The sequence below is a fragment of the Puma concolor genome, chromosome B3 (genome assembly GCF_028749965.1).
Source record: "Puma concolor isolate L17-30 chromosome B3, mPumCon1.1.hap2, whole genome shotgun sequence".
NCBI classification, from domain to species: domain Eukaryota; kingdom Metazoa; phylum Chordata; class Mammalia; order Carnivora; family Felidae; genus Puma; species Puma concolor.
The window spans coordinates 9,819,447-9,890,727 of NC_141672.1; the positions used below are offsets into that span (position 1 = coordinate 9,819,447).

Here is a 71,281-nt window from a genome sequence, read left to right on the forward strand (position 1 = left end):
ATAGCAACCACAGGAAGGACAGTCACTCTGTGGGACATTGCTGGACCCCTGCTCCAATAATTATAAATACAAGTCTCTTTGGGAGCTGACTCAGGGTTTGGGTAAGCCAACCATGTATGGACTCCAGTGGCACCTACACGTGTATTCTGGAACACGCAGGTATGTGAAGAAGTACCTGAAATTGACCTTTCCTGGGCTGGATTTCCCACAGATTAAGTGACCTACAGGCATCTCAGCAGCTTTGATTTGTGGCTGGTCCCCATCAATGGGTCATCGTTGGTCTGTGCCTTTGGCCTTTCACGACAGAAGGGGCCCCTTTCTGATTAAGGGAAAGATGGCAGCTTATGGGTAAGGAAGATCTGAGGAGTCATCTTTGGGTCTTGCCAGAATTAAGGCTGACCCACCTCTCTGCTCGTTCTAACTTTGATTTCTTTGGTCCCAATGAGATAGATGCTAGTTAAGGAACCTGTGCCTTTATTTCTTTACCAACTGCAATGCTTAGGACTGTTCAGCTGTTACCCACAGCTTCCTGCCCTTGGCTGAGAGATGGGATGCTCAGAACAGGACACTGAGTTGTGCTGTCCTCCCAGTGACCAGGACAGACAATGGAGTTGAAAGCCCCAGCTTTAAGGCCAAGTTTACCTACCCGGCAGGCTGTCCCAGGCAGGGAGGTGTGCTGACCTTGGATTACCCTGCTGTGGATGCATCTGATCTCTTATTTTGCAAAATTCCCCCATTATTGTCTACCCGTAGAACACACACCTCTTAACAAAGGGTCTTGTAGGGAAAGGTTTGCAGATATCTTGTGACCTTCTCTCTCAGAGCAATAACGTGGCCCTTCTGCCGGGAGTGTGCACAGTTTTGTGTGACTTGTTTACGAACGGTGGAAAATATCAGCAGTCTGCCCATTCCATCTGCTTCCCATGACAGAGAAGAATCGTCAGGTAGTGATGTCCAGCAGCCCCTCCCCCCCCCCCCCCCCAGCTCACAAAGGGGTCTTTCTGGGGACGGCCCACCATAGAAATTCTGCCCTTAGGGAGGGGGAAGCCACTCAATCCGCTAGGAGAGCACTGTCAGAGGAGGAATCAGGAATCTGGCCTCTGGAACTCTCTTCCCAATGTGTGGCCGCAGCCAGTCTGGGCTCCTGAAGTAGCTATCAGGGAAGTGCTTACGTGGCGGATGGGATTGTTTCTGGCAGAGAACAAGGAAACCGGGAAGCGAGCGGGTTTCCTGATGCTCTGCGGGCAGCCGACGGGGAAGAGAGAGCCCTAAGACTAAGCACGGTTGATGGCAACATTCACAGGAAAGTGAGCTGAGGCGGGGGGCTGCTTAGAGGAGAAGGAGGAAAAGGGAGGAAACACAAGAGGGAGAAAGAGAAATACGGAGAGAAGGGGGCAGGAGCGGGGGAGGATGACGGCGAGAGACACTCTAACTGAAAGACTTCCTGCGAGGTCATATACAGTTGGTGCCAAGACGGGGCACTTGTTCTCCCAGGCATTCTGCTGGGAGCTGTAGCTGCACTGTCTCATTGGACTTTCCTAATGACCTGGGATCGGGGTGTTACTGTCAGCTTTGGATAGATGAGGGAAGCCAGCTGAAGAGACAGAGACTACACCTAAGACCAGCACAACCACCTGGGTCCCGGGCTCCTGGCCCAGGTCGACATCTGGTTCCATCTGCCTCACTGCCTCCAAATATGCCTGATCACCTGGGAGGCCCTGTAAAGACGGGGGCCAGGCTCCACTCTGGAGCTGGGATCTGGGAGAGGGTGTATGTTTCCTGAGCATCTAGGGGTATCCCACCGTCTCTTTTGTTTGGGCAAGTGACTTCCGCAGATACTGTCCTTGTAGCTGTGGTGAAGGATACCACTGAGACCACTCAAAGGGGTCACGGGAAGGTAAGGGAAAAATGCTCGGGCTGCTTTTGAGAAGGCTTAGAGGTTGGTTGATAGCCATACTGTTGACAACCTGACGGTCCAACAGTAAGAAAACAGGGACACGGGTGATGCTACATCTAAACAGCAGGATCCCAAGATTCATTGATACGCGACCATAGTCCGGATTGTTAATGACAACGTATCTGGGAGCAATGTTCATAGCATGGCGCCATTTGTATAAATTATAGTTTCTACCTCCTCCCGAGGAAGTGTCTGGATGGCTGTTGACGATGGCCGTCTGGAATGCCTTTGGACCCAGCCAATACGAGGAACAGAGAAAGCTGTCCATTATAACAGGGAATGTGGGGACAATGACCTAAAGACTGTGCCTTGCCGGGGTGCCTGGGTGGCTCAGTCGGTTAAGCGGCCGACTTGAGCTCAGGTCACGATCTCGAGGTCCGTGAGTTTGAGCCCCGCGTCAGGCTCTGGGCTGATGGCTCAGAGCCTGGAGCCTGCTTCGGATTCTGTGTCTCCCTCTCTCTCTGCCCCTCCCCTATTCATGCTCTGTCTCTCTCTGTCTCAAAAATAAATAAAACGTTAAAAAATAACCATTAAAAAAGAAGACTGTGCCTTGCCTAAACGTGACACTACTTTAATATTTCAAGGAAAATGGTCTCTCCAAACAGATACACAGTCCACCTGGTCTATAATGTATACACTAAATATCATCTTGATTCTGGGTGGTGATCGCTGGAGATTATTTTAATTTTTTAAAAAATGTATAGAATGTTTTAAAAATTGCAATTCTTTTCGGCTGGGACTATGCATGTGTGATTCATGGAAAGACAGACAAGGATGAAAGATGGGACTGAGCTGCTGGGTCAACTGGCCCCCTTCTGTCGCGGCATGAAGAGGTCTCAGCCCCCGCTATGCAGGAGGGCCCCCCAAAGCTGTGCTCCTTGGGGTTAGGATGGCACATTATGGGCGATAAGGTGGGGGCAGAACTCAGGGTTCGCGGAGAAACCGTTTGCTTTGCACAGAAATCACAGAAACAGGCAGTGGGAAAAGAGCTTTGTGGTCCATGTAGTATCCATGAAAGTCTTTAAAAAAAAAAAAAAAACAGTCTCTATAAACTTTCCCCAGACTTCCCTGGACATCTCTGGACTCGTGAGCTACGTGACTTGAGGGGACTTGATCCTGTCTGGGTTTCAGATGGTTTCCTGGGTTAAAAAAAAAAAAAGGAAAAAAATCTTCGGGAAAGGGTCTCTGCCCTGCCCTTCCCCCATCCCGTAGAATCAGAGGGACCCCAAAGGCCTCCTCTGCCTTCCCAGGGTGTAGGTCCCTCTCACTGAACTTGGAAGGTCTTTGAGGCATCCTATGTCCTCCACTGAATCTCAGGCTCCCCCAGGGATCTTTCTTTCGGGGTCTCAATGCCGTTCTTGGGCTGCAGTGGGGAAGACCGTGCTTGGGACTTAGGCTCAGCGCCTTGCTGCGTGACCTCACAGTCCTCGTGCCTTTGCCAAGTCAACTCACCTTGCAGGCCACACTTTCTGCATCAGTTAAGTGAGGTAAACATATATCCACCTGATGGGATTAGGGGGCTAGCATCACCCCCATTTCCAGGGGAGGAAAACCAGGGATCCCAGATCATAAGAGCCAGAAATGGGGTTCAAGCCACAGGCAAGCACCTCGCATCTCCGAACCTAGGCTTCCAGGATCCGGCTTTCGGCTTTCGGAGGTCCCCCCTGCAGGGGTTGAAGCGAAAGGCATCCATTCAGCTGTGCTGCCTGGGCCAGCTGTGGGGAGATCAGAGCGAGGCAGGGCTGGTGGGAAGCGTTGGGCCCCGAGCCCGAAGTGGCCAGATTCCAGCAAGCTCACCCCCACACCTTGGGCCACGCGAGGTGTGGAGCCAGAAGGTCCGATTCCACTTTTCCCGACCGTGGTGCAACCTTGGTGGAATCGATTAGCTTTTTTGAGAGCCGCTGCCTTCATCGTGTAAAATGGGGAGAAAGATGCACGTCTCATGGGGTGGTTGTGAGCCCTGCACCCCCCGCCCCCGCCTCCAGTAGGATGGGCGCAATGTGCTGGGCGTGGTTGTGATCGCTGTTATTAATCCCCGGGCTGGGCTCTGTGCGTGCGTGAAACTGGAGACCCGAGGCCATGGTGGCCTCTCCCTTCCCCGTTCCCTGAAGATGCCCCTAGACCCTCGGGAAGCTGTGGGTCTGCCCAGTCTGCGCTCCTGGGTCCTGCTACATGAGGGTGGAAATAAGACCACGCAGGCCAGAGACACGGGCCAGAGCGCCTCCCCTCGGCCCGGCAGGCACTGAATGGGCAGCTTTATTTCCGGGCTCTGGATTATGATGATCTCGAAGAATCATCTGGAGGCTGATCCGAGGGCTGGAAGGGCAGTTTCCCACCCTCACCCAATAAATTTCAAATGAGTATACTTGAAAAATCACGGGGGCTTCTACGGCCCAAACCAAACAGGTCTGCTTAACAGAATCACATTCAGGTGTTTGGTTTTTTTTTAAATAAAATAAAAAATAAGTATAGACAAAGGAATGACAGTGAATGACGTTTGAAAATACCACAGTGTTAAAAAAAAAAAAAAAAAGACATTGGTAGTATTTTTTTTAATCCATTGCACCTTTATTGTTTACTCTGTTCACTGTTCAGAATTTTCATACAGTCTTTCCAGAATCACACACAACCTGGTAGATGGCTCCCTCCCCCTGACAGCCCATTTTATTCCCAACCAGCCTCCTCTTGTCCCTCGTCCTTACTTGTATGATATTCTGCCAGTGTCCAAGGAGTTCCCAAGGGTTATTTCTTTTTATGGAGGAAGGGGGGGGGTGAGATGTGCAGAACTGGACTTTCACAAAGCCATCGGGTTTGTGAATGACCCTGAGGGCCCTTTCTTTCCTGCGTCTTCCCCTCCTGTGCATCATTTCTCTCTCCAGCAGCCCCGCAGCCCTCACTGGGCTAAGGAATCGGGCAGATCCGGGCAGATTCAGCCACAATGTCTCGGGGAAGTTTCCTGATCTCTCGGAGCTCTTTCTTCTACAAATGGTGGGAAAAGAGCCCCTCCCATCTCGCAGGGGGATTACAGGGTTATAGGGGGATTTCAGTGACCTAAGGAATATAAAGTCTCTGGCACACAGTGTGCCCTAAATGCATGTCTACTTCCTTCTGGGAGGGAAGAGAAGACACCTGATGAATACTGTCAGAGTCAGGTGCTCGGGGGCATCTGCTTTATAAAAGAACCTGGTCCCTTAAAAGAGCACAAGAAGTGACTCTCTAATGGTGGAATTTCAGACACCACAACAAGGGGAGGGAGAGATCTGGCGGTAGCGACCCCCTGGGCATCATTTGAACCCAACTAGGCGAGCTGCTGCTTCTTTCATCCACGGGCAAGTCTGGCACCGGCAAAAGGAACCGTGACCCTCTTTGTCAGGGTATGTCGCCACAGCCAGGCAAAGGCCCTTCTCAGGGAGCCAGGAGCAGAGGGCAAATTTGTATATATTCACCCATCCCTACCAGGGAGGAAGTAGCTTTGTGTGGCTGTAAACCAGGAGCTTTAAGAAGCACAGCAATCTTTTAGGGTGATCATTGCATCCCCTTCTAGTGCCCTTAAAAAGTCACCTGTCATGGGGGTGTCCTTGCAGAGCCCGAAAGAGCCACGTGAGCTCTCATGCTGGACAACCCACGTGCCATTTACACCCCACCTCCTTTGAAAAAGGTCCCAGGCAGCGCGCTAACGAAGGAAGGAATTATGCCCCTGTGCTGGCCTTCCCTCCTCGTTCTCCCTAACGTGCACGGTATGTGGCCGCTAAAGTAAAAATCTGATCAATGTCACCAGAATGAAAAAATAATGCTGGCAATAAGAAGCCGACGATTCCGTCCTAGAGTTGATCTGTGAACGTAGCTGCCCTCTCCTCTTCAATGACAGTCCTTTTTACGTTTCTTCGAAGCTGATCTATCGCTCAGTCCTCGTTCATGCAAAATTCTCAGTAAGGATATGGTACGACTAAGGTCCACATGCCCACAATCGTTTTAGAGCTCCCATATAACAACAAAAAGCCGCTCAACGGACAATCTTAAAACATGCATCCACCAGGACCAGGGCTGGTACTATGGAAAAATGTCCTCCAGACCAAAGAGAGAGAGAGAGAGAGAGAGAGAGAGAAGGGGGGGGGGGAAGGGAAAAGATTCAAGATGTTCGAAGCAGGACTAGAATGGCTATACCACACAACACCTGCAGTCTACAGGGCGAAGCAGATAAAACCAACGAAAGCTCGAGGACTCGAGGAGCGCCTCTCCAAATATTTGGTTCATGCTAAAAAATAGAGCACATTTATTAAAAATATATATTTATAAACGTTGATATGAACAGATACACACGTCAAGCCAATGAAAAAAGAAAAATAAGTTATCTCCCCAGTATCAAATAGTTAGCCACTTTTGATGGATGGGATTCTGTCAAAGGGTTGCCCCTGTGGTTTCTCGTCCCGAACGGCTCGTCGTCGAGTTAAGGTGAAGCCCGTGTCCCAGGAGACGCACCGACGAGCCTCGCCCGCCCTGTTACTCCTTTCCAATGTGTGAAATCCATCAGAGACCCGGGGTGAGGAGTTTCTGCACCCATCCGCTCACCCATGGCGTCAAAGGCTGGTCTTCTGAGTGTTCTTTCGGGCCCCGGGCCAAAGACGTTGAGTTCCTTGTCGTGTGAATGAGTTTTGTTGGGTTCATTGTGCTTTAGTGTCTGCTCTTTGTAGCAGGAGTGGTTTGTTTTTGTGACCTCTTCTACAGTTCGAAGGTGCATTTGCTTGAGCAGCGTGTGTAGGTCAGGCCTGCTCGCTTGCACGGCAGCATCCGATCAGTCACCTGCCGACACACAGGACTCCCGTCATTCGGCCATCCCCGAGGCCCCTCAGCACCCTCTGAGCCATTCACAGAGTGGTGTATATGTATACAAATATGATAACAATCAGGTTCAGAATGGTCCCGATAATCCCCAGCATCGCCAAGACGCTCTCTTCCTTACTCTCTCTCTCCTGGCCTCCTCTGTCCTCATCATTTCCACTCGTGATTACCATCTTGGTGGCAAACGTCTTTATCTTCCGCCCCAGGCTAACCTGTAAAGGAAAGAGGCAGCACAAAAGACGATCATTTATGAGCATCCTCTCCACGGCAGGGCAGAGCCGGGGCGGAGGGGAGGGGATTTCATGCCTGGGCACTAGACCGTGCGTGGGAGTGAAAAATCACCCAGGGATCCCATCCTGGGACACGCCGCTCTGAGCCACGGAGCAGTAGCAGAGCACGGCTTGTCAATTTCAAGGGTGACTGTCCTGACACTGGCTCGAAGAGATCGGCCCAGGAGTCCAGCCTGGGTCCACCTTTTCTACCAAGCTTGACCTCTCCCCTCTTCCTTGAAGCAGAGAACAGAAGCTACTGCACAGCAGTTGAACGAAAACACAGGCTCCCTCCACGGCAGCGGGAATTTTACGTGCATTCACGTCCTACATCACACCCCAGAAACGTCCCATCCTGCATATGTACAAAGAGGGGTTCCTACACACGACAGGAGCACTGGCTGCCACGTGGGCAGGGGTGGTCGGGACCCAGGGAAGGTGACTCACTGGGGCCAGAAGGACGGCAAGAGGATGAGAAGACTACCGTAAGAAACTCTAGCAGGAGTCTGAGTTGGAAAGTTCCTTGGCGTTAAAGGGACACATCTTGTACAACGGGGCTGGGCACCTGTGCACTTGGGGACGTGGGCGAGACGCTCCTACAAGCTCCGTTTGTGACAGCAGAGGACCAGAAGCCACCCAAACGTGCATCAAGTGTAGAACAGATGGACCCGTGGTGGTCCGCCCACTAGACACGTCTGGACGTGATGGAATATTATACGGCAGTGAAATGAACGAGCTGAGGGCACCTGTGACAAGGTGGAAAAAGCCCCAGCATGTGATGCAGAAGACTTTGTGCAGCAGGAGTCAAACCACAAACGCTGAGAACAGGCACAACCAAACAAGATAGTGTTTAGAGACGCGTACAGGAAAAAGCCTTGGTTTTCGAGCATAATTCGTTCCGGAAACATGCCTGTAATCCAAAGCACTTGTATATCAAAGCGAATTTCAAGAACCACTGGCTCAGTCGTGATCATGTGACGTCCCGCGTCACGTACTACGCGCACTGCAAGACATCGCTCGTTTATCAAGTTAACATTTGTGAGCAATGTTTGCTCGTCTTGCGGAACACTCGCAGAACACGTTACTTGCGATCCGAGGTGCTACCGTGTTTGGTTTTTAGACAAAGCAAGCGAATAATTAACGCAAAATTCAGGAGAGAGGCTTCTCACAGGCGAGGACGAAGAGGGAGGCCATTTGGAAGGAGCACCAAGAACCTTCAATACACTGGCCACTTGCCCTTTGTTAAGCTGGGTGGGGGACACCTGGCTGTTCATTTTTTCCTCATTATCTTTTGAACTGTATTCATAGGTTCCAGATTTTTTTCTTGTATGAGGCATTTTGCAGTAACCGAAATCATTTCTTTTTTTTTTAATTTTTTTCACCTTTAATAGCTCTAAAAGCTAATTGTTTAGATTTTTAAAAAATATTATAGGGTTTATAACAAATGTAGAACTAAAATACATGTGATAAGAATAGCACAGAAAGTGGAGATAGTAAATCTGTTGTAAGGATCTTATATTTCAGGGGCACCTGGCTGGCTCAGTCGGTAGAACACGCGACTCTTGATCGTGGAGTCGTGAGTTCAAGAGCCACCTTGGGGGTAGAGTTTACTTAAAAAAATAATAACAATGATGAGCAAATAAATAATAAAAATTAACATTAAGGATCTTATATTTTATGTGAAGTACTTTAATAGGATTTAGAGATCGATGGTGGTAAGTTAACAAAGACTGGAGCAACTCCTAAAAAAAAGGAAAAAGTAGAAGAGCTAGTCAGCCAATAGTGGAGATAAAAACTGAACTGTAAGATATAATCAATTAGTCCAAAAAAAAAAAAAAAACCCAGGATAAAAGAAAAGAGGAGCAAAGAACAGATGAGACAAATAGAAAACCACTACAAGAAAACCGTTTTCCACCAGCCACTAATCTGAACCGTATGTAAAAAACGATCAGTGTGTGTGTCACGGCAGCAGCTTGTCTACTTGATGGGATGGGACTCAGACCAGGCCAGCACCCCACCTCACCCCGGGTGCACTTCCTCCTTTACAGCCAGGAAGTGTTTCAGGCTCCGGCATTGTGATGGTTAATTTTATGCGTCACGTTGCCTGGGTCGTGGGGTGCCCTGACATCTGTCAAACATTATTTGGGGCGACTCCATGAAGCTTTTTCTGGATGACATTCACATGCGAATGGAGAGACTGAGGATAGCAGATGGCTCCTCCTGAAGTGGGTGGGCCTCACCTAATCAGCCAAAGACCCAAAGAGAGCAAAAGGGCTGAGTAGGAGGAGTTTCTCCGGCCTGCCTGCCTCTGAGCTGGGGCATCACTTTCCCTGCCTTTGAATTCAAACTGAAACGCTGATTCTTCCTGGGTCTTGAGCTTGTTAGCCTTTGTCCTGAAACTAAACCCATCGGCTCTCCTGAGTCTCCTAGCTGCTGACTCACCCTGCAGATCTCGAAACTCGCCAGCCTCCATCATGACATGGGCTGATTCCTTACAATAAATCTCTTTTTATCTGTATGTATCTGTCTATCCATCTATCATCAATCTACCATCCATCTTGTTGTATCTGTTTCTCCGGAGAACTAATACAGGGGTCAGAAGATATCTCAGGGCAAATACCCGGGAAGCATCACAAACAGGAATCCAGGAAGGTGGAGGGTGTGGTTGCAAAGTGAATTATCTACACATCTCTTCCCCTGGGCCTGCGAATCCCCAAAAGGGCTGGGTAAGGCCGTGTGGATCAAGTCTAGATTTGGAGCCCAGTACATGCGAACAGGTGTCTGTGTCAGGGACAGACAGACAATGAGTGAAGACAGGGGAATTAATGCAGCGTGAATGCATGCACAAATGAGTGGATAAATGTCTTGAAGCGAAGTCCCATTTCGTTCACAGCTTTAGTATAACCAGACAGGCTCAGGCTAGGCCAAGCTTCCGGCTGGATCTATTCGATTGTCTTTCTTCTTTTTCCTAGTACGGTTTTTAATGATGCATAATACACACACAGAAAAGTGCACAGACTTTAAATGTATAGCTTGACAAATGTTCCCACCTGTTTAGCTAGCATCAAGATCAAGAAATAGAACCTTCCAGAACCCCAGGAGGCCCCCGTGGCACCCTATTCCATTTACTATCTTTTCTGCCTTCTCCCCCTCCGCCCCCCCCCAAAAAAAACCCACTACCCTGGTTTCTACACCCTAGGTTAGTTCTGCGTGTCTATAAATTTTACACGAATAGAATCATACAACACATCCTTATTCTCCCCCTCAGTCCTATGCTGGTGAAATTCACCTGTGTTGCGTGTAGCTTGTGGCTCATTCATTCTTACTGAGAACAGTACCCCATTATATAAACAGACCCATGATTTATGTCTCTATTTACTGCTGATGGACATTTGGATTTCTTCCAGTCTGAAGCCATCATGCTGCTCGGAACGTTCTTGCACACGTCTGCTGGCAAACGTTAAAAGCGTGCATTTCCCCCAACGTTTTACATACAAGTTTTCAACATAAAGAAAAAAAAATTTCCAGCGAGCACCCACACACACACCATCGGAATGCCACCATGAACAGGTTACGACACTTGCTTTAGCAACTATCTGTGCGCCTACCCGTCCATCTTCCTTTTTGGGTGTATTTCAAAATAAACTGCAAATATGATTACACGTCTGCTTAAATCCTGCAGCATGCATGGGTTAACTAGCGTTCAATATTTGCTTGCAATTTTCCTTTTGATGTAAAACTTGTACGTGTGCGATGTCCTACTGGCTACCTGAGCCCGGGAGAGGAACCGCTGAGGTATAGGGCGTGCACGTGTTGGGGTTTACTAGATGGTGCTCGACGGTCCCCCAAAGGGGTTGCGTCCACTTGCTTGTTTGTGAGTGCTAGAGTGATGATCGTCTCTTTTCTTCTGGTCACTCCATAGCCCAGCCTCTGCACCAAGTCACGAGAAGGTGCAAGAACTTTAGAAACCCACTCCTTTCTCTGCTCTGGACAGACATCTAGCCAATGAGTAGCCGTTATCTCCTTAGAGGGTCTCTTGTGGCTTGGAGTCTCTTTAGCTGGACCTTGAGCCCCAAGAGAGCAAGCTGTTGAAAGTTCACCTCCAAGCACGGTGCCCGGCGTGGGCCGGGCGCTGGGAGAAGCGTGCAGAATGAATGTGTACTGCGGACGGACGGGCATCTCCCGGTCTCTGCAGGGCAGGGAATGCATCACCACGGTTGGTCTAAAGAGACGCTGTTAGTGTTGCCCTTAAAACCCAAGACCGATCATCACAGTCACTCAAGCAAAACAAAGTGCCTGTCAGGGAGGCAGCTTGGCTTCAAGGCTTAATTTAGCCTCTTCCCTGAGTTAACCCGAGATAACTCTGACTCAGGGGGAAGTGGAGGGGAATAATCAGGTCGACCATATTTACTTTCTGAGGGCTCTGCAGCAAAGCAAGGCCTTCTCCACCTCACAGAAGTCTGTTACACCCTGAAGTCTGTTTCTACAGTGCTTGACTCATCAGCCTGAACTTCCCCGTGGAAAGGAGCTACCGAGGGCTTTCTAGGAGAGAAGTGGTTGGAACGTTCTTTTCCTGGGACAAAGTTGTCTGGCCAGAGTGTGAAGGATGAAGAGAGGGAGATTAGCCTGGAAGCCACGGCAGTAATAAACGTGGGAGGAGAAACAAAACCAAAATAACACAGAAAGCAAAGTCTGGGGCAGAGCAACATGGGACATGAAGCTTACTTCCATTCCTTCACTCCCTCGTTCACTCGTCCCTCCCTGCCCGGGACTGGGTGGGAGGGGAATCAGAGAGTGACTGCTTGATGGATGCTAAAAGCACTTCTTTTGGGGTGAGAAAAATGTTCTAAAACAGATTTTGGTGATGGTGGCACAACTCTGTGTATATACTAAAACCACGGAATTGTACGCTTTAAATAGGTGAATTTTGTGGTTTGTAGAGTGTATCTTTTTTTTAAGTTTATTTATTTATTGTGAGAGAGAGAGAGAGAGAGAGAGAGAAGGGGGAGGGGCAGAGAGAGAGAGAGAGAGAGAGAGAATCCCAAGAAGGCTCTGCACTGACAGCACAGAGCCCAAAGCGGGGCTCAATCCCATGAACTGTGAGATTGTGACCTGAGTGAAAAATCAAAGAGTTGGACGCTTAACCAACTGAACCACCCAGACATCCCTTCTGTATCTTAATGAAGATTTATTTAAAATAATCACAAGCATGTGTAAAATCTTTATAAAGAATATCAGAAAACTTTACCAACAGACTTAAAATTAGACCAACATAAAAAGGGAGAGATAGACCATCTTCATGGAGTGCAAGATTCCACATCCCCAAATCATCAGTTCTTTCCAATGTGATCTACAGATTTGCTACCCTCCAGGCAAAATTTCTTCAGGGTTTTTGGTGCTATTTGACAGGCTGGCTCTAAAATGTGTATCAAATTGAGAAGGGATAACAATAGCTAAGATCTTCACTAAAGAAGAATAAGGGAGGGGGATTTGCTCCAAAAGACCTCAAGAATCACCATGCTGCTTGACTAATGAAATCTTAGACAGACAGACCAAGAGAACAGAAACAGCTACATGTGCATGGACAGTGCTGATCAGTGGGAGGAAATAGGCCTGTGGATAAATAGTGCTAGAGTAACTAAGCATCTGGTGGGGGGAGGGGAATGGAATTGAACCAGTATTTCATCAATTCCCGATGGATTAGAGACAGCTGTGGAAGGGAAAACTTAAGACCTTTTAGAAGACAATAGAAGTGACTATCTTCATGTCCTTTTGGTAAGGGATATCTTTTTTTTAATTTAATTCAATTTAATTTTTTAATATGAAATTTATTGTCAAATTGGTTTCCATACAACACCCAGTGTTCATCCCAACAGGTGCCCTCTTCAATACCCATCACCCACCCTTCCCTCCCTCCCACCCCCCATCGGCCCTCAGTTTGTTCTCAGTTTTTAAGAGTCTCTTATGGTTTGGCTCCCTCCCTCTCTAACCTCTTATTTTTTTTTCCTTCCCCTCCCCCATGGTCTTCTGTTAAGTTTCTCAGGATCCACACAAGAGTGAAAACATATGGTATCTTTCTCTGTATGACTTATTTCATTTAGCATCACACTCTCCAGTTCCATCCACGTTGCTACAAAAGGCCGTATTTCATTCTTTCTCATTGCCACGTAGTATTCCATTGTGTATATAAACCACAATTTCTTTATCCATTCACCAGTTGATGGACATTTAGGCTCTTTCCATAATTTGGCTATTGTTGAAAGTGCTGCTATAAACATTGGGGTACAAGTGCCCCTATGCATCTGCACTCCTATATGGATATCTTAATAAGATATATAAGATATATATCTTATATCTTATATATATCTTATATCTTTTATATATATCCTATATCTTATATGGCTATCTTAATAAGACATAAGGCTCAAGCTATAAGAGAGAATACTAATACAAGCAATCACATTAAATTTAATGTTTATCAAAAAAGACCATAAAAAAGTGAAGTTATTAAATCATAAACTGGGATGTACATGTGTCATATATACACCTTATATATACTCTATATATCACACAGATCTTGTTACAGTCAAGTCAGTGAGAAAACGATAAACTTCCAGTAGAAAACTGGGCAAAAACCACGTTCGGGAACTTCCCAAAAGAGTGAACGGCCATAAAGAAGCTAAACCTCAGTGATCAGAGAAACGCAAATTAAAATACGAGCTGCTACCCAACAGTCATCGGCTTCACAAGAGCTATAAGATCCAACCAACCACCCAACACTGACGACACAGCTTCTGAAGTGACAGGAGCACAAGCTGGATGCTGTCACTCGGGAAAGCAGGATGACATCACCTTGTAAAGCTGAACATACGCAGGCCCTGTGACCCGCCATCCCACCTTCGGGCTCCCACCCTGAACACATCTGCGACGACCCACCAGGTTACACAGCCGTGAACGTTCACGGACAAGGTCACCTGCGGCAGCCTGGACCTACTGTCCCGTTTCACACATGGCACTTACGTACGGCGGGGAAAATGCCATCGCACACACGTATGGATGGCTAAAGCAGCGATGCGTGAAAAGGCTTGTGGCCAAAGAGCACTCGAAGGGTGTTTCCCTTTATAGAAAGTTTGGAAACAGCCCTACGTTATCCAGAGATACAAACGTGACAAAATTCCAAGGAAAAAGCGAGAGAATCACAAACACGAAGGCAGGCGAGCCCATACTAGTGAGTGGAGAGGGGCAGTGGATGGGGTCAGGGAACGGTGCTTGGGGGACCCCAGAGGTACTGGTGATACTCCTTAAGCTGGAGAGTGGGTACATGGGGGTTTGTTCTTTATACTTTGCATTTTGTAAGGATGCTTCTGGTATCTAAGAAACGATCAATCAATTAATTAATCATCATTACAGCGGAGTAACTGTAAAACAATATCGATAACAAAGTAACAATAGCCACAGCGGTAACAACAGGAGTCGAAAGACCGGGGGCATCAAGTCTGCTCAATGCCAGAAGCAGCTCCAACCAGGAAGGGGGCCACCCAATTGACGGACAGCTCCGTTCCGAGCCCACCTGCCAGCCGGTCCTCTGCTGGGCCGCTTCTGAAAACCACGCTCATAGTTTGCCCAGCGGGGACGTAGGGCCTTGGAAAAGAGGCCACAGGAGTACAGGATGCGGGGTGCGGCCTGGGTGTGGGGGCTGCAGGGCCACGTGGGAGGGGAGCCCGGACAGAAGTCAAGGCCCCCGTGTGGCCCCTGCAGTCACAGCCCTTCTTTTGGTGACATTTCCACCCAGGCCGAGTCCATCAGAAGCTCCCAGAGCCCAACCCCGGGGTAGGGCGCTGAGGGCGGGTCGGCTCTAAATGCTGGGTCATCGCGGCCAGGGCTCCAGAAGGAGCCTCCTGTGGCTGGTGCCACCTGGGTGCCTGGAGCCAGCCTGACTTCTGCCCTTTTTCAGGTTCTGTTGCCCGTTTCCTTCTGTCCCATAAATGACCTTCTCTAACTACCCTGAAAAATGCTGTTTTTGCTGAAGGCAGTCAAACCCATTCCTTATCCATATCCGCCGCTTATGACCAAGGAACTTGTACTCGCACAGAACACACATTAAGTGCATTTTGTTTGCTTCCTCATCTGCCCTTCGAATCCCCCCCACAGGAGCTCCACTGTTGTTTTCTGGGTACCTCCTGTCACTCGAACTCGCCACTGTCAGGCCAGCTTATTCCACCTGCCCACAGCTCAGTCCAGAACGCTCTCCCTTGCTTTCAAATGGCACATCCTCGGGGCACCTGGGTGGATCAGTCAGTTGAGCATCCCACTTCAGCTCAGGTCACGATCTCACCGCCCATGGGTTCGAGCCCCGCGTCAGGCTCCGTGCTGACGGCTCGGAGCCTGGAGCCTGCTTCGGATTCTGTGTCTCCCTCTCTCTTTGCCCCTCTCCCACTCACGCTCTCTCTCTCTCAAAAATGAACATTAAAAACAGTTTTTAAATGGCACACCCTCACGGTAACCTACACCCACTGGAACCACGTGTATAACTGGGAACTAAGCAAAAACAATCCCCATTGTCTTCTGCAAGGCGACACTCGGGTTTTGAAAAACTGATAGGAAGTGAGAAGCGTTGGCCTCAAAGACATCAGCCCTGACTCCGTAGTTCGCTAGTTGTGTGACTTGGCCAAGCTGCTTCAGCTTGATCAGTTTGAAGTCAAAGGCAGGGAAAGTGATATCAAGACAAGGGGAGGCACCAGATCATCCAAATTCTTTCCACGACTCGCTGACCGTGTTCTCTGGAGTGACTCAGGCTCAGCCACCATTCCAAGTGTTTCTCGGTCTCGAGGAGACTTCTGTATTTTGGGATGAGGAAGATTCACTCCGATCCACTCCTGCCTGGAAATTCAAAATCGCCAGAGTGGCCCATCGAAGGGATGCGGCGGAACCCCTCCCCAGAGAGAGAGACCTCAGGGGTCACCTAAGGACCGTGCTTCCAACAAATATGCCCAGAGCACCCGGCTGATCCAAGCTCCAGACTAAGCCACAGGCAAACGCCGAGAGACCAAGGCCTTTGGTGTTCAAGGACCTCATGACCCAGGGAGGGGAAAAGACCAGCAGATCACAGCGGCGATGTGAGCGCCAGGCACGGGGCAGCACGAAGAATGCAGCAGCCTCAACCTGCTTGGGAGGGCACATCGGGAACTGTCCCTGAAAGATGGGCAGCGTTGAAGCAGACGTGTGCAAGTCTAGTGGGACCAGCTCGGCGACGGCAGAGGAGGGGCGTGCAGTCAGTGGACCAGCAGGTGCAAAGGAAAAGCAGGAGGGTGGGAGGCTGCAGCCTGTCGGGGTGATGAAGCATCCTGGCGAGCGAGGGAAGAGCCGAGGTTGCAGGTGGAAAAGAGGCCAGAACAACAGCTCTTGCAAACCACGCAAAAGAATTTTGGAATTCAATAGGTGCAACACACCCGACTCGTATTTACTTTCTCGACGGTACATGTAGGCATGTATACTCTTTGGTATGCCTGAGATACCTCGTCATAAATTTAAAAAACCCATTTGACTCCTATAATCAGGCAGGCTGAATTAAGCGGAAGCTGGTGACCTGCTCTCTAGGTCAGATGGAACGTTCTAGGTGGAACGTTTCCATTGGATGGCTCCTGGCTCTGCCACCATTTGAGGCCTTGCTCTTTGCCTTTTTGGGCTTTGGGAAATTCACTGGGAGCCTCTCTCCAAGGTACAGGACCCCCGCACCCAGCTGAGGTCCTCGGCAGGGGCTGGGCGTGTCTCTAGAGGATGAACCCCTCTGCATATGCCCGTGCCCAGCCCGGGTGGCCACAGAATGGCCTGGGAGCCACGGATGGCCACTCAGTGGAGTGGCAGACAGGACAGCCCCAGGGACCGGAATTTACTCCGAGTCCCCAAGAGTCACTGAAGAGAAGGAACATTTGCAAAGCATTTAATCTGCTCAAAAAAAGTTCACGATTCTTCTTACAAACAAGTAGAGCGCTGTCCCTCCTTAACCGCCAAAGGGTTGCCGGATCTGCCTTTGCACACGAGGCCCACCTCTGTCATGCTGTGGCTCGTAACTGCTCCTCTGGCTACACACGGCCATAACAATCATAGCTGCTAATTAGTCAGCACGACGTATGGGCCAAGCCGTGTACCATTCAGCCGGCCAGCCGCTCAACACAGGTTTATCCGGCACCTGCTATACTCTGGGTCCTTTTCTAGAATAATGGGATACAGACAAACGGAAGTGTTATTCCTATTTTAGAGATACGGAATTGAGATTCAAAATAATTACTCAACACCTACAAGACGCCAGGCACCGTTGCAGGCAGGAGGGAGACAGCAGTGAGTAAAACAAAGAACTCCTCAAACAATGGAGTCGGGATTGAACCCAGCGGCCAATTCTGCTACCCAAAGCTGCCCATCTCCTGCCCTGCCCCCGGTGCACCCCCCACGCGGAGCTCCTGCCACAGTGCTGCCTTTGCTCACGCTCCCTTCTTGGCTTGGACAACTGCCTCCCGTCCTTCCAGGCTCAGCTCGGTTGACAGTATCTCCAGGGACCCCCTCTTGATGTCGGGAGGCCCGCTGTAGACCCCATCTGAGCATCTCCTGCCTGAGTCTGTAACTATCCCTTTATCTTCAGTCTCCCCCACTGAACTGTGATGCGAGTTCTTCAGGAGGGACAGGCCTGGGTCCCATTCATCTCCCTGCCCCTGCCCCCGCCCCCGCGCCTGGAGTTCAGATGGTGCTCAGTGTACCGAGTGAAAGGAAAGATGGACCTCAAGCGAGCCTGGGGAGGCCCAGCTTCCAGGTCAAGGGAGGGCAAGGCATGGGAGGCAGCTGAATGGATGACAGGGATGGTCCAGCCCAGCCGGCTAGAACTTACTAGAGAGAGACAGGCAGTGAGAAGAACCTACGGTCAAGAGGACACGCCCTCTTCCCTGACTCTCCAAGCAGGGGGTCCACCAGGGTAGGCAGGCTGGGCTAGTGAGTGTGTGTGTGGGTGGGGTGGTTGGGGACACCTGGTGGGGAGCCCAAGGGGTCCTCTGCTCTGGGACCGGGTCAGAGAGAGCCCTCCTGCCCCAGCAGCTCCTGGCCTCTTCCTTCTCTTGAGTGCAAGTGCCACACTCAGAGCCCTGGACAGAGTGGGACCTGCCTTCCCTTCTCCTCCTTCTCGGGAGAAAGAGCCTGGGTAAATCTCCCTGGGCTCAGTTTGGTCATGTGACCAGGGAGCGCAGGGACCCAGATGATAAGGTACAAGGGCCTTCGGTGGACTTCTTTCTTCCCTAACTAAGGAGGCTTAGTCTACTGTGTGTGGAGTAAGGGAAGTGTGAACACTGATTACAAAGAGAAAAAACAGCTCCCGGTACTAACACTTAAGGGTAAATTAATCAGTTATTTCCCATGTTCAGATGAGAGCACATTCCTTCGTTTTGGGGAAAAGTAATTATAGTAGCCTAGATTTCCCCAAGGAGCCCAAGTCATGAGGTAGCTCTGTGATGAGGTGGCTTAAACCAAGAGGAGAAAATGAGACTCAGGCCTGTGGTATGGCCCACCAGCCCCATGGACAACATCACACCTACCTGCCAAGCACCCACTTGGCCACGGACCCCACTTGCCTGTAGACTCCACCCCCATTATCCAGGACCAGCAGGAAACAGGGAAGGAGCCTGGGACTCTAGAGAGCTAGCTTTGAGTTCCTGACTGGCCCCCGATGAGCTGTGTCACTGAAACACATGACCCGCCCCCTCTAATACTCGTCTGTGATGGACTCACGGTGGAGACGAACCGTTGACTTGTAACAAGAAACAAGTATTTTCCAACAGCTGAGCAAAAAACTTCTCAGAAAGGCAACTTTGCAACAAATGCACTGGCTCACCAACGTAGCGACTCGACTCCTTGGACTCTACCATGAAGATAACCCCCAGCTCTACAAAAAATACACCTGCAAGTTCATTCACCGAAGCATCATTGGTAAACGCAAAACTATGAGAAGCAACCTAAGTGCCCGGACAGAGGGAAGTGGCTGAATAAACTCGGGTACCTGCACAGGTGGAGCACTGTGCAGCTGTAAAGAAGGGAGGGGTGATGTGAACAGATGTGGAGAGAATTCCACAACATACCATCCCGTTAGAAAAGCAAAGGGTGAAAGAATAGTATGGTCTGCTACCAATCGCGTAAGAAAGGGTTACAAAGTACACAACCCGCTCTTTGGACAGCAGGAGTCAGATATGGAAGAGACAGGCTCTCTAGAGGGGTGGGCGCTAGAGGAATGGAGTGATGGGGATGGGATTGGGATGCAGAGGACAGAGGGAGTGACCCTTCTCGGAGTGGGTCTTTCAGGACAGATCTGACTTCAAAGCACTGTATTGTTCCATGCGCCCCTCATATACCCAACACACAAAAAATGACTGTAACCAACCAAGATGAGAGGGAAACCCAAAGTGGAGTATTCATACCAACAGATGGACCAAAACAGTACAAATACATAGCTTACCCACATAGAAGGGGATAGGGAAAAAACAAAGAACAAAACAAAACAAAATAAAACCACTCACCTAAGAGACTTTGGAAAACAGGGTCCTGACCAAACAGTGGAGAGCCAAAGACAAGACACCAAACACAGACGCTGTCACCCCGTCACCGACTGGAAAAGTGTTTCCCACAGGGGGTGTGGGTTAGCAATTTGGAACTCCTGTATACTTGAGTTAAGAAAATACATTGTAGCTACTGAGGACAGCCTCTCCCGGCTGGAGAAAGAAGTTACAAATAAGGAAAGGGGAGAGGGGTAACGTGGAGCTCCTGCTGCTGGGACTAGAATTTGAGAGCTCGGAGCCGACTCATGGTTCTCAATGTACCGACAGGTGGGCAGAGCCAGAAACACATGTGATGTGTTAGTGCGCGACCATGTTATCCCAGCGCTGTCCCCTGAAGGGGCCTAAAAGCAGTGATGCCCCAGAAGCAGTGAGCACACTCGGCCTCCAGACCTTGGTTTCTAGGCACCTGCTCCAGGGACAGGACCCAGGGCTCCTTGGAGAAGGACTGATTGTAGGGCTGGGGAAGGGAAAACAGAAGCTGAACCCTGAACACCGTGTGATTCGAGAAAGCAAGAATGTGCCCCCGGAAAGACAAGGGGGCACAGGCTGGCCAAAAACACAAGCACAAAATTGAAGAAGAGCCTAATATTAGGCTAAGTCTGACACAATCTGAGCCAGAAAATGAAAAACCACCGTATCAGATTGTAATTCATAGAAGAAAAGAAATACCCAGGGGTCTATACTGATGGAAATAATCACATAAATACACACATGGGGGAGGAGGGCTACTTCTTTCTTACAGTAGAATTTCTAAGCAATAAATGTGGAAGGAAAGCAGGAATTAAGAAAATCACCGTTAGGCAAACTTTGCAACAGTAACTGCTGGAGACAAGATCCGCCGACAGATGCTAAAACTAACAGGTGGAAGTTTGAGGAGAAACCGGATTTGCATGGTCTCAAAGTACCTCTCCCAAGGAATTTGTAGGAAAGATGGGGACTTGAGGGTAGAGGGGCCCCGATGGGGTCCTGGGGCAGAAAAGGACACGAGCGGAAACCCTGGTGACGTCTGGACAAGGTTCAGTCGGTCGTGTTGTACAAAGCTCCCTTTCTGGGTCTGGTGACCTCACTCTGGTCATGCATGCTGGGGACCTGAGGATAAGCTGGGTGAGGGGAACCTTCTCAACCATTTTTACACCTTTCCAGTCTAGCTCGGTGTCTTTGTTTAGAAATAAGAGGCCGTGTTTATTTTTATTTTTATTTTTTTAAATATGAAATTTGTCATCAAACTGGTTTCCATACAACACCCACTGCTCGTCCCAACAGGTGCCCTTCTCCATGCCCCTCACCCACCCTCCCCTCCCTCCCACCCCCCCCATCCACCCTCAGTTTATTCTCAGTTTTTAACAGTCTCTTATGGTTTGGCTCCCTCCCTCTCTAACTTTTTTTTTCCTTCCCCTCCCCCATGGTCTTCTGTTAAGTTTCTCAGGATCCACATAAGAGTGAAAACATACAGTGTCTGTCTTTCTCTGTCTGACTTAATTCGCTTAGCATAACCCTCTCCAGTTCCATCCACGCTGCTACAAAAGGCCACAGTTCATTCTTTCTCATTGCCACGTAGTATTCCATTGTGTGTATAAACCACAATTTCTTTTTTTTTTTTTTAATTTTTTTTCAACGTTTTTATTTATTTTTGGGACAGAGAGAGACAGAGCATGAACTGGGGAGGGGCAGAGAGAGAGGGAGACACAGAATCGGAAACAGGCTCCAGGCTCCGAGCCATCAGCCCAGAGCCTGACGCGGGGCTCGAACTCACGGACCGCGAGATCATGACCTGGCTGAAGTCGGACGCTTAACCAACTGCACCACCCAGGTGCCCCAAAACCACAATTTCTTTATCCATTCATCAGTTAAGACGTTATGTTTAAATTCATCATTCAATTATTCCACTAACACTCATGCCAACCCACCAGGCCTTTGCTGGGCCCTACTTAGGATTTGTTTCAGTGTGAATCCTTTGTGGAGGAGGCAGGGGGACAGATGCTAAGGGGTTTGAGCTCTGAACCAGAGCTTCCAGAGACCTTTGGTCCCAGGTCCCAGGTTGGTCCTTGGTTACAGAGAGATCCCCAGAACCTAAGGGAACTTCTGGAACATTCTGCCCAACATCCTCAGCCAGAACCAGAATCCTGAAGGGAAGGGGTCCAGAGTTAGGCCCTGTGGGGTTCTCTCGAATTCCTGGATCCCCCTGCAGACCCTGCCCACCGTGGTTCTTAGAAACAGTTGGGATCCGAAGCCACCATCATTCAGGAGCTCCGTCTCAAGGGCCCCGGGTTCCGGTCACTTCGGATTCCGTGTTTGGAGCTAATCATACCCAGGCTCTGTCAGCACACATCTGTGGCTTTCTTTTTAGGACCAGCTTCTGACTGTGCAGGCTCTGTGAGTTCCTGTCCCAGAAGCCAGCTTGGCGACCCTGGGTCTGGGCTGTTGACTTCTGTGCCTGTCCCCACCCTCCAGGGACAAGTGCCCTACTCTAGAGCCCCAGCTGTTCTGCTCCTGAGGCTTTGGGGGGTGGGAGGGAAGGGTCAGGCTGCCTGCCTTCCTGAGTCCTGCCTGTGTTCACCTCGCCTCTCCTGCTCCTTTGCTCCTTAGTCCTCCATCTTTCAGCGTGTCCTCCACTGCCCAGTGCCCCACAGACCCTACATGCCGTCTGGCTTGTCTGGTCTCAGTGTGTGTGCCAGATGGGCTTTTCCCCAGCTCCCCAAAGAGGCAGATCCCAGTCTAAGCCAATCACCTGGGCCACGCAGCCTGTCTCCAGGTGTGGCAGGCCAGGCTCCCGATCTTTCCTAAGGGACTCAGCAGACGCTAGGTCACATGGGAGTGAGCAGTCAAAGGCGTTCAGACCCCACAGAGCCTGCCAAACGCCTCCTCCCCAGCTGTGGTGATTACAGATCACAATAAACCTGCCATCCTCTCCCATCGAGACGCAAGCATCTGTGTCCCCTCCCCGTGGGTGACAGCCTACAGTGGCGGTGACCCTGGGAAGTCTCTGGGCCCAGCCCTAGGAGACTGGCCGCGTGCACCTCCCGTCTCTCGGAGCACACCACTCCGGGGGGGAGCCAGTCACCAGGTCAGAAGTCCAGTGACCCCGGGACTGCCTGCTACGAAGAAGCCCGAGCGAGCCACCTGGAGAGGAGCGTGGAGACAGAGGCCAGCCGGCCACCAGATGTCCCAGAGGGGGGTCCTCAGCTCCAGCACAGGATGGCCCCACGTCAGAGCTGCCCAGCTGAGCCCACCCACCCACAGAACTGCGGCAGATAATAACGACTTTTGTCTCAAACCACTAAGTTGTAGATCGGTCTGTTACATACCAATAGGTAACAGGACCCTGGCTGAAAGAGGCTGGTGTTCGAGAGCCTGAAGGAAAGGTTTTTCTTCTTCAAGCAGAAGCAAGCGCTCCCGGCAAGATCTGATAAACAGGCAGCCAGAGCCTTCTGCAGAACAGCAAAGATCATGAACATTCTCATTTGTAAAGTGAGAGTCATGGTTCCCTGGTGAATCAGATGAGCCCCGTGTCAGCCGGACAATGGACCGAGCTGGCTATGTCTGGGATTAGGTCCCTGCGTGTCACTGTCTGTGTGTATGGGGACTAGGGGACGGGGGGGGGAGAGCCAGTCACCTCAGTTACAAGTCTTCTGCAGATCCCAGGAATCAAGCAAAGTCTCTGCATTTCAGGTCTGGTCGTCCCTCACACGGACAGCCCTTGCTTGGCTACATACACGCCTCCCTTCCTGCTGGCCGAGCAACCCGGATGCTGGGAAGCCAGTTCGAGGAGCCTCTGGGCTACTGGGCACTTCCTGGGGGTCAGGCAGCGATCTGAGCACTTCAAATCCACTGGCAACTTTAATCCTCACAACAAATGACATGGGGGTGGTGCGGTCGGTCGTCACATTTATAAATGAGCAAAGCGGGGCCGGCAAGGTGGACAGATTTGCCCTGGCCGGTCCCCCAGCCGGCAGGTGGAAGGGAGCTGGGATTCGAACCCACGCCTCGGACGGGGCCCAGGCTCCCAGGGGCCCTGCTCTATGGTTTCCTGGCAGGCGGCCACAAAACTTCCTCCTTTCATCCCTGAACCTATCTCCTTGTCTGCAAAATGGGGTAACACTTACCTAGTAACTGCAGTGTCGGCGAAATGAGAGACTCATGGCGCCCGATGCACGTTTCTCCCTGTCTCTCCGTCAGCGCGCTTTATGGCTCAATGAGGCACATAAAGGGTATTTACTAAGCAAATGTACGTTCCCTTTTGTTTTCTCTTTCTTCCAAAGTCCCACAAGGGAAAGGAGAATTCTTTTTCAAGAAATCTCACTTGAAGATTTTGATCAGATCAGAAAGAGAAGCTGAACAAGTATGAGGGAAGGTGGGACCTCCCTGAGCAATACGGAGGTATCAGATTTTTTAAAAAAATGTTTATTTTTGAAACAGAGAGAGAGCGTGAGGTAAGGGCAGAGAGAGAGAGAGAGGAAGACAGAGAATCCCAAACAGGCTCCACGCTGTCAGCACGGAGCCCGCCGTGGAGCTCGATCCCACGAACCGTGAGATCAGGACCCGAGCCGAAATCAAGAGTTGGACGCCCCAGGGAGGCATCGGTTTTTGTTCCTTCCCCCCAAGGTCCATGGTGAGAGGTCCAACTGGAAATATGGAAAGGATGTGGCCAGAAAGTCCTTCTAAGGAGCCCATCCCATGATTCCCCAGTGCCTGTGAGTCCCCACGTCTAAACACCACTGGGGAGACCCCAGGGTTTCCTAATAGCTCCCGTAACTGAGATTTCTTAGCAATTCCCATCTTGCTGAGCAAATGACTCAGCCCGCGAGCTGTGGCTCAATAGTGTGTATTTCATGAATATTTTTCTTTGGAGGGCTGTACCCATCAACATCTCACTTACTCAGGAACATCTGCATTTTAATGTGATTTTTTCGACACAGCCAGACAGCTGGGTGGGTTTTACCCACTCCTGAGGTACAAAAATCTCATCTCTGCAGATGGATCTCTCCAAGTGCGTTTGTGTCCAGACTGGAAATCGCATCCATCTGAATGATAGCATTTTTTGCAGAAACTGTTACTGACACACCGAGGAAAGTCAGGGTTACAATTTTGATCCAATACTTGTCCAAAACGAACTGGGGGAAAAAATAGCTTAAATGGATTTTGCTACAAAGTGTCATCACTGAAAAAATTTACATGCTGTGGCTCCTGCCTGCCTCTCCAAATTCCTCCTCCTCCTTTTTCTCTCAGTCATTCCGGCACCAACTAGACCAGCACCCTCTTTTTTTTTTTTTTTTGAAAATATCACCCCAGGGCCTTTGCACTTGCTATCTCCTCTGTCGGAATTCACGTTGCTCTCACTTCTGTGCTCACTTGCTCTCTCACGGTGTCCAGGCTTGGCTCAGACCTCCCGTCGTCAGGAAAGCCTTGTTGGCCACCTTGTGGATAAATGCCTGACACTTCTCACTCACCATGCACATGCCCTACTTGATTCGCATCAAAGGGCTGATCACAGCCTGACCACTCCTCGCCACGTTGAAGATAAGCTACGCGATAGCAATCATGTCCTCCGAGGGAGCCCCCACGCCAAGAACAAAGCACCAAGAGTACTGCAGAGACAGTCAGTTGTTTCCGAATGAATGCGCTAAGTGCCCATTTTCCAGAAGAGGAAGTTGTGACTCACTGGGGGCATGTGATCTGTTCACAATGGCACGGCCAGGAGCCAGGGGCGTCAACCCTTGGTTTGCCACGCGCTCAAATCTGCTGGACGAACTCCTACATTGTACGCTCGCATAACTTACTTTTTCTGACTCGATCCAAGCACACGGGCTCGATCCCACGAACCATCTACGTGAGGCCTGATGCCCAGCAGATACTCAGAAAATGCTCGCGGAAGGAGGTCTCGATGCATGAGCAGAACCCCTCGCCCCTGCTCCTCCCGTCCGGCCACTCACGGGACCCTCAACCCTTTGTGTAGCAGTCTTGCTGCGTGACCGCCCACCTTTCTGCCGGAGCCCCTCGGGGCTGCCCGAATCCTCGACTGCCTCCCGTAAGCAGGCTCTTGTCGGCGCCCACAGTGGGGAAGTTCTCAGCCCAGCCAGACGACGCCACTGGGTCATTTGGCCGATCGCCTCCTCCCATCTCCATCCAGCATTATTGTAGAAAACAAAAGAGAATCAATAAATGATCACTGAAATAAAAAAGAAAGTCAAAAATACGCTCTTCAAAGACAGGTGAGGAAGGCGAAGGGAAAGAAAGAAAGAAAGAGAAAGAAAGAAAGAAAGAAAGAGGGAGAGAAAGAGAGAAAGAAAGGGAGAGAAAGAAAGGAAGAAAGGGAAGGAAAGAAAGAAAGAAAGAAAGAGGGAGAGAAAGAGAGAAAGAAAGGGAGAGAAAGAAAGGAAGAAAGGGAAGGAAAGAAAGAAAGAAAGAAAGAAAGAAAGAAAGAAAGAAAGAGAGAAAGAGAGAAAGAAAGGGAGAGAAAGAAAGGAAGAAAGGGAAAGAAAGAAAGAAAGAAAGAAAGAGAGAAAGAAAGGAAGAAAGGGAGAGAAAGAAAGAAAGAAAGAAAGAAAGGGAGAGAAAGGAAGAAAGAGAAAAAGGAAGGAAGGAAAGAAGAAAGGAAGGAAGGAAGGAAGGAAGAAAGAAGGAAGAAAGAAAGAAAGAAAAAGGAAGGAAGGAAAGAAGAAAGGAAGGAAGGAAGGAAGAAGGAAGAAAGAAAGAAAGAAAAAGGAAGGAAGGAAAGAAGAAAGGAAGGAAGGAAGGAAGAAAGAAGGAAGAAAGAAAGAAAGAAAAAGGAAAGAAGAAAGGAAGGAAGGAAGGAAGGAAGGAAGGAAGGAAGGAAGGAGGGAAGGAAGGAGGGAAGGAAGAAGGAATCACAAAGCACTTGCAAAGCACATGCGGTCATTCTTGTCTCACCTAAACAAGCCCTATTTTCCTTCCATGAGCCTCTGTCTGCCTATCCGTGAAATGGGGATTTGGGCCAGGCGGGCTGACCCCTTACAAGCACATGCTGCTTCCCTCCCTTCTGCTACCGTTTGTTAATGCCAACAGCACTCGGAAATGCGGCAAACGACTCGCTAGGCTCCTCAGCCACCTCCTCGTATGTGGTAACGGCCCGCGTGGACTGAGCGCTTACTGTGTCCTCGGCACCTGCCACCTGCCCCGGCTGGCTCATTTACTCCCCGGCACAGCCCCGTGCACGAGGCAGGGACGGTGCCCTGCAGCAGACAAGCCACCCAGGCCTCCTCGTGGCAAATCCCCTGCTGTCCCGGGCTCCCAGCCACCGGGGCCGTGCCCTGCCCCCTCGCCGGCTCCACCAAGAAACACGAACCCCTGCTGGGCGCAGAGACTAAGACCCAGCTGAGAGCAGAAACTAGGTCTTAACCGCCTCTGCGTCCCCCACACCCCTGGCCCCGTGCGGCTCTGTGCTTACGGGAAGATTCCATGCACATTAGCTGGGTAGACGAGAAAAACACAGGATGAAGACCAACTCCTGGTGAGTGCCTCTGTCTCAGCTCTTGCGTGAGATCTGAGGGGCTCCCCGAAGCCGGGGGACTGTTGTGAGTGACTCTGCCGTCACCAAGTCGGAACGTTCAAAGGAGAAAGTCTGCAGTAGCGGAAGGTGAGGGGAGATGACCCGGAGTACCGACGGTTAATGTTTAGCCCACGTTTTCGGTTTTACACCTGTCTGGAGTCACACACCTGCTGGAATCCTGTATGCAGGTGGAAGTCCGCGCCCCAGGACCCAGGGGTCCCTCTTGGGTGTCCCTCCATAGGCAGCCAGTGAGCATCGTGGGCTCCTCACATAACATCCCCGATTGGAGGCTCTCCTGTCCTGCAAGGGACAAGCCCAGGTCTTCACTGGGGGCTGTGGAGAGCCCTTGGCAAAGGACCCCGGGCAGGGGGTTAGCAGCCATCTCAGGATGGGGCTGCAGGCCCCCTGACGACCCCAGAAGCACAAGGAACCCCGGCAAATCTCGCACTAGGGCAGCGGACACAGATGGGAGGGAAATGTGAAGCCGGTCGCAATGGAAAAAGAGAGACCCAAAAGGGGTCTGCACCAGCATGGGGCGTGGAGAGCACACGTGGTCTGCTCACTGGCCAGCAGTGTGACGGCAGGCATGGCACTCCCCCTTTCTGAGCTCGCTGTCCCCATCTTTAAATTGAACTGGAGGGGGCGCCTGGGTGGCTCAGCGGGTCGAGCGTCCGACTTTGGCTCAGGTCACGATCTCACGGGTCTGTGGGTTCAAGCCCCGCGTCGGGCTCGGTGCTGACAGCTCGGAGCCTGGAGCCTGCTTCGGACTCCGCGTCTCCCTCTCTCTCTGCTCCTCCCCCACTCACACTCCGTCCCACCACATCCACACCCCGCTTTCCTCTGGTACAGAACCCAGCGACATCCCCCGTCTGTCCTGCACTTAGGGGTGGCTGCGTGGCTGAGGTCTTGACGGAGGAGTTTGAGCAGAGAGCCGTGGGCCGGCCCGCAGCCAAGTTGCTCTCTTTGTGGTTCGTCCAGCCCGGAACAGATGACAACAGGGATGTCAGAGGATCTGGAGTGTGGCGGAGCCAGAGGCGAGGGAGCCCGGGTCCCCACATCACCCCACGGAGGACAGTTGTCCACCGACTGGGGACACCCACTGAGGCTATTTACACGTGAGAAACTAATCTTGGGCTGGAGCCACTACCCTTTGGGGCGGTTTCTAACCTTTGCTGGTGGTTTAACCCCTCTGCTGGATCTAATTAATATGTTATTTCTACCCTTCAAAAATTTTAAAAGAGAACTGCTAAATTTTGAAAGGGGAATGTAGTAGTCAGAAAGCTTAACGGAGCCTCCTTTTCCGTTTGGAACTGGTGTTTCTGGGGCTTTGGGGATCAAATCACTCGTCCTCTTACTGACGCACCAGGGCCACACTTGTCCCACGGCGTACTATTTGCGGAAAATTCCAGTCTTCATACAATCAGCAAAGCAGACGGATCTGGGCCTAACGTCTACCTAAAGTCAATCAAGTCTTTCAGAAAGAACACAGATACTGAGGGCCTACTATGTACAAAGCACCAGGAGGGATGCCCTAAATTTGCTGCCTGTTTCTCCAAACCCTAAAATCAGGCTATGCAGTCTGAGAAGCACAAGTCAGAAGCAGCAGAATAGAATAACTAGTTTCTGGAGAGTCCCAGAAACCTCCAAGATGTTCGGTTGCCGGAGGAAGGGCATTTAGGCATGAAAGGACCCAGGCCGGCGCCCCCCCGCCCCCCCCCCCCCCCCCGCCGGGGGCTCAGTGTATTGGCGAGAGGTGTTAGCCAGGTTTGAAAAGAAAGTATCCCCATGCTGCTGAGAAGCAGAACAGCCAGGAGAAAGGAGGCAGGTCAGAAATCCAAAGGTTGGGGTTCACCAGCTGTGTCATTTGTACTGTGTGACCCTGGCCAACGATTCAGTCCTTCTGAGTCTGATTGCTTACTGGCCAAGGAAGAAACCCAAAAGCCGCTAAACTTACCTCAACTCTGGATGAGCAGGCACACGAGGAAATGAGCGACACGGAGAAAAAGATCAAGATAAACACAAAAACTGACCTTAGAGAGGAGGGAAATAATTCACGAATGAAAGCAAACAAACAAAAACTCTAATATTTCACTACTCAGTACGTTAACAGCTATAAAACAAAGTGAGATTCTAAGAAAAGGAGCAATCGGAGAATAAGCAAAAAGCTCTTAGAAATTAAAAATACTCGTGCTTTAGAGGCGCCTGGGTGGTTCAGTTGGCTGAGCATCGACTTGGGCTCAGGTCATGATCTCATGGTTCGTGGGCTCCAGCCCCGTGTCGGGCTCTGTGCTGACAGCTCAGAGCCTGGAACCTGCTTCCGATTCTGTTGTCTCCCTCTCTCTCTGCTCCTCCCCCACTCATGCTCTGTCTCTCTCTCAAAAATAAACAAACACTAAAATTAAAAAAAAATACTCTTGCTTTAGCAATGTTTCTTTAAAAGTAAACAAACCGGGGCTCCCGGGTGGCTCAGCTGGTTAAGCGTCCGACCTCGGCTCGAGGTCCTGATCTCGCGGTTTGTGAGCTCATGCCCCACATCGGGCTCTTGCTGTCAGCACAGAGCCTGCTTCAGATCCTCTGCCTGCCTCTCTCTCTGACCCTTCCCCACTTGCACGTGCACTCTCTCAAAATAAATAAACTTTAAAAAAAGTAAACAAACAAAAAAGATGGACCAGAAAATGAAGTCAAGAAAATCTAGATAAGTAGTACAATAGCAGTGAAATGAGAAAACAGGAGAAAAATGCAGAAGTAAATAGGCCCATTCTGGAAGGTAGAAGAACCAACAAATAAGGGGTTCAGAAATGCAGAATGGGAAAAAAATGGAGATATAAAAAAAAGTCAAATACATTAGGATCTCCCAGAGTTCAAGGTCTCATCTTCAGATTATACTAAGTATCTGGAAGAGGGGATGGGGCCTCCCCCCTCAGTATCTTCATGTAATATATGAATGCCAAGGATAAAGAATAATTACTAAAATCTGCCAGAAAAGAAAAACAGAAAATAGAAAAGCTACAAAGGACCTAGAATCAGACTTCTCATCAGCAACATGGAAAGCCCCGAAGTCTTCAAAATTCTGAAGGAGAATGATTTTGAACCTGGAAATCTACCTTCAGCATGAATATAAAATACAGACATTTTCTGACGGTTTACTAGGCACGTAGCTTTTCTCTTAGGAAGCTCCAACCGAGGAAAACAATGAAGGATGAGCCCAGGATGACCTCTACGGAGCAGGCGTGCAGAGGAAGTACAGGAACAGAGAGGGTCTTGAGAGGACAACACACACACACACGGGGAGCTCAACAGACCAGGTGGTATGAATAAAGGGAGAATATGATAAAGACAAATAAAGCAAGAAGAAAAAAAGAAAGGCAATTAAAAATCCCAGGAAACACACACACACACACACACACACACACACACACACACACACGGGGAGCTCAACAGACCAGGTGGTATGAATAAAGGGAGAATATGATAAAGATAAATAAAGCAAGAAGAAAAAAAGAAAGGCAATTAAAAATCCCAGGAAACACACACACACACACACACACACACACACACACACACACATGGGGAGCTCAACAGACCAGGTGGTATGAAAAAAGGGAGAATATGATAAAGATAAAGCAAGAAGAAAAAAAGGAGGGCGATTAAAAATCCCAGGAAACACACACACACACACACACACACACACACACACACACACACGGAGCTCAACAGACCAGGTGGTATGAATAAAGGGAGAATATGATAAAGATAAATAAAGCAAGAAGAAAAAAAGAAAGGCAATTAAAAATCCCAGGAAACACACACACACACACACACACACACACACCCCACACACATGGGAGCTCAACAGACCAGGTGGTATGAATAAAGGGAGAATAGGATAAAGATAAATAAAGCAAGAAGAAAAAAAGAAAGGCAATTAAAAATTCCAGGAAACACACACACAATCCTGCATAATCCAAACACCAATGAAACTAACAAATGGCATGATTTTAAGCAAAGGATGGAATGCAAGCAAACAGAATGCATTTGACTCAGTTACAGGACATTCTGCCTTGAGCGATCCAGGGGTTGTTAAACTGATCTCTGGAGAAGGAAATGTAATCCCAACACATGGTTTAACACAGCATTAGACACTCCTGATATACAGCAGTCACTTTACCAACGTCACCTAGCAGTTTTGATTCCTAGAGTCAAGCTCTGGACAAAGCAAATGGTAGAGAGTCCAGGACAGGATGTAAATATAACCAAGTCTGATGCAGTGTCAACCCTAATGCAGAAGGTGCACAATGCTGAAGGCAAGAGGAAAGGGAAAAGCCCTAGGGCACTAATCACCTCTTCTCACAACATGAGGTGACAGAGTACCCCGAAAGGGTGATGGAGAAAGACACCGATTTCAAGATTAAAAAGTAACGGATGGAAGCACTTCAGTAAAGACAAGAACAGGCAGGGGCACCTGGGTGGCTCCGTTGGTTAAGCGTCCGACTCTTGGTTTCTGCTCAGGTCATGATCTCACGGTTTGTGAGTTCAAGTCCCACATCGGGCTCTGCGCTGGCAGCATGGAACCTGCTTGGCATTCTCTCTCTCTCTCTCTCTCTCTCTCTCTCTCTGCCTCTCCCTCACTCATACCGTCTCCGCCTCTCTCAAAAATAAATGAACTTAAAAAAAAAAAGAACGGGCAAAGGAGGAGTCAAATCTTCCTTTTTCGCTTTAGAACATCCACAGTTACAGTGTGCAGGTGACAAATTCACTGCCTGGATATGAATCCTGGCTCATGCAGAAAGTGGAAAAGGGTTGCACTAAGGATTAAATGCATTCATATGAGTAATATCCACGGGGCAGTGCCTGGCACAAAGTAAGCACTCAAAATATATCACGTATTTTATTATGCCTACCCCTGCCTTACAATGTGCAAACACTGACTGGAGAAGAACTTTAAATGTTGCATAAAAAGATATGCCACACAGAACGATTTAAAGAAATGTATGTAAAAGTGAACTTGAATCAGGACATAAAGTATGACGACTATTTTAGAGACTGCTAAGCAGGGTACAGCATTTGGGAGGGGAGCTTTGGTGAGGGAGGCTTCCCAGAGAGAGCCTGGAAAGAGATTCTGCTCTCTGCACTAGCCAAGTGTTTGCAAACTGTAGAGGTCTCTACCGCTGCCTTATACGGACACGGCCGAGTATTATTGTTATTATTATTTTTGGTTTTGCAAACGGAAAACATGTCTGGATACACCTTTTGGGGACGCTGGGCACTTTTTAAAAACTACTTGCCAGCAAATTCAGACTGCTTCCCTGTTGCTTACATTACTGTGCAGGGGAAAGCAAATGCTTGCAGAGGCTCTATGTCTCCGTGAAGGAGAGGAACGACTGAGGCTCAGAATGGAGGCCGGAGGGCGCGGTGCAGCTCCTGGCTTGACTCTGGACTCCGCCAGGCCTTTCCCAGAAGTCCCAGTTTTATTCTGAGCCAAACAGGGGAGGAGGTACCTCGTCCCAGGAGATGGGGCTGGAAGGAACCTTGGGCCCAGAGTAAGGCCTGCATACTTCCCCAGTTAGCTGGACCAGCCCAACGCCTATTTCTGGACCTCTTCCTTAGTTTCCCCACAAAGCCCAAACCGGGCCCTGACACTGTACCTGGCTCATCCAGTGCCCTCCCTCCATGAGACCAGTCTCTGACCCCCTTTTCTCCCACCGTTGGCCACAGAACTGTTCGGGTTGGCGAGGGCAGCAGAGGCTGGGTGTGCTCCCCAAAGCCCACAGGTGTGGAGCCACAGAAAAGACGGTTCAAGGCCAGCTCTGCCACTTGCTGGCCATGTGACCTTGGGAACATTTCTTAATCCCACTGACCTGTGGCCTTCTCAACAATTCATTGATTTATGTAACGAATACTTTACTAAACACCTGTCCGGGGCCAGGTACCGGGCTAGGTGCACGAAGCTCGTGGCCGGCTTGCAAGGAACTCAGCAAGAACAAGGCCACTTTGCGTGGCTGCTTCCGGAAGCGAGAAATCTGCAGGAGAGCTGCCCAGAGGGACAACCCGTGGTGGGCGGGGCCGAGGGCAGGGAGAACGGGAGGCTGAGTTAAGATGTGAACGAGTAGCAGAAGCAGAGAAGTGGTCCAGAGGAGCAAACAGCAGGTGAGAGGTTTGGGGCACCAAGTGGTGTCACTGAGGTCAGATCAGAGGCTCGGTTGAGCCCCTGATGGGACCTCGTAAGGATTCTAAATCATTGGTGAATGCAGACGATAATTCCCACTTTGTAAAAATGTGAAGTTTAGGGAGCCATGACCTGGGGGGGCGGGTCACTGGGCCCCGGGACCTCGCACGATCATGTACTGGGAGCCACCCTGTAAGTCACACGGACTAGCTGACTTGACCACCCCGCTGCCTGGATTTTGGCTCGCTTCATCCTACAACAGCCCTCCACCCGGACCCCTACACACACGCGTGTGCACACGCACCGAATGCAGGCACACGCTCGCACTTGGCTGGAACCGAGCTCTCTGAACGCTCCGCCTGACTGGGGTCCCAGCCCGTCTCCCACCAAAGCAAACCCGCATGCAAATCTGTCTTTCTCGCCCCGGGCTCAGCATCCCGCCTCTGTGCCTCTCTTCCAGGTGAGGACACAGAGCCCTTGCTCCCGCCCGGACTGTCCTCCTGCAGGGGGCTGACTGCTACTTCCTCCTGGAGACACAGCTCAGAGGTCCCCTCCTCCAGGAAGCCTCCTCTGACCCGCGCCTGCTTTCAGGGCTGGTTCTGCGCTCCCTTGCACAGAGGGACGTACCTGGCTGGCTGCCAGCATTTGCCAGGAATCTCTAGAGACTCTGCTGTCTGACCTGACTCCCAGAGAGGGGACAGCGTTCCTGATCCACGTCGCAGCTCGGCACGGCTGCACGTGGTTGGGCAGTCCGCCTAAAGGGGACGCCACACGGCACCCCACACCTCCCCGAATGAGGATGCCTGGGCGCCTGGGTCCTCTGGCCGTCCTCCGCCTTAACTACACCTGCGCCCTGGCTGCACCTCATGCCAGGGCCACCCGAGGCTCCCTGAGGGGCCGGCAGCTCCTCTCTGAAGAGGTCCTGAAGCTGACAACGATGCAGAGAGAAGCAGGTCAATCGTGAGAGGCTTGTTCTTTCCGGCATGGCCTTAGGGATTTTTTTTTTTTTAAATGTAAAAACCGAATAATCCATAGACCCACAGCTCAGCACCTGCAGAAGGTCACTGGCTTGATTCCAAATCTCCTCTCGAGGCCGACTGAAAACGGTTTACACCAAGGTAAAGAAAAAAAAAAAAAAAATGTCTCCGTGATCACGACTGCCGCCCGTGGCCTGCACGCCGGGTCCCCGTCTGCCTCGCACCCGTCCCTCGCGGGGCTGGAACACCGCTCTCCCTCCCCTGCTCTCCTGCTGCCCTGGGTTGAGACGGGGTGGCGGCAGGGGGGGGGGGGCGGGGGGGGCAAGCACACGGGGCTCCAAACAGGGCACGACTTTGTCTAATGTGTCTAATTCGTTTAGAGGTCCCCAACCCCTTGTTCAGATGCAGCTTGTTAACAGGAACTGTGCACGGGAGACGATGACACAATGGCACCGGGTTCTCCAAGAGGAGGCCCATTTCCCTCAAACACCCTCGACATATGGCAAAATCAGCTTCCTACTTGGGATCAAGAGTGGCGAGGGCATCTGTGTGCAAGGTGCGGCGTTAGACCCACCACAGGCACCATGTGCATAAGGCCGCGCCTTGCGCCATCTTCCAACGATGAGCCAGGCCCAGCAAGGAGGCACATGGGCCCAGTGGTGCAACCGACGGGCCAGCCCTGAGCAGTGTCAGTGGGGAGCTTTTAAAAGTACCGGTGCCCAGGCTCCATCTCAGACCAGCTGAACCATAATGCAAAGCGAGGGGGCCCAGGCCTCAGCATTTTCCAAACGCTCCCAGAATTCTGGTGCTCAAGCGCGATGCCTCAGGCCAACGAGAGGGTCTTCTCATCGTCTTAACTGCACCCCTGCTCTGCATCTCTGGGGCAGCTGGGGGCGTCCTGTTGGTCTTTCGGAAGCAGTCCCCCCCTGCCCCCCGCCCCGGCCCGACCTTCAGGGAGCATTCATGCAGCTTGGGAAATCAGGGTCCCACACGGAAGAGGGCAGATTTGTGTCCTCAAAGATTTGTGTAGGGAGTTTGTGCAGGACGGCCCCTTCTCTGCAGCCTCTGAGCCACTCCAGATTCTTCTTGGCAACAAAACTTTCCTGAAAGGGCCAGGCAGTTGATATTTTCAGATCTGCTGGAGCCGTGCCCACCCACGGTGCCCCAGAACCCCGTCTGCCAAGACCCTGAATCCCCATCCTCCGAACCTAACCTTGCAAGGGTGGCTTCTGTGCTACCCGCAGGACAGACTGCCCCTGCCCAAGCTCCTGCACCGCGTCCCACCCCTTCCGCTGCCGCCCCCCCGCCCCCCGGTCTCCTCCCGCCCTTGGCAGAAGACCCCCTAGCACAACTCTCAAGAGGGTGCCTGTTTCCCTCCCTCTGGGCTCCTGCGGTGAGAACATTTTCCCACAGTCACTGCAGGCCTGCCACATGGTGACCAAATCCGAAAACACGGGGCAGTTGCCACGTGTCTGAAACCGTGCTGGAGGGAAGACAGAGATGGCCAGACGTCCCTGCCCTAGAGAGGTCTGCGGTCTGCGGGGGGAGAGGAACCAGACTGGCCCAAACGTCTAAGCTGTGCCCCACCTTCCCAGACTCGGCTGTCCCTTGGCCGCCCCGAGGTCGGAATGATACCTGGCGGAATAACGTGCCAGGTGCGGTCAGAAGCCCTGAGGGAGGATGCTATCATCCAGCCGGGGGTGGCCCTGCTCCCCAGAACACGCAGTGTGCCCAAGCCACCGCCTACTTGCCCCTATGTGGGCAGCATCCCAAACAGATGCCAAAGCAGCACGACCCGCCCCCATGAGCTCGAAGCCGGCAGCAGCTGACTTCACGGCCATCTCAGCAGAGGGGCCAAAGGACACAGGAGCCCAGTGGGGGCCATGTGCCAAGGCAGCCTGAGCAGGGGACGGGCGAGACCCCCCCACCATGGGCTGATAGAACTAATGCTCACAGAACCTTCTGGTTGAGGGCGTGGTCCACAGGGGGCCCGCCCCGGCGCAGTCTCTCGGTGTGAATTGTGTCTCCTCAAGAGCTATGCCCAAGTCCTAACCGCTGGGACCTGTGACCTCATACGGAAATAGGATCTTTGCAGATGTAATCGAGTTAAGAAAAGGTTGTACTGGATTAGGGCGGGCCCTGCATCCAATGGGTGGTGTCTTTGCAAGAGGAAGGAAAGGGAGGTTTGTACAGAGGCAGGCACACAGACACACAGGGAGACATCTTCCCACGTGAAGGTGGGGGGGGCGGTGTAGACTATAGGGGTGCAGCCACAAGCCCAGGAGCGCCGAGAAATTGCTGGCAGCCTCCAGAAACCAGGAAGAGGCATGAAACAGGCTCCTTCTAGAACCTTCAGAAGGGGCCAGCACCTTGACGTCGGACTTGTGGCCCCCAGAACAGCTGGAGAGGACGTTTCTGTTGTTTCAAGCCACGGAGCTTGTGGCTCTGTGAATGCAGCCCGAGGAAGAAGCACTCGGCAAGGGCACATGACACCAGAGAGCTGAGATTGGAAAATCCCTCCCCCCTGCACACATCCTGCGTAATGACAGGGGACGAAGTCCTCCGGGGTTAAGACCTGGCAGCAGAGAGACCCTGGTCCATTTTCCTGCCCCACCTGTGTGACCCTGGGCCCGCTCCCGAGGCAGCCTCATCTGTCATTTCGGGCCATTAAGCCCTGCCCCGCTTACCCAGAGTTGCTGAACTTGACTGTGCCCGTGATAGGGCTTCAGACGGAAAACTGACCATGGGAGTCAGGGGACACTTGCGGAAGAGGACAGGAGTTAACTCTAAAAGCCAGTGTTTTCTCGGAGAAAGGAATCAACGCGAAGTCCACTCTCGAGGTCACCCCCACCCCCCACCCCCACCCACGCTGGTGGTGTCTTTGGAGCCGGGGAGGTGGTAACAGACAGGGCTCCACTCAAGCTCCACAGACGGCACAGACGTGGGACCTTCCAAACGGGAACGTGTTTTCAGAAATCAGTCGATTTGAGTGCATCTGCATTCGCCAAACATTTGCTCTCTTCAAAGTGTTTGCCAGCACAGATTTCTGATTCGTAAATGTTGGTTCAATCTCCACGTTGTGATAGGGCTGCCCTTCCAAATCCCAGCCTGGATCATGTGGCTTCCTCGTAGCCCAACCCTGCTCTGCCCCGATAGGAAAGTCCAGTCTGGGCTCTCTACGCTCGCTCCGAGCTATGTCCGTGCCTCTGTGGCCGTCCCCGGCCCGGATGCCTCTGTCCTGTTCCAGGCCTGCCTAAGCCAACACCTCTTCGGGGAAATTTCCCGAGCCCCTCCCCCTCCCCCCCCCCCCCCCCACCTTACGGTCTTTGAACAGCTGGTGCATTCTGCCACGAGCACCCCCACATCACAGCTTGCCTTTGCTCTAAATGAGGGGACTCCACCCATCTCCCTCATCTAAAAGGACCCTTTTTGGGGCGCCTGGGTGGTGCAGTCGGTTAAGCATCCGACTTCAGCCAGGTCACGATCTCGCAGTCCGTGAGTTCAAGCCCCGCGTCGGGCTCTGGGCTGATGGCTCGGAGCCTGGAGCCTGTTTCCGATTCTGTGTCTCCCTCTCTCTCTGCCCCTCCCCCGTTCATGCTCTGTCTCTCTCTGTCCCAAAAATAAATTAAAAAAGTTGAAAAAAAAATTAAAAAAAAATTAATCAAATGAATTGATTAAAAATAACCGATTTCGAAAATTCTAGCACGAGGCTCTTCCTATTTTTTTTTTTTTTTGAGATTTGATTTTTAAGTAATCTCCATACCCAACGTGGGGCTCGAACTCACAACCTAGAGATCGAGAGTCACGCGCTCTGCCGACTGAGCCGACCAGGCGTCGCCCTATTTTTCTTATGATTTATTGCACCGTGGTGGGAACACGGGGCGACTTCAAGTCTGCCAGTCTCACGCAAGTCTTCGATTAAACAAACTTCCTCGCCTCTGTCCATCAAAAGGCCGGCAAGTACGACCCCGCAGTGAAGCGGTTTTGAGGCAGGGTGTTGCGACGTTGCCCCATCTTTCTCCCCCGCCTCCCCCCTCCCCTGGCACGCTCTTCCCGGGGAACCATCCCAACTGCCTCTGCGCGCAGCCGGCTCCGCAGACCTCGTGAGGCACCTGCTCAGCCACAGCTGTTTAGATGAGAGGAGCCCCCCACCCTGCACCCCATCCAGGCTGCTAGGTTCCCCTCCTGGGAATCCGGGGCCCCGGCAGAAGGAGCGAGTTGGGAGGTCGGTCACACGGTTGCAGGGCAGAGGCTGCCGCTCTGGAGTGGGCGTTATTCGGCCATGTGCTCCAAGGAGCAGGAAGAGACGGCCGGAGGTGGGTGGGGGCAGGGGTGGGGGTGGGCACCGCCAGGTGTTGGGACGTGGCATTCCAGAGGGACAGGAAAGAAGGTGTCCCGGCTGCTGCTGCGGATCGTCCTGTGACCGTTTCTCCTCTGTGAAGCCAGGCTGCCCCGCTCGCTTTGGCCTCCGTGAAATGCTGATTCCTGATTACAAATCTCCCATCGCTTATCAAATGCATGTGTTGATCTGTTTTTGTGCCTTTCTAAGCTCCAGGAGGACAGAGACCCAAGAGGTCCTGTTGGCACGGAGCAGGTGCTCGATGAAGCTTCTAGATGGATGAGAGGGCGATTACAAGCTGGCCGGGGGTGTCTGATTCTTGCCACCCCACACGCGCCAGCAGCAGCCTGGGCGGGGAGGGTGCGGGAAGAAGCCTCCTCTCTCAAGCTTTCAGGGAAAAATGAAGTGAGGGGTTCCAGAGACAAGCCAGAAGCCAGACGGGGTGACAGCTCGAAAGCTTAGGGCCGGGCAGCCTCTGCTGAAGTCCCTTCTCATAAGGAGGGTCCGCCCCCAGGGAAGGGCCAGGAGAGAAAAGAGGCCCAGGGGCAGCGGGGATGCTCTGTGCCCAGTGTGGGTACCCGCCCAAGGGACACAGACAAGAGCCTGGAGTTCACAGTCCAGGAGAGGTGAGTGGCCTGCGACACGGGGAATGAAGAACTAGGTAGTGCAGGGGGAGGACTGACAAGGAGGGGGAGGTAGACAGGGGAGGAAGAAGAGACAGAGACAGAGACAGAGAGAGACAGAGAGAATCCCAGGCAGGCTCCACACGGTCAGGGTACAGCCTGACTTGGGACTTGATCTCAGGAACCGCGAGATCATGACCTGAGCTGAAATCAGGAGTCAGACGCCGGGGGGGGGGGGGGGGGGTGCGAGGCGAGGGAGACCGCAGCAGGGTCTGTACCTGCACCTCGCTGAACCACAGGAGCAGACGCTCTTACACAGCTCTGCTTGCTTCTTCAGGGGGGATGCCTGACAGGTGAACGGGAAAGGTGTGGGGGCTTCCTACGGGGCAAGATGGTCACTGTTTATCAATGTCTGAGGGTGACAGGATGTGCTCTGTCCGCCGGGGTCACACTCTACTGCCCATCGTCTACCCTGTGCTACCCTGGCTTAGCACGCGCTGCAAATACCCCAACGCTCCCCCCCATCAAAAGACAGAATCCAAATGCCTCCAACGTGGGAGCCTCAGGAACTTGCTTCCAAGGAGCAGGGTATATGCCAGAAGTGACACTGTGTGGTTTCTGAGCCAGGGCCATACGAGGAGGTACAGACAGACCCCCCCTCCCCCCCAGCCGGCTCTTTCCTGAAACTCCCACTGAAGCCTGTGTCACGATGTAGGAATCCGGGCTCGCTGGGCCAGCCGTGCTGGAAAGACCACACAGAGATCCGAGGAGCCTCCCCATGTCCCCAGGCCGTGTGCATCTTCCCAGCCTGGGTGCCAGACGTGTGAGCGAGGAAGCCTTCGAGATGATTCCAGCCCCAGCCACGGTCTGAATGCAATCTCACGGGAGGCCTCCAGCCAGAACCACCGACCTGAGCCCAGGCAGCCCTGGACTCGTGAGCAAAATAAAGAGGGCTCATGTTTGAAGCCGCGATCTGGAAGCATTTCGCAGGCAGCAAGCAATGCTCTCTAAACCTGGGTTTCCTTGTCTGTAAAATGGGAACCATAAAAGCAACTACTTTATCGAGCCGTTGCTCTGATCGAATGAAACGGTCCCCGCAAAGTCCTTATTTAGCACAGGGTCTCCACCCAGAGGAAGCCCCGAGGATAGAAACGCTCTGATTATCACTCACTGTTACCATCATGGCCACTGCACGGAACAGAAACAAGGGCTCGGAAAGACCAACGCCAATTTTCCAGGAATCCCACGGGGCGTTAGATGCTCCACAGTCCGACCCTGAGAACAGCCTCAGATACAACGTGCGCGCTCCCAGCAGCGGCCGTGACCGTGATCACAATCTCGCCGAAGAACTGTCATTCCTATCTGGGAGGTGCTAGGTCCACGACCAGAAAAACAAGAGGGGCGGAGGTCAGACGCTCAACACGTCTTCGTCTTTCTTCCTCAGCCCCTGCCTGCCTGGTTCCCACACGCTTGGCACCCGCTAAGGCTCCAGTCCCCACTCGCATCGACAGTAAATAAGGTAGCGGCATCTGTGAAATGTGCCAGCAGGCGGGTCCCTTCCTTCCCAAGCTGCAGTAACGTGCAGGCCTCCCAAGATTATTCGCCTAACGCGTGTGTTTACTAAGTGTGGGGGTGATAACCTGGGAAGGTCTGCAAACAATCTGTCCACAGTCGGCAGGGCCGAGAGAGACGCATTTTATGAACGGGAACCGCACGTATATTTCTACCTAATAAAGCCTTGAAGGTTTTACTGTTTCGGAGTCAGCCGGCAGCTTCTCTGGCACCTGGGAGAAGCTACTTGATAAGGCGAGAAGCAGCCAGGAGAGCCAGGGAGCTCCCGAGGCTCGGCTGGGCTGGCGTCGGACAAGTCCCTTCCCACCCTGCACCCCTCGCTCAGCCACCCAGAGGTCTGCAGCGGCTCCTGGTGCTGAGCCAACTCTGTGCCCGGCGCTGGGGGGAGGGGAGGGCAGGGGAGCACACAGCTTCGAGGAGACAGACACGGACAGTGATGCCACAGGGCGCTTTGTGCCACACCCAGGTACGTCGAGGAGCTTTGAGCCAGGGTGACCGGCTTTCCCGGGACATTTGATGGGGCTTTTTGTGATACTCAGAGCTCCAGGGACCTCATCCTCCTTTGCTTCCATGACCAGATCCTGAGAACTGTTAGGATTTGCTCCAATTTTTTTTTTTTTTTTTTGAGAGAGACAGAGCACAAATGGAAGTGGCAGAGAGAGAGAGAGAGAGAGAGAGAGAGAGAGGGAGGGAGACACAGAATCTGAAGCAGGCTCCAGGCTCTGAGCAGTCAGCACACAGCCCAAGGCAGGGCTCGAACCCACGGACTGCGAGATCATGACCTGACCTGAAGTCAGACGCTTAACCGACTGAGCCACCCAGGTGCCCCCCCCGCCCCAATATATTTTTTCTAAATTTTTAAATGTTTATTTATTTGTGTATGTGTGTCTGTGAGAGAGAGAGAGGGGAACAGAGAGAGAGGGGGCAGGTGAGACACAGAATCTGAAGCAGGCTCCAGGCTCTGAGCTGTCAGCACAGACCCCAGCATGGGGCTCAAACTCACGAACTTCGAGATCAAGACCCAAGCGGAAGTTGGATGCTCAACCGACTGAGCCACCCAGGTGTCCCAGTATTTTTTCACGTTTACTTATTTGTTTCGAGAAAGTGAGCGTGTGTGAGCAAGGGAGGGGAAGAGAAAGAGGGAGAGACAGAGAGAATCCCAAGCAGGCTCCGCACTGCCCGCACGTGGCCCGATGCGGGGCTCGAACCCATGAACCGTGAGATCATGACCTGAGCCGAAATAAAGAGTCAGACGCTTAACTGACTGAGCCCCCCAGGTGCCCCGATTCGCTCCGGTTTTGCTCTCTTCCTGCATTAAACATCCACACCAGCCTCAGAAACGAAAGAAGTGGAGAAACGGCCAGAGATACAGATGTCACGCCCAGCCCCCTCCGACTCTGACTGCCCAGGACCTTGGCTCTCGCCCTGGCTTCCCAGACAAAAGGCACAGGAACAAGGAGAAAGCCACGTCCTCCGTGCCCGGTTGGTGGCAAGGCAGCGCGAGTACAAACTGTCCGTGGCCACGTGGATGCCTGCCAACACTGGGCGCTGGCCAGCCTCAGAGATCATGGCTGACTCCAGAATGATCTGATGTCCCGCTGGGCTACAAGCCCACTGTGCAACCTTGGGCCAGCAGCCTCTTGTCTCTGGACCTTGGTGTGCTGACCTATAAATAGGGCCAACGGGGGGGTGGAGTTGCATTCCTTCCTGGGCCCACGTTCCGGGGCACTGAACTCTCTAGCACACGGCAGCTCTTCAAACTGCCCGGGATGCTTTGCCCTTGACATGATTTGGCAGTCGGCCTGTCCCAAGGAAGGCCCTTTGCCAGGGCCAGACTCCCCAGAAACAGCTAAAAATTTACCCACTGGCCTGTGGAACACGCTTGCTCTCTCTCTCCCTCTCTCTCTCCTCCCCTTAGCAATGAGACGGCGGAGGTGAAGACGGGTGAGGTAAGCCTAGGGATCCCTGGAACCTTCTTCCCCGTGTCCCCTCTGCCCCGCCGGGTCTGCGCCCATCACTGCCCTGCCGAGCACGAGGACTTCACAGCAAATGGTCGCAGCACCCAGTGCCACACGCTTAAGTTCCTGACACGGACTCCCATTCCCGTCCATCGAGCCCGTCGCTGGGGGAAGCTCCGGGAAGCTGGCCGGCGAATGTCTGCCCTGGATCCTCTCAGCTGTGGATGTAGGTCCGGGAGCATTGTTTTCAGGCCAGGAGCAGCCTGAACGCTTCTGCAGAGGCGCAGGGAGACCCATGGCCCGGTGAATCAGGCTGGGACACTGCCCGCTCCATTTCCTGTTGGCCAGAGTCCACGATGGCCGGGCAGCGAGTGCCTGAGCCAGCGGCTCCCTCACCTTCCCTCCGAGCCCCAGCAGGGTCGCTGAAGCTGGGGTCTGGGCAGCAGGGGCCTGGAGAATCGCTCAGTAAATACAGACCAGTGGACACAGTGCAATTGAGAAAACGGCCTGGAGGTCACAGCCCGGACAGTCACGCTTACATCCACGCAGCACGTCTTCCCGAACATTTCACGTGTCTTCACTATGATGTGCAAGTTACGGAGGGAGCGTGAAACGGGACCACCAGCTGGTTTTTTAAAACCCACGCCCTCACTCAAACACCTCCCGTGGCTCCCCATCACTTAGGAGACACGGAACACTCCTTATCCTGGCGTTTCAGACCCACCCCTGGTTCACCCACCCCCAGCGGTCCAGCGTCTGCAACGTCTGCTCGTGCTTCCCCTCCCCGAATGCCCTTCCGCCTCGCCGCGGCTTGGCGAATTGCCACTCATCTCTCAAGGCTGACGTCGGATGCCCACAACCTCCTCCGTCCAAACCCGTCTTTCCCACCTCTGCCCAGGCGCGCCGACCACTCTAACGAGCTACAGGTGGTTACACGACACGGTTCCCGACGGTCTCGGGGGTCAGCTGAAGGCGAGGAACACCTTGTGTCCCGTCATCCTCCTGCCTGTGGGGACTCTCCGTAAAGGCCTGGTCAGCGTACACAGAGCAGGAATCTGCAAGAGGACCAAAGCTGCGCGTGAAAACTCCCCCTCGTAGAAGATTCGAGAAGCGTCGACCGTGGGCAGGCAGGGCCCGGAAGGGTCCGAAGTTTTCGTGGCCTTCTCCGTGTTGACGCACTGCTGGGTAGGCTGTAGGCTTCAAGAGGACCCAAACTAGTGCCTCGTACTGACCACATAATCCCGCCTGCAAGACTCCTTGTATCTCGTGTGTCTCGGAGGCAAATACTACAAGACAGTCCATCTCTCCCTCCTACTCACTACGCCATCGATATTTCTGGGTCCGGTTTGCTGTGCTTCCCCCAGGCCCCAGGAGAGCCACTCTTCACACACAGCCCACGGCTCGTCTTCTCTGGTGGGAGAAGATAAAGGCCACAGGAATACTGTCTAGGCCTCACTGTTCCATCCGTAGGAAGGCCAGAGCAGGAGTCAGAGAGGAAACCAAGCCAGCTCTGCTCCTCTAGAACTCTCGTCTGTCTGGAGCATCACAGGGCCTAGAACGGAGCCTGGAGGTAGCTCTAGGTGTTCTGGGAGTGTTTGTGGAAGGAAGGGGAAGAGGGATGGCAGGACCGTTGGGATCGGTGGCCGCTGAGGGAACTTTCCAGCCCGAGGTGGGGGAGGAGGGAAATCTAGCCTATTTCTAGAAACTTCGTTGGAAGGAGATTTCTAGACCCACTTTGATAACCCCGTCTGCTGATGAGTCACCCTAAAATACAGTGCCCAGTTAAAGGGCTGCTCCTAAAACGACTTGTACTCTGGGGGAAGGCCTTTGGGATCTGTCCCAGTGAGCTTAAGCGTATCCATCTCATGGGTTTACACAGTAGTGCTGGGGCAGAAAATGGCAGCTCCTCAGGGCTATTCCCCACCCTCCGAGCACCCCGCCTCGTCAGTCCCCGGCCCCTGAGGGCTCTCGCAGAGTGAGCTGTGTGGTTTTAGGAACGACACAGAAACCAGTGTGGCTAGCAGGGCAGAAGCGAAGGCCAGGAGGCAGGAGAGGCAGTCAGACCCAGGGCCGGCTGGTGGCAGGGCCCGGGACCTTCCCAAAGTCACTGGCCACCACCCTCGGGGACACAGCAAGTAATGGAGAGCTCTGAACAGAAGGCAGTCATGAGCCTGGGGCCCCGCTGGAAAACAAACTGTGGAGGGCAGAGGGGAAGCAGAAAGGGTGGCGAGGAGACAGGAGGGTGGCCTGGGTGAAGCTGAGGAGAGTGGCCAGCACGGGAGGGGGCGCCACAGTCTGAGGACTTTGCAGCAGGAAAGGCCATTAGTGATCAGCCAGCCGTGACAACCAGCGGGTCTAGAATTTCGCTGTGGCTGAGACAAGAATTACTTGGAGGGTGTTAAAAACACAGATTCTGGTTCTGATTCAACAGGTCTGCAACAGGGCTGGGGCGTCTGTACTTTAGTAAGCTCCCGGGGGCGTGCATGGAGGTGGTCCCCCAAACCCACTGGGGAAAAACCCTGCATGGCCCCATCCTCGCACGGACAGCCCGGAAAGCCAAGGGAGGAACAGAGCGGGGCAGAGGCTCGTCCCCAGGCGCCCAGGTGAGACAGACAGAAGGCGGCCCCAATGGACAGGCCCCTGACTACCCCCCAGGGAGAGCCTGTATTCTGCTGCCATAGCCAAGTCTCCCAGATTTTGAATGGACTGCTGAAGAGCGAGGGGTGGGGAAGATGGGGTGCCATCCCAGGGCTCGGGCAGAACCAGAGGCGGGCCCGCCGATGGGAGGAGACGGTGCCAGGCCGGGGCAGAGGAACAGCACAGCTCTCAAACTCCACAGCCATGTCGTGGGGAGGGCCTGAGGACAACCGGCCCTTGGGTAGAAGCAGCATCAGCATCTACAGGGAATTTCGGGACCGAGGCGACACTGATCTTGTCAATAACACCGACCGAGGAGAGTCTCAACGTTTCCTTTTAGAAATCAAGTGTGCTGTTCCACTCCTGCCTTCTGGGTGGAGAATCCAGGGTCCCGACTTCCATTTCTGCCATTAGATTTTCACGTCGCAAAGCCAGGCTTACTTTTTTTAGAAGTTATTCAATAAAGCCCTCTCAGCACGTTAACGGCACTGTGTGCATTCATAAATCATTTTCAGCGTGCGTTAGGCTCCCAAGACACATTCATTCTATTTAAAAATAAGAGACTTGTCAATGCTGATGATTAAAAAGAAGATGATTGTCGTTATCATCCACTTTCTGAATTAACAGCAATAGAGGATCCTCCGGCAGTCACATCAAGGCCACTATGAACTGAAACAATGTAACCTGTGGCAGAATGAAGCAGCGTGTTGGTCGGGATCTACGTTAGCAGAGAGAGGCTGAAAACCCGGGGTGACCGAAAAACCACAAGGCCCTAGACATTCCTTATTTGCTTTTCTGCTGCAGAATACTGAGTGCGGCATATATCAGCTCATCGCAGATCATTAAGAAACTGAGCCAACTGGGAAGGCTGCGACCCTCTAAACACCACCACTGACCCTGTGATTCAAATTTCAGTAACAATCACAGAAGCACGTAGCCTGGCAAATTACCAACACCCACCGCTCTGTGCCCACCAGGAGGGTTTGTGAAGGTATAGGCTCTACCCCTGCGTAAAGGTGCCCCTGCCATCTGTGCTCGTCCTAAGCCACAGACAGACAGCAGGAAAACATCTGAAATTCTTTAGTGAATTTATTCTAGGATCCTTGGTGCTGTAGATGGACATTCCACCATTTCCACGACCACGTCCTAAATTCTGTTCCTCGTAATCACAGAGCAAAAGTCGCAGACCTCAGGGGCGCCTGGGTGCCTCAGTCGGTTAAGCACCCGACTCGTGACTTCGGCTCAGGTCACGATTTCACAGTTCGGGAGTTCGAGCCTCGCATCTGGCTCTGCGCGGGCAGCACGGAGCCTGCTTGGGATTCTGTCTCCCTCTCTCTCTCTGCCCTCCCTCACTTGCTCTTTCTCTTTCTCTCTCTCTCAAAAAAAATTAAATACAAATAAACTTAAAAATTTTTTTTTAATAAAAAAGAAAAAAATAAATAAGTCACAGACTTCCGTGCCCTCCTGCCTTATCCCCCGATGCCTCTGCATGGCTGCTTTTGTGTTTTCTGCCATTTAATAGCTGTACATACTAGAAATCTGGCCCAGAGCTGAAAACCCTGGATATCTGTTCTCTCAAGGTTTGGGGGCAAGAGGTACCGACTCTATGGGTCTCATGGGGGCCATGCAATGCTATTTCTAAATCACCGAATCAAAAAATTGTGCTGGCTGCAGAGAGGTTTTGGTATCTTACAGATGACAGGTGAATCACAGTGGAGTTTTGCAACACACTGGGTCTCCTTTTTCTCATTAATCACCTCTCACGCAACTTGAAGCTCTTGGCAGATAAGCAGTTTAGTAATCCAGGGGAGGTAGAGGGAGGGTCCTGTTTGTTAAGAGGTCACTCGCATGACACAGGCAAGGCCGGCATCAGGGCTGGAAGGATTTTAAGCTGCAGTGGAAAAAAAGTAGCCTGGGTGTGGTTACTAGAATGTGAAGCCAGGTGACTTCAGTGACTCCCTTGCTGTCCGTACATCCATGTGTCTGGAACCTCCCATCCTGGGTACGGATGACACTCATCCAGATCCGCTGGCCTATCAGCAAAGAACAGCAGCGGCTCTAGGAATGTGCGTCGACTTCCGCCAGCCGCTCAAAAAGCCTGTTATGATGGCATCTCTATTCAGTGGCTCAAAAAGTTCTTCAAAACCTGCATTTCCCCCAACTTCCTGGAAGTTCTTAAAAGCTGCAGGTGAACCTTGAAATTCTGGTATCTGTTCCTCCTATTTCCTTCTGGCTTGTTCTTTCGGGAGGATTAACCCGTGTGGCAACTTGGAGAAGCAGTCACGCTCCTTTGGAAAGCTTATTACATAACTTTGATTCTGAAGCCCTTTTAAGGGGTGCAGGCTAGCAACGCCTTCCAAAATGTCCCGCGTGCCAGCTTGTGATCACTTCCCCCAGAACCCCAGGGTGACACGGGATCTCGAGGGGTTATTTTAGCCTCCCCTGAAGGACTACCAATACTAACCCTTTCTGCGTGGCACTTGGCTTATTTATGAATATCTTCGGAATCTAATACATCAGGCACAGAGGGACAAGAAATCCAACGTCCTAACAAAAAATGCCGGTGAATTCAGAAATCTCTGCAGGAAAATCACCCCCCACCCCCCCGCCCAGGTCACCCACGTCAAACCGCCTAGACGCTTTCTCGGTGCCATGGTGTTAGTTAGAAATTTGGAACGAAGGACCCAATTTGGTTGCCAGGCACACTGCAGGGACAGCGGAAACGAGGTGTGGCACGGGTGACTTAATTTGAAATCCTCCCTGGTTCTGCCATTCACTAAGTGACACATTCCAGGTGATGCTCTCTCGAGCCCCGGGTTCCTCATCTGGAACGGGAGGTTGGTGGTGTCTACAGAAGACAACGTGTTTAAGGACTGCTGGATCCCTTCCCCACTGTCTCCTGTCTCCTCCCGTACCCTCTGTATCTGCTGGTCACTGCGGCTTTGTCCGGAAAGCCGACCTCAGACAGCAGTGACTTCCAGGGTTGCAAGGAAACCCTCGCAGAGAACCCGGCAAAAATACCACTGCCAAATCCACGAACTTCTCACCACTTTTTCAGCTTCAGCCGAGTTCAAGGCTCTAATTAAAGCACTTTCCATTTTCAAAACAACTGCAAACTGTAATTACACACTTCCCCTCCCTACCTTCCAAGAACGGCCGGAGACAGAGGCAGAAGCTCCGAGTCCCCAGGACTTCAAGTTACACAGACAAAACGACATATTCTTCCTCCCCCAACGACCCAGAGTATACAAAGGCTCCCGCGCCTCTTGCCACATGGACCCTGGAGAGGGTCACGGCTCACTCTAGGCTTTTCAGACGTGCACCAAGACACTACCCTGCAAGGAACCCCGATCGGAGAGTTGGCATAATCGCCTTTAGGATGAAAGTCCCATCATCACACATTCAGAGCAGGGTCCCCACTTAGAGTAATAAACGGCATGTTTTATAATGACCGGTTCTCCTTACTGTTTATATGGATGTCTAATTGAAGATGTTACGTAACCTTAAAGTACGGAGCATTCCGGAGCTATTAATAACCGGCTGCATCCCAATCCGAGGACTCTTCAAGCTTAGAGTAGGAGAGATCACCTCCTACTAACACACACACACACACACACACACACACACACACACGCACAGAAAACGGAAACATACATACTTGCTGCAGGTGCCTGAACTGAGGCCTAGGGAACAGGAAGAATATGTCCAAAGTCACAGAGCCAATGAACAACAGAGGAACAAATCCCATGTTTCCTTGAGTCTGGGGATGTTCCTTTCATCTGTGCCTCCCATAGATACCTCTGTCCATCCCTAATGTCGTAGAAAATCTCTGGCACTTGAACTGAGTTCTCAGGATGCTGGGCATGTCAGCTCCGAGCAAGACTTCAGGGTCTAGATCCCGGGTCAGAGACGGGATACCAACAAGGGAGAGCCTCGTTGTTATTATGCATTTGGGACACACGCCTGTCCCGTCATCCCAAAAGAAATCGAAGGCACCCAAAACATATCTATCTGCACATGAGGCCACTAGATGTATGGTGTGCATGAGCTCAGTTTTAGAGCTCTTCCAAAAAGAGGTAGGTTCGAGACAAACCCAAAACTGAAAAGGGAGAATTTATTCCTCATTGTACGTTTTCATGCTAGAGATGGGGGGCAAAAGAAAACAGGAAAGAACCGACAGATTATAAACTAAATTATCAGGAACGGGAGTACTGTTTTACTGTGAGTCCTGTGGTTTCAGATTTCACAGTGTAAAAACTGTTCTTTCGTAATTACATTAGCATTTTCAAAAGTAACTCAACGAAGACTGTTTCTCTGCATTCATTTTTATTCAAAGCCTGACCAGTTAGCCATGAGGAGCCAAAGCACACAATGCTGGGACTGATACACCCACAGGAGATGCTTTATTAGCTGCTCACAGGCCCTATGAGCTATGAGCATGTCGCAATGAAAGCTTTGCTCTGGTTTTATGAATTTCAAAGTCCTGAAACCTGGGAGCTTAGTTTCTGGGGAAAAGGTGAGACACATGCCCATTTCACTGGGGAGTCAGTAACACTTTAAAGGACTGTTAATCCACCTCTTTAAAAGACCTATGACAACCCCATTAAGGGCCCATAGGTCAAGTTGACGGATTTAGCTACAACAGGCGAAGAATAAGTCAGGGTCTCAACATCCCTGTGACCCACCTTCTTTTGTCACAGTCCCTCTGTGTCCCTGCTTAGGGATAGACTGCACCCATCACTAATATAACCGGCAAACAATAGGGGGGGGGGGAATCTAAACATCACTTTATTTACATGACTAATTGTTTAAGCTAAAAAAGCTTTACCTATGCAACTATGATGCATTCTTTCTGGAGGGCAGGCTCACCAGCTTGCCACTTTCTGGCCGGCTGGACATCTAATTGATGCATTGTATTTCATCAGTTCGTAGGGGCCAATGTCATTTCTCCCAACGAAAAGCCTAACCTCTCCCATAACCTCAATCTGGCACCTCGGGACATTTTACAGCCGCCATGCTTTAGACCAATAAATAATCCACCAAAGCACCGCTCAACCTTCCCTTCTTTCGGGTGGAACCCGAGTCTTGTGGGTCCCCACTTCAACCCCTGCTTAGGGATAGACTGCACCCATCACTAATGTAACCGTGTCCTCTTCCCGGAGATCAACAGCCTATTCAGTGCAGAACTATCAGTCCAAATGCATGTGGCTGATGAGCTCACACACCCTGGCTCAGGCCAGTAACCCGCTCTCCTCCCGCTCACAGAATTGTTTAGTTGGAAAGCAACGGAGAGGTCGTCCAGTCGGACTCTGGGAATCGGGAAACTGAGGTTCCCCGCTGCTAAGGGCTTTCCCTGCCCTGACACGAACACTGTCCATGTCATGACAACCAAGCCTAACGCCTGGACACTCAATCGATTAACTAAGCCGCTCAGACCAGCACCAAAGGATTCCATGTGGCTTCCCCCTCCAGGATCGACCTAAGTGCACTTAAGCAAACAGTGAAAAGCTGCAAGCCTGAGAACTGGGGACAAGCAGAGAGAGCCCCATGTCTACCGTAAACCCCCCCATCCCCTTTTCTTCTAGGCTAAAAAGTGCGAAGTTCTGCTGAAAGGGAGGGTTGGCAAGCATGAGCCAGGATAAAATTTCTGACAGGGTCAGTTCCTGAACGGTGGCCATCTGGGATCAGCCCCAGCGCCTGTTAAATAACCATCTCCAAGACTTACACAACCAGGGGCGGGGAGCCTTGATCAGCCCTCACCCCACAGAAGGGTTTAGGTCACGGCTTCTGGGGCTGAGCATGTGCAGGCAGGCACAGCCTGAAAGGGGCTCAGGAGAGGAACCAAATACTGCCCTTGGCATCCTTGAAGAGGCCTGGGAGACACAGGACTGCAGAAAAGACAGCACCCCGGGGAACATTTTTATCCTCCCCTTTTAACTAAGGGAAGTAACCTTCCGCTTGCAAGTCACATTAGGGGCTAGCAGCCACGTGAGGGAGGAATGGACAAAAATGACATGCTACCGGCAATGTATTTCACCAGAGCAGATACTCACTGGCACAAGTATTTCCACACACATGCAAATGATTCCAGAAAGAGGCAGGTAGCAGAACTGGGACAAGAGTGTGTTTGCTACAAAACAGATCAGCTTGGTGGAGAAGCCGGTTTCCAATCCTGGTCTCTCACATGCTGGCCCTGTGACCTTGATTAAGTCATTCAACCTCTCTGGGCCTCAGTTTCCAAATCTGAGCCATGGAAGAAGAGGAACCGACTTACCCAGCTCGGCTTGGACACCCATTACGTAGTCACTATATAGGAGCCGTCTCCCTCCACCGATGAGTCTCCCCCACCACCGATGAGTCTGAACCAAGATGCATATATCCCTATCTGGACCAAACAGGTCTCCCGCCTGCGTGACAAGCCCGCATCTGCCTCCCCGATGGCAGAGGAAAGCCCCGCGTCTCGAAGGCGCCAGGGCTGTTCAGCCTCCCGGGCAAGGTTTGAGGGTGGAGGAAATGGAGGGGTTCCATCGGAAGCCCCGCTGGCTTCCAGGCTATCGGTGGGGGCCGGGAAGGGGGCTCAGAGGCGGCCTCCCGGCCGGAAAGGGCTTTGTTCCCGAGGCGGAGGGCCTGGCTTACCGAGCAGCGCATCCGGAGGCGGGCGGGGGGCGCGCGGGGCACGCAGCAGAGCCACAGCCCGGCCCGGGCCCGAGGCGCCGGAGCCGAAGGAAGGCGAAGAGGAGGAGGAGGAGAAGGAAGAGGAGAAGAAGGAGGAAGCTGCCGCGGGCTCCTGCCTCATTCTCCCGGGCAGCGCTGACCCGCTGGCCGCCGCCGGCTGGGGCTGGCCGCCGGGCGCCGGACCCCGCGCGCGCCGCTCATGTCCCCGTCCGCCGCTGGCGAGGTGTGCGCGCAGCCGGGTCGTCTCCGGGCGGCGCCCCGGGGCTCCTCATGCCCCGCGCAGGGGCTCGGCGGGAGGATCTCGGGGAGGCAGCGCGGGGGAAAAGAGAGAAAGAGAGCGTGAGAGCGCGCAGAGCTGCACCCCGCCGGGGCCGGCGCCCCCGGCAGGACCGCGCCGCCCCACCCACCGTGCCGCTGCGCCCTGCGCTGTGCGCCCGGCGGGGCGCCGAGCCCCAGAAACTTTAGCACATGGCCGGGCCGCGGCCGCGGTGGCGGGAGCTGCCGGGCTCCGCGCGCGCCCACCCCCACTCCCTCCCCGCCCCAGCCCCGGCCTCCGAACCCAGCTTACCGGCGGCGACGGTGACCGCGGCGGTGGGGGCGACCACCCGGCCGCGCGCAGAGCGGTGCGCACCGGCTGGGAAGGAGGAGGGGGCCGGAGGCGTCGGGGTCCCTGCGAGGGAGGGGCACCTGGGCGGTGGCGATCCGCGCCGGTTAAGGCATCCTGGGAGGGGGGCCGCGGGCGAGTCGGGGTCTGCGGCCGGGATGCGGGAGGGTCCGTGCGTCCCCGCCCGCGCCCCGCGGCGCGGCTGCTGACGGCGCGCGCGGGCTTCCCCGGCCGCGGGTCTGCGGAGCCAGCCCCGTTACCTAGCGACTCGCTCCGGGGAGCCCAAGCTGACGCGCGCCACGAACGGGGCTGCGGCAGCCGAAGGGAAGGGAGGGGAGGGGGAGCGTAGGGGAGGGGAGGGCGGGCGGCTGCGGCCGGAGCTCCTCCCTCCCACCGCCTCCCCCTCAGCGCTGGAGAGGGGGCCCCGGGGAAGACGTGGCCTCAGCCTGGCCGGGGCCGGCGGGGGCCGGTGGGGGCCGGCGCCGGGCGGGAAGCGGATGGGGGAGGCACGGAGATGCTCCTTCCCCCTCACTGGGGACGCAGCAGCAGGTGGCGGCGGCGTGGCCGGCTGAGGCCCGGCGCCCACAGGCTCGCCGAGATGGGCCTGGCCCGGGCGGGAGCGCGGCGAGTGTGGCTGTGGGCGCGTGGGTGTGTGTGACACGCTCCCACCCACGTGGCGTGCCTGGGACCCGAGGACGCGAGTGAAGGAGGAGCCTCCTCCTTCCTTGGTCTCCGTCCCTCCTTCCTGGACATTCTGCTCCCTGCGATGACTGTCTTTCATCGTGGAAGTACAGGTCGCTCTGCTCCCTGCTCTGACCTCCTCCTACCTTCCGAGAACAGGAGGTCGCGGGCAGCTACGTGGTGATCAAACCTCCGCCACCACCTCCCCTCCCTGGCCCCACCTCATCTCCCCTGTCTCCTTGCCCACCTCGTCAGGGGACTTTCCTGTTTCTGCATTGGGGGCCTCTTAGACTGGGGTTCACATTCAGGCCCTTTCAGTTGTATGATGCTCCTTAAGTTATTTAACATCTTCACCAAAATGAAGTGCTTGTCCCCCAAAGTCCTAGCTAAGTACTAGCATCTAAGGTGTTCCGTGAATGTGCTCGGCATGTGTTTGCTGGAAGGTTTGCGGCCTGTCTCTTGAGCCTGTGGGACCTCACCAAAATACACCCCAGCACCCAGGAAACGGTGCTATGACATACGAAACATATGCTAGCAGCAGGGACCCCTGCTTTTACAGATGAGAGAGGTAACTTGCCCAAATCCACTGGGTGCTTCAAAGCAGAGCTGGGCCCGGAACGCAGGCTTCCTGGTTCCCAGGAACTCAATACCCCATCACTGCCCCCTCTTTAACACCTGAGAATAGCAACCATCTGCCAGGTCACCCACAGGACCAAGGTCATGGCCCTTTCCCACCCTGCTCTCCTCTCTTCCTGTCTGGGATGGCTGTGGGGAGAAACAAGCAGAGGATGGGCCCTGCAGAGGACGAAGGGGATCCTACCTACCCTAGAACATTACCCCCCCCCCCCCCCCCCGCTGTGGGTCTCCAGGGTGCAGATCCCCTCCCTCAAGGGGCTCCTGGAAATAGCAGGGCCTGAGTTTTGTTGACCCAGTGACAGGATATGTCCTCCAGCCATCATCATCATCATCATCATCATCATCATCCAGATGCCGTAACTCATATTGAAAAACCCTGCAAACACCACCAAACAGAAACCTGGGTCTTAAGAAACTGAGGTCAAAGGCAGCACTTTTCCGGGAAAACCACTTTGCATCTCAGCCCATGTGCAAGTGTTGAGATGTGACATCTCCTAGTGAAATTGGAGGCAATGCTCTTTAATCCCCTGAGTCCCCAACCAGATTTTATGGTTGACAACAGCCAGCTAGCTGGCCTACAGGAACTCTAGGAGAGCTGTGTCCTGGGGCCATGGCGGCCGCTGGCTCTGCCCTCAGCACAGACTTCCCGAGGTGCAGGGGGAACCGATACCTAATTTGGTCAGAGAACCCAGTGCTAACAGCAAATGAAACCTCAGGGCTCGTTTTCTGCACGCAACTGGTATCTGGGCCCTGCTCTTCCGGGAACCAAGGCAGCCCGTGGAGAAATGTGATTTGATGGGACACTCAACTCATTCACAGGACGCAAAGATTTGAAAAAGGCTAGCTTATGCTGTAGCCAAAGCCAGGGTGTTCCTTTGCCGCATGTGCGTGGGGGTGGGGCAAGGAGGCAGCGGGGAAGGCTTCCCCTACGTTGCCTTGTCATTCGTGAGCATCGAGATCAAGGAGGCCCGTGAATCCCTAAGGCCGCATCTTTCCAAGATGTCCACCTGCAATGCGGTGGAGGAACGTGTCCCCAAGTTTGCAAGCGGCATCCACGCTGCTCGGCACTAGGGATGCAAAGATGTATCAGAGAAGCCCTCTGTCTTCCGGGTCCTCCTAGGGACATTTATGGGGGAGGGGGGGAAACCCATGCAGACACTCCAGGTACCAAGTGCTTTGCCTACAAGAGCTCATTTTAACGTCACCAAAGCATGTAACGTAGGTCCGTTATCCCTTCCCCGAGGGAAGATTTAAAGGCTTACTTACGTGGGTTCCCTAAAGTCGCACAGGTGACAAACAATGGACTTGCGAGTTGCAGTCTGGTCTCCCTGACCCCAAAGCCCACGGTCCTAGCCATTACCCTGTTTTGTCTGCTAAAGGAAAATGGGGACGATGAAAATATAGAAAGTGCCTACCCGACCCCTGAGGATTACAAATGACACGTGCGTGTGAAGTCCCCAGGAGAACAGATCTCCCATCACACCTAGGGACAATGGGAGTTGTGATCCCTGCCAGCCTCAGCACTTTGCAGCGCCACTGCGAGCGACATAGTCCACCACCAGGGGCGCTGGATGTGAGGCAAGGCTTGGAGACCTGTCATGGGTGCATCGCACACACGGGAGGCCTGACTAGTTCACCCACACGCAAGTTTTCTCACCCAATTCAGTCATTCTTTTGTGCATTTGTTCATGTGATGAATGTGAACTGAGCACTTACTATGTGCCCAGCTCTCTGTTGGTTCTAAGCATTAAGCCAGAAACACGCCGTGGCCCCTGCCCTCATGTTGCTCACGGTCTAAGGCAGGGGGCGGGGAGAGACCAGCCAACAGGATGTGTAGCACGACCCGGGGTCAGTGCTGTGGTGCCTGCGGGCTGTGTGGTGGTGAGAGGGGCCCTTCCCTGGATTTCAGGGATCGGGGAGGACTTCCTGGTGGGGAATTTTCTAAGGTGAGTGGGAGTCGAGTGGAAGGGAATGTGTAGGGGGAGGAGAACTGAGGTAGCGTGGAATGTTCCATGTACAGGGATTACACTTGGCAGGGGCCTGCAGGTGAATTGTGGGGCACTCCAGACCCTGAAAAATGAGACCCACTGAGCAAAGTCAAACCTAGTTGTAACTCAGAGAACAACTATGGGTAGGCCAGCCAGATAAGCCTTTGATGTGGGGGTGGGGGAAGTGGGGTCTAGGAGGGAGGAAGGAAGGAATTCCTTAGAAATGGTACAGGAAAGTCAGAAGCCAACCTCCTCTTTAAAAATGGGCCTCTCTGGGGCGCCTGGGTGGCTCAGTTGGTTAAGCGTCTGACTTCGGCTCAGGTCATGATCTCACAGATCGTGAGTTCGAGGCCCACATCCGGCTCTGTGCTGATAGCTCAGAACCTGGATCCTGCTTCAAATTCCATGTCTCCCTCTCGTCTCTGCCCCTCCCCCTGCTCATACACACACACACACACACACACACACACACACACACACACACACTTTCTCTCAAAAATAAATAAACATCTAAAAAATTGTTTTTAAATAAAAATGGGTATCTCTGGAATGCCTGGGTGGCTCGGTTGGTTGAGTATCAAACTCTTGATTTCCACTCGGGTCATGATCCCAGAGTTGTAGGATTGAGCCCCGAGATTCTCTCCTGCCCCCCCCCCCGCCTATGCTTCTCTCCCCCAATTGCGAGTGTGCTCTCTAGAATAAAATTAAAATAATTAAAAATAAACAAATAAAAGTAGGTATCTTTGTTCATCAATGACTTCCCAGTTGTTTGCAGTGCTTTGCAGTTTTCCAGAACCTTCCACATCCCATGTCTCACTGGCCCTCATCACATGGAAGGGAGTTTGGTCAAGACAGTCCCTCAGCCTCAAAGCTGATAACTAGCGGACCCCACAACTTGAACCTGGGGTTTCCACGTGGCTGGTCTGGTCCCGATAATCCCTAATAGTTTTATAGGACCAAGCATACCCCCGTCCCGCAGTCCCTGTCACCTGACTGTGTTAGCATCTCCAGCTTCAAAGGAAGAAAATGCCAGCCCCCTGGTCAGCAAGAGGCCTAGAGGGGGGATTTTCTGGGCTCATGCAGAGGGGCTGTGGCCTCTGGGCTGAGCCACAGCGTGAACCATCTGCATTCTGCTAATAGGACCGCCTTGGTGGGGAGGGGAGGGTGACACAAAGGACAGGTAGAATGCGATGAAGACTCCAGGACCATTTTTGTGGAGGAAAAGAGGCTTTGGGGTCTGAAATCTTCCTTTGCGACCCCCATGTTAAGGTGGTTATCAAAATAAGATAATTCAGGCGAGCACACTCAGAAGGGGGTGGGAGACTTGGCCAGGACAAGCTGACGACAGACGAGAGAACTCGAGACGAGGAGACAGATAACTCAGAAAGAGGGTGTCGTCAGTTTGCAGAAGCTGAAGCGTTTCCTTAATCGAGACGGTTTCATCAGTTCTTAGGTGTGGCCCCAGAAGGTTGATCTAGGCTGCCGGGGAGCCAGGGGCTCTTCGAGACAAAAGAGAGTAACGCTTAGGAGAGCAATGATCGGCGAAATCAGGCCCGCTGGCTACTTTGGTCAGCCAATTTCTGCCTGAACACAGCCTGCCCATTCATTCACGTATTGTCTACGGCGCTTTCCTGCTCTAAGGGCAGAGTCGAGTATCTATTACAGAGACTGTATGGCTTACTAAGCCTGAAGTGTTTAGGGTCGGGCCTCGGCAGAACAGCTTGCCAACCCCTGAATTAGAGCAACCCAAATTCCAAACGGGCTGCCTCATTAGGTGGCAAGTTCCCCATCACTTGTAGTCTTCAAGCAGAAGCTGAAGTCCTGCGGGGCGCCTGGGTGGCTGTCGGTTAAGCGTCTGACTTTGGCTCGGGTCGTGATCTCACTCACGGTTTGTGAGTTCGAGCCCCGCGTCGAACTCTGTGCTGACAGCTCAGAGCCTGGAACCTGCTTGGGATTCTGTGTCTCCCTCTCTCTCTCTGCCCCTCCCCCCGCTCACACTCTGTCTCTCTCTCCCTCAAAAAATAAACATTAAAAAAAAAAGGCTGAAGTGCTGCTAAGCAGTGATGTTGCAAAGTGCCCAGGTGACCTTTAAAGTCCCTTGGAGACGGTAAGAGTCCAGGAGTTAATGACTCAAATGATTCAATTAATTATTCAAATTTCTGCGTTGCCTGCCCGTCAAGATAGTCCAACTATGGCTAACTAATCTGTCTGCAGAACAGCCTCAGCAGGATCTCAGGTGTGTAGGGTTTTGCCCCCAGAACCTTAAGTCCATCAAAGAGAGTGATAGCTTTCTCAGCCTGTTTAATAGGAGATAGAAAATGTGCAAATTCAGGCAATCCCATATCCAACGAACATCTGCTGGAAATCTCTCTTTTTAAAAAAAAAGTTTATTTATTTATTTATTTATTTATTTATTTATTTATTTAGAGCTCATGAGCGAGAGCAGGGGGAGGGGCAGAAAGAGAGGGAGAGAAAGAGAATCCCAAGCGGTGACAGTGCGCGGAGCAGGATGTGAAGCTCGAACTCACGAACTGCGAGATCATGACCTGAGCCCAAATCAAGAGTCGGATGCTTAACCACCTGAGCCAGCCAGGGGCCCCTGCTGGAATCCTTCTTACACCCAGGCCCCGTCCACCGGGAAAGACGCGCTCGCGTGCAAACTCGCTGATGAATGACCTCGAGGATTGTTTCCAGGCTGCTAGCATGCCACGAGGCTCACACATGACTGTGTGTTTCAAGGATTCGGTATAAGCTAACTTAGCTTCATTAGGCTTGTGTTGGGGTCTCTGGGGACATCATTCAGCAAACTCAGTGTGAGACCTTGAACTGGGCAGAACACCTGCCCTTGAAGAGCTGGTCGCCTAGGCACCGGCTCGCTTGGCCAGAATGTGATGAGAACTGGGTAGATCCCAAAGGCAGGGAGAGACTTACTCAGCCAGGTGCATTTATCCAGCAAAAGCAACATTGCTGCTCAGCGCCGTTAGCAGAAATTTGCTTTCTTTCCAAGTGAGATTGCAAAGAAAAGCAAAATGGTCTCTTTAAAGAAAAAAAGGAAGGTCCGTGGCCATTTCTCCGTCTTTTCTTTCGCCTCACGCAGGCTGGGTAGGAACGGGTTCGATTTCCCCACCCCAGACCATCTTGCAAGCACCGTCATGGAAACAAAGGAAAATGTTCCCATGCAGTAATCCACGGCGTGCGTGCAGAAGCAAAGACCTTCCGACCAGAAAAGGAGAATGTCCCCTTATGAGTAGCACCAGCAAGGCCAAGTTGAGGAAATGCTGTCCCTAGTGTCTGCACGAAGGACTGCGTCCCTGATCCTAAGTGGCCTGGTCCAGTTCACGCCATGGTGAATTCCAGGCACGGATTTTCCTAAAGCCACCATGGCTTCGGGTTTTTATTCCTTGCTCCTATCACGGTGTAAAGGCAGCAGCAAGCCCGTTGTACATTTTTACATTTCGTATTGTTCTTGCTGTCACCTTGTTTCCAGGTGACAGATAGTCAAGGTATTTGGTTGCAGGCCGCCCTTGGCCGAAATCCCCAGCTGACGGACACCCCTAAGAGCTTCTCTCCCGAGAAGCATTCAGGCCCTGACGCATCCGTTCTCAGACACTTCATCATGCTCAAAACCCATTTCAACCACAGTCATGCTAGCTCTCCAGCTAGAGGTAGTCTTGATGTCGTCTGTGTTTACACAGAATTTTAGAAGAACGTACAGAATGCCGGGGACCTCCACCTGGCAATGCACGAAGCAGTGCTGTGCCAAACGTTCTAAATGTTCCCTGCCTTCGGGGGCATCCCCGAAGCCGGTTACTGCTAGGCCTTCCCTCCCACTCGTGATGTGCGATACGGACCCTCTAATGTCAGTGCTTACTTCCAAACCACAGAGCGCCTGACTCTTAAACGTTGGTTTATTTTTGTTATCGCTCTCAGCCATAGCTTAGATGGTGTTTAATTCTTAAACGAGGGTTAATCCTTGTGTGTGTGTGTGTGTGTGTGTGTGTGTGTGTGTGTGTGTTTTAACAACAACTTACGATGCAGGGGGGCAAGGGAATAATAGCCGGGTCCCCAGTTAATTACAAATGAAATGATTCCTAGATACTTTCTTGATAATCACCAGGTGTCAGTATGCTTAGTTTCAGCTCCCAAAGGTGAAAATTGGGAAGTATTGTTAAATTAATGGCTCTGTGTACATTCAGGTACAGATTGCCTTCTTCCAAGGATTAACATTAATGTAGTAATTCAGTTCTGCTGAGGAGATCTTCCTATAAAATAGACATTTCCCTAAAACTGCTGAACATGCAAAGGTGGCTGACGTCAGTCATTCCTCCTTAGTCTCAACTATCCATAATGTCAACTGCTCTAAAAACAGGCGAATATTCTCTGATGACGGGGAAGCCATGGTAATGAAGAGATAACGTGCCACGGAACTGATCTACAATCAGAGACCGTTTCTGGAACCCGCCCCCCCCAAACACACAGCCAGTTATCCGTGTCATCTGCTAACATTAAACAGACTGTCACACTGTCACCTCCGTCACGTGTAAGGAGTGAGGCTCCTGACTGCAAAGGAGACAAAAGTTTCCCCTCCTTGTCTTTCCAGTCAAGGTCCTCGCTAAGACTTTCATTTGTTCCAGCAAATTGGCCAGAGGCTGATTTGCCTCTTGAGACTCTGCATAGAATCAAGTCCAGTTTGAGGAAGCCGGCTTCCCCGCACTTGGGAATTCTCTAAACAAATAAGTGAATAAAGAGGGAGGGGCTTTGGGTTGCTTGTGAAAAGTAACATCTCCTAAAACAGGTGCATGTGGAATTGTTAGGGGGGCTACATTAATAAACCATCCAGGAAAATGTCCAAAGATGGTTCATGGAGTTAGGAAGACTTTACATAAGAATATCAGGGATACGGGGGGCGCCTGGGTGGCGCAGTCGGTTGAGCGTCCGACTTCAGCCAGGTCACGATCTCGCGGTCCGTGAGTTCGAGCCCCGCGTCAGGCTCTGGGCTGATGGCTCGGAGCCTGGAGCCTGTTTCCGATTCTGTGTCTCCCTCTCTCTCTGCCCCTCCCCCATTCATGCTCTGTCTCTCTCTGTCCCAAAAATAAATAAAAAACGTTGAAAAAAAAATTAAAAAAAAAAAAAAGAATATCAGGGATACGAATCTCGGCGATAATGTCTTCATCATCGTCACCGTCATTGGTGACCTTACTCTGTGCCGGGCACTTCCACGTACATTATTTCCACCTAAAATATACAGAAACACTGCAAGTACATACCTTTACCCCCATTTTACTGACGAAGGAGAAGCGTCCCCCAAAAGCCCAAGGCTCTTTTTAATCTTCAAAAATCTGAACTTCGCTGATGAATATTTCAAACCGTTAGAACTCATTAACTTAAAGGTAGTCATAAAACATATTTATGTCTGACCAGCCAGAGCCTATAGCTAAGAAAATGCAATGCACTCTGTCACATCAGGGAACATAAACGCAGAACTTTCAAGAACTAATCTCTCCCCTTTCAGAGTAACGCAACAAGCAGTGGCTGAGAGACTTACCTCGTTGCCTCTGAAACAGCTATTATTTTAAACCACTGTTATCTTCAGAGTTTACTGTTCAAAATACTTAGTTACTGCCCATACTTTCCAACAAAGAACAAAAAAAAAAAAAACGTTCTTTCGCCTCCTATTGGTTTTCTCTAAACCATTAAGGTTTAAATATCAACAACCTTGTTAAAACATCATTGTCATCCACTACGTTTTTAGAGATGGTGGAATATACAAGTCCAGAGTGTACCCTTCTGTTAGCTTCCAACCTACTTCGATCTTCTTGGGTCCTCTCAAGGATCACTCTAACTGCATCCTCTAGCAGCTCTTAAGTGAACACAGCAAGCCCCACTGCTGGCTTGGGTAGAATGGAAAAGGTAGACGGAAGTGTAGTCAGTACAAATGATGATGATTTCCCCATTTCCTAATCACATTGTTGCCTGTGTGTGTGTGTGTGTGTGTGTGTGTGTGTGTGGGTGAGTGTGGATGTGCTTACTCAAATTGGAAGAGAAGTGATAAAAGAAAGAGAGATGTTAACAGTCGTGCAGAAAGCGGCAGGAAGTGATGGGTCTTTCGTGATGACTTTGAGCTAATACTCCTCCCAGGGAAGGCGGAACAACAAAAGAGAGAAAGCACTAATACAGCAAAATCTGTCCCACGGAGTGAAAATCTGTTGGATCAGCCGAGCTTTTCTGGCAAAGCAGTGCAGAATATATGTTTACCCTGTTAATGTTAAGTATTACGAGAGAGTGACTAATAGCCAAAGGTTATAATCTGCATTGGGGGTTAAGTATGATGGAACAGGAATAAAGAAAATGCACACTTATGTTTTTTACCGCAACTTGGGAAAAGGCTGCCTTGAAGAACCAGCACAACGTTGCCCTTCTCCCCCACTGTCCCGTGACCCAAGACTAATTAATAAGTATCATAAACCCAACCATAGTCCTGGACCCAGAGTTTCTTTGGTGCTGTGTTTTTGAGAATCACATACAGTCAGGGCCAACCAAGGAACTGAGGGGTTTAAGGCATCTAGAGATTTTTTTTATCTACCAAGCCTGAGAGGTGGTTCATGCATTACCCTTCCTTCCAGAGAAGAAAGCCAAGTATCAGAGATAACAAGAACATACCTCAAGCCATTCGTTATCCATTGCTTCGTGACAAATGACCCCCATCACTCAATGACTTAAAACAGCACACGCGTATTATTCCACAGTTATGGTGGGTCAGAAGTATGGGCATGGTTTAGCCGGACCCTCCACTTTATGGTGGCTCACAAAGCTGCAATCAACTTGTCAACCAGGCTGGGGGTCTCATCTGAAGGCTCAACTGGGGGAATACCCACCCTAAGCTTTTTCTCACATTGCTGTTGGCAGAATTTAGTTCCTTGAGGGAAGCTAGACCAAAGGCCTAACTTCTTAGCTGCCTATTGGCCAGCGACCACTCTCAGTTCCTCACCACGTGGGCCTCTCCAACATTGCAACCCACTTCATCAGCATGTACAGGTGGAGAAAGCATTAGAGAGAGCCTGCCAGAAAGATGGAAACCATAAGCTTATGTAAGCTAATCATAGAAGTGGCACGCTATTACCTTTTCTGTATTCTGTTGGTTAAAAGCAAGCCAGAGGTCCTGCCCGCACTCAAGAAGGGGGCATTTTTCTAGGTTGCGTATGTATACCAGGGGACAGGGTTACAGGGGACATCTCTGAGTCTGCACATCACGCCAGCCATCTAGTTTTAGTGGCCACTGGACAGGCATCTAGTCTCTAGGATTTCTAGCATGTTCCTTTCTTCTCCTCACCAGATCTTTCTTGTCCATGGAGGTTCTGTACCAGCCACACCTTCCTCCAAGAAATCATCTAGGGAAACTCCAGCCATCCATTGCCTTTCTCTCCCCAGTGAATTCCTCCAGCGTTGATAGCTGCAGACATGGTATCTGTGTTTTTTTAACGTTTTTTTTTTTTTATTTTTTTTTTATTTTTGGGACAGAGAGAGACAGAGCATGAACGGGGGAGGGGCAGAGAGAGAGGGAGACACAGAATCGGAAACAGGCTCCAGGCTCTGAGCCATCAGCCCAGAGCCCGACGCGGGGCTCGAACTCACGGACCGCGAGATCGTGACCTGGCTGAAGTCGGACGCTTAACCGACTGCGCCACCCAGGCGCCCCGGTATCTGTGTTTTGATGCATACCATTTTGTGTGTGTGTGAGCTGTTTGACTCTGAAGGCACACTTCCAAGGGGCACATATCTTTAAAATATGAACCACGCAAACCCCGGGTTCTGCAGAGCTTCCTCAGGGCTGATGTTTTACAGAGACATGGAGGGCAAAATTCTGAACCCAAAGCCCCTTTCCACACAGCTAAAGAGCCCCTGTCCTCTACTTTATATTAGAGTTCATTGGAAGAAAAATTCCATGTTGAACAGATATTTGGAAGCCATTTGTCAGAGAAGCAGTGTTACAAATGATAGGCTAATTCCTCAGATATCCCACCACTTGTAACATGGTTTCTTCGGGAAAATACATTTAAAAATCTCAGTTTGACCCTATGTACACAGGAAGATCCCCAAGAGTTGCTAAGATGGGTAGTGGCAGGAAGGGCAATGTAATTTATTGACTATTTTCATCCTACATAAGAGAAAACACTTCTCTGTGCGCCTTCTAGGACCCATCCAGAGATACCCTCTTTTTTCATTACTATTGCCATAACTTTGTTCAGGCAGTCAGACCTTCTCACCTGGATGCCTGCATCAGGCTCCCACCTGGCCTCCTGGCCTCCAATCCAACCTCCACCCTGTAGGCCAAGTGAACCTCCTAAACTATGGCAAACATGCCATTCCCCTACTGAACCCCCTTCAATGACATACCTCAGGATAATGGCAAACCTCCTTGATTGGCTCATGAGGCCTATCATGAACAGCTGCCATTCATGGCTGTCCAATATCTTTTTGAGAAACTTGTCTACACTTTTAATAGTGCAGACTATTTTTTAATCACCTGTATGATTCCTACGTTCTCATGGCTGACTGAAAAATAACATCAGTAGCAACATTTCCCAGTCACCTTGCAGCTAGGCCCGTGACCTGGGTTCTTCCAATCAGGTCCCTCCTGGGAGAATTGGGTGTGGAAGTGTTCTATGAAGCACCAAGACCAATTGTAACCCAGGAGATGGTCTTTGTCAGGCACAGCAGTGGAGGAATCTTGGGCAGTATCTGGATGATTGGTGCCAAGTGGTGGAGATTGGAAAAACATGATGCTATGGCATGCTCAGTATTAGTCATGGCTGCATAGTTTCTGACTTCACGGTGCCTTAACCCTGTGGGCTTAACTAATGCAGTGGAGTCTCTGATTTGTCAATAAGAATCTGGACCAACACAAGGTCATTGTGTCCCAGTCCTGACACATTTCTTCAGCCTCCCTCCTGGCACTTTTCCCACTCCCTCCATGCCATGATGTGACTGCGTTAAAAATATTTGGGGTCCACCAAATATTTTATTCTCTAGCTCCTGAACTTTTCCACATGATACTCCTTGTGCCTGAGACATTCTTACCTGTCCCTTATTTATCTGGATTACTTCCATTCAGTTTTCAGGTTCTGTCGTAGGTGTCACTCTCCCTGGAACTTCTTGTCTGACTCTCAAGTCTATGTTAAAGACCCCTCTTTGACCTGTACTTCCTGCACTGCAGCACATAAACTGCATTGTCAGAGGCTATTAACTCATCCACATCTGCCCCTAGATGATGGGCAAAGAACGTATTTACATTGTTCGCACTTTGTAGTGGGCAGCTACTGTTCTGCCTGCCCGTAATTGCACTCCCTCTTTTTGTGGAAAACATCTATTTAATTCAGTTAGAATGCAGCGACTATCTTTGTGCTGATTCCAACCTCCTTGGCCACAGTGATTGGTAAGATGGAAACCTGACACAAGCTGGGCCAATCAGAGCCCTTCATTAGGATTTTGGAACATGAAAGGACAAAAAGTGATTTTCAGATCGATCCATGTTTCAAGGTTTGAGATATGGGTCTAGGGATTTTAGGCGCCGTGCTCCTTGCATTATTAGTCTATTACATAACAAAAGATGAACCCCATGGCTTAAAACAATGCACACTTATTATCTCACAGTGTGTGTGAATCTGGGCATAACTTTGCAGGATCTCACCTCAAAGCTATAAATGAGATGGTGGCCAGTCTCATCTCAAGGTTCAAATGGGAAGGATCCTCTTCCAAGTTTGTATGGTTGTTGGCAGAACTCAGGGCCTTGTAGCCTGTAGGACGGAGGGTCTTAGCTTATTGGATGCTATTGGCCATAGGCCACCTTCAGTTCCTACCTGGTTGCAGGCTGGAGGCTGCCCTCAATTCCTTGCCATGTGCACCTCTGCAACGTGTCCATTGGCATCGTCCAATACAACAAGGGAAAATATGCTAGCAAGAAAGGCGTGACAGTGTTATGTAATGTGATCACAGAAGGGACATCCCATCACCTTTGCCATATTCTGCTTGGTAGAAGCAAGTCACAGATCTTGCCCACATTCAAGGGGAGGAGTTTACACAAAGTTATGAATGTTAGGGGGCTGAGATAACTGGGGGTCGGTCATCTTACACTCTGTCTGCCACTCACATGCTGGATAGAAGAATTCAGTTTGGAACAAAGCAGAAGTAATAAAGAAAGAAGCAGTGAGAGTTTAACAGATCTTCATTCCAATTATACCTTAGTCCCGGCTGCAGTCCTATAAGTTGCCCCATCATCATTACCCATTCCCCACATAAGCCGGAGTGTTTTGTTTCTATTTCAACCAAAAAGTTTCTAATATACAATTGTATATTTAGTGCCTACTATAGTACCTAGAACATGAGACATTGCCCTTAATAATATTTTATTGAATCACTGAGAGCCCGGCTACTTCTTCAAATATTCCGGCCATTTAAAGTCACCAAATCATAGGATGTTGGTGCTTAGAGCCTTCTTGTTTAACTTGTTCATTTTACATTCAGAAGAAATCAAGGTTGAAAGAGAATAAGTGAGTAATCTATCCCTTAGCACACAATTAGTCATATAGTTTAAAATGAGAACAGGATTCTCAATCTGACTCTGAATTAGGCCCTCCAGGGTGAGATGTAACAACCAGACCCTGAGGTGAGTCGATGGGTAGTTCAGTACCACGGACAGTGGCTCACAGGTCCTGGGCCAATGGTTTCCTGAATCCACAAATTAACTAAGGATTGATATAAAGATATCTGATGTACCAAGCAAAATCTCCGCTGGGTGGAATTATTAGTTTTTACGTGATTTACAGTTTCGATGTATGTGAGAATCATATAGCATATCCTTCGTGCTTGATCCTTTCTTGTCAGACGAGGCATTTAAATCAGTTGCTATTTTTTTTAACAGTTTCAGTAATTCTTGATAGCCAATTTGTTTCAGAAAGAAATCAGCATACTTGCAGTTCAATGATCTAAAAATATTCTCTAGGAAAAAAATTATTTTATAGCCTTATGCAGAATGCATGTCTTTTTTGCTGAATAATGTTCTTTGTTTCTGCAGAGTCATACACATTCCCCACTGGTTTGTTGCACATAGTTAAAATAGTTGAAATGTTTTGCTTGCTTTTTTTAATACTTGAAGGGTGTCAGCATGCATTTTGGCATAGCAGGCAACAGCCCGCCAGGGGTTTTGTTTACAATGTTTGAAAAAGGTGATCTCTCAAATTTGCTAGTTACAGAAAATTGAACATAAATATTTTCAGCTGAGAAGTATCACCTGACTTAAGTATTTTTGATTCTGTAGTTTTAAGGTACACGGAGTAGGAAAGTGTTTTTTAAGTTTTAAAGTACCGTACAAATGTTTGTTGCCCTTGTTAGAAATAATAGCATTATTTTGGTGGGATTTATTTTAAAGAGATGTAAGAGGGGAGAGATACCTTTTCTCTTTGACAAACACACAAAAACAGCGATTGTAAATAGGGCAAAAAATTTGGAGTCTAAGAAGAGCCTGGGGGAGGGGCACGTGGGTGGCTCAGTGGGTTAAGCGTCTGACTTTCGCTCAGGTCCTGATCTCACACCTCGTGAGTTCGAGCTCTGCGTAGGGCTCTGTGCTGACAGTTTGGAGCCTGGACCCTGGTTCAGATTCTGTGTGTCTGTCTCTCTTTGCCCCTCCCCCCACCTTGCACTCTGTCTCTCTCTCTCTTTCTCTCAAAAATAAATAAACATTTAAAGAAAAAAGAAGAAGGGGCACCTGGGCGGCTCAGTTGGCTGAGCGTCCGAGTTTGGCTCAGGTCATGATCTCGCGGTCCGAGAGGTCTAACCCCGCATCGGGCTCTGTGCGGACAGCTCAGAGCCTTGAGCCTGCTTTGGATTCTGTGTCTCCCTCTCTCTGCCCCTCCCCCACTCATGGTCTGTCTCTTTCTCCCTGTCAAGAATAAATAAATTTTAAAAAGAAAAAGAAGAAGGAGAAGAAGAAGAAGAAGAAGAGCCTGGGGGAGGACAATTAGAGAAGCCTCCCCGTGGGGTTCACATTCAAGTTAGCGATGGCTGGGCCCATGTTCCCAGCAGATGCCAAGCTCTTTGAAGCAAAGAGCCATGGTATCTCATCTTTCTGTCAGCCCCCTCCCTATGCCAAGTACCAGACTCACAACCAATGCTACTTGCTTTGGAATGAATGCCTTTCTAAGCCACATCACTCAAACCAAGCAGTTAGGTGTGTTGGGTAAAAACTGAATTTGCATTACCCGCCAAATTATATCTTGTCTTTCTACCCCTTCCTTCTTGGCTTTCTGGGAAATATCCAAAGTTGTAAAACTCCAAAAGGATGCTAATTAAAAGTTAATGTAACTCACAGAGAAAATTCTTTCAAATGGGAGCAGTGAAGATGAACCATTATGGAGGAATTTGCAGAATGGGTAGTTATTTTACTACACTGTGTGGCATCAAGTTAAATGTTTTTCATGGCACCACATCTTTCAAAAGTAGAGAGCCACGCTAGCTGTTTTCTTTGTACTTCAGTAAATTGAAATTGGTGACCCATATTGCTGTTCACCCGGTAAGAGAGGCTCACCTCATGTTGCTTTGGAGGAAAGAAATGTCTACTTGGGGCTTCGTTTTTTTCTCCTTTCCACCATGCTGTCGGCTCCATAGAATGGAATCTCAAAAGGGCTACGAGACGTGTTGGCCGTGTCTTTCACTAGCCATGTGACGTTGGGCAAGAGATGTATCTAAATCTCTGTTCTTTTGTCTGTAGAGTGGGGATCATAGGCTTGCCCCAGAGGCTTCTAATGAGAATGAAATAAACCTACGTGGAAACACTTTGCAAGTCCAGTAAGGGGCTGCCTTCCTTGAAGGGATAATAGAAGAGAGAGTGAAAAAAAAAAAGAGCAAAATGGAAGCAAACCCATGAATTTTCAGATTTTCGCTGGCAACGATAGGGAAATTGGGGGAGGAATGAAGGAAGGGGGCATAGGCGCACTTCAGTCTGTGGCATTGTGGGAAGGCGTCCCGGACTGCAGCCCTAGCTTGGCTCCCGACCGCCTGTGAGACATTGGGAAGGTCACCTTGCGTCTCTGACCCTTGGTTTCCTCACCTGCAAAATGGGCGTAATAACTCCTGCCCCATAGCTCATGAGATAGTGGAAGGGAAAGCCTTACTTACGTGAACCATAAACCTCTACAAAAGTACTGGTGATTATTTTACTGTTAGTTAATAGTGGATCTAAAAATACTTGGAAATTTCAAACCTCACACTAAAAGGGAATATTATCAGGCGAACCTTTTCATTTCAAAGGTGCAATACCATGGAATATCAGTGCTGTGGCTAGAAGAGGTCTATTTTATGTTCAGATAATTGGGAAGAGATGTAATTGAATTTCATCATTAATGAAACTGATGATCAGGAACTTGAGTTCCTCTTTTATTTCCTCAACCTGTATTTGTGGCACATCTACTCTTGCCTTGCTCTTTGGGGCTGGGTTCCTGAGATAGAGTGAGCCAGGCATGTGTCTCCCCTTCCCCTCCTCCTCCAAAGACAAACTGAGAGGAAGAGGGTTTCCAGTAAAGGAAGGGATCGGGATCAGTAGAAACAGAGGGCTTCTGAGCATCTGTAGGTAACGGCTGGTCTACGTCTAGGATATTACTCGTGAGTGAATTTATTCTATATTGAATCTAGTAGGTTTTCTTCCATAAAACCTTCTGGATTTTTCACTTTCCTTATTATTTGCCCTCCATTTGCTGTTGATGGTTGAATACCTGGGAAGTATGCCTGCTACTTACCCCTTTACTGAAAAAGTTCCCTCTTCACTGTTAACCTCTGAGTCCTTCCTGTCTTTCCAAATGAGCTCTTCAGATATACAGCCACAGAGCCCAAGGACTGGGAAGAGCCTTAGAGAAAATATATTCTGGTTCCCTCCCTTTACAGAGACGTGAGCCGAGACCCAGAGAGACCATGCAGTTGCTCAAAGGTCACACAGTAAATTAGCAACAGGGTTGGAATACAATCCAGGCTTCTCTCTAGGGCTCCTTCCCCGCTCCAAACTGCTCCCAGCTCTGAAGTGTGCTCTCATCCTTCCATGTTGCTGAATGGCCTTTGTCCAAAGTCACTCTGCCCTGTTTTGTGACTAATCGCTCAGGATATAAGGGTGAACTAGTAATTTCCTGGGTACCTTTCCTGCAGAGAGGAAACCACTGATGAGAGATTGAGTTTGGCATCACAAATGAGCCACATTCTCATTTGGTTACCACTCTGGGATGACTCTGACTTACGAGGTATGCTTTGTGGCACTCCAGAAGCTTGGAGAAAATTCTAAAGCCAGTGAAATCCCCAGTTTCTTATGTGCACTAAGAAGGGTTAGAAAGAACAGAGACCTGGAATCCTGATCACCAGGAGGCAGGCCCCACTCTTCCCCCTACCTCCCCATGTGGGCAAATGTCACTAGGCTTTTTCATTCCTTCGTTTGGCCCCTTATTCAGTTCTTTGTTCATTCAGTCATTAAAGCTCAGGGACTCATGCTGCACCCTAAGGATGCACTCACATAGAAAACATGATCTCTGTCCTTGGGTAGGACAATCTGGACAGAGAACAGACACACAGAAAATATATATTGTGCTGCTGTACCTGGGCTCCCAGAAGCCTTTATAAAATTGCACCTGATGTTGCCTGGGGGTGAGGCCCAGGGGAGACTTTACAAAAGAGGCAAGGCTGAGGATAAGGAAGGTCTGAAGGATGATCAGGCAACAGGTGGGCTCCAGAAATAGAAAATAGTATGCATCTATTCATCTGTTCATCTCACCGATAGGTGTTAAGCCTTTAGCTCAAGGAATAAGGAGATGATACGACATGTTCTTGGTCCCCAAGGAGCTCCCGCGAGCTTGAGCAAAGACTCCAGGGCCTTGGGGAGAGCATCTGGCTTCAGGGAACAGGAAGTAGCTCGCTCAGGCTGGAGTGAAAGCCCCTGTGGAGGAACGGGAAGAAGAGAAGAACTCGGAGAAGAAGGCTTACAAAATGTCATGGAAGGTTTGTGATTTACCTGGAGGACCAGAAGGAAGGTTCATGGGAAGGGGGGTGGGGAGCTTGCAGAGGGCACCATCACCCAATTTTCAATTTTGGAAGACCTTTCTGGTGGAAGAGTGAGAAATGAATGAGAGTGGGGAGCAAGGGGCAGCAAAGCAGACAAATCAGGAGGCTATTGCTGATGTCCTGGAGAAGTGCACGGACAGAAGAGACACAGGGGATGTTCCTGGACAGGATTC

General features: G+C 51.2%; 1 protein-coding gene across 5 annotated transcripts; it reads right to left on the minus strand.

Annotated features, from left to right (window-relative positions):
* Positions 1–4,504: 4,504 nt before the first annotated feature.
* On the minus strand, positions 4,505–52,816 carry TUNAR (transmembrane neural differentiation associated intracellular calcium regulator). 5 transcript variants are annotated; one of them, XM_086708867.1, is made up of 4 exons: positions 52,678–52,816; positions 52,071–52,409; positions 43,686–43,852; positions 4,505–7,008 (listed from the first exon to the last, which is right to left on the minus strand). In XM_086708867.1, the coding sequence occupies exon 4, from the start codon at positions 6,967–6,969 to the stop codon at positions 6,823–6,825; it is 147 nt and encodes a 48-aa protein (XP_086564993.1). In that variant the 5' UTR covers positions 6,970–7,008; positions 43,686–43,852; positions 52,071–52,409; positions 52,678–52,816; the 3' UTR covers positions 4,505–6,822. The 5 variants fall into 5 exon arrangements, with proteins under 5 accessions (XP_086564993.1, XP_086564992.1, XP_086564996.1 ...); XM_086708866.1 differs by lacking the exon at positions 43,686–43,852; XM_086708870.1 differs by lacking the exons at positions 43,686–43,852; positions 52,071–52,409 and having other exon boundaries at positions 52,678–52,789.
* Between the last annotated feature and the right edge of the window lie 18,465 nt (positions 52,817–71,281).